Source organism: Erpetoichthys calabaricus, chromosome 3 (assembly GCF_900747795.2).
Source record: "Erpetoichthys calabaricus chromosome 3, fErpCal1.3, whole genome shotgun sequence".
In the NCBI taxonomy this organism is placed as follows: Eukaryota; Metazoa; Chordata; class Cladistia; order Polypteriformes; family Polypteridae; genus Erpetoichthys; species Erpetoichthys calabaricus.
In genome coordinates, this window is record NC_041396.2 from 268,264,751 (window position 1) to 268,320,781 (window position 56,031).

At 37.5% G+C, this 56,031-nt stretch overlaps 1 protein-coding gene and 1 non-coding gene across 4 annotated transcripts; one reads left to right on the forward strand and one right to left on the reverse strand.

The window, feature by feature from the left end:
- Positions 1-1,573: 1,573 nt before the first annotated feature.
- trnal-uag (transfer RNA leucine (anticodon UAG)) lies at positions 1,574-1,655 on the reverse strand. The gene has a single exon. It is a non-coding gene; the product is annotated as a tRNA-Leu (tRNA).
- Positions 1,656-33,204: 31,549 nt separating this feature from the next.
- On the forward strand, positions 33,205-51,493 carry LOC114648908 (F-box/LRR-repeat protein 12-like). Of its 3 annotated transcripts, XR_007934533.1 has the most exons (4): positions 33,209-33,356; positions 44,749-44,824; positions 49,438-50,554; positions 50,592-51,493. XR_007934533.1 is itself a non-coding variant. In XM_028798236.2 (3 exons), coding segments are annotated over exons 1-3 (921 nt in total). In that variant the 5' UTR covers positions 33,205-33,298; the 3' UTR covers positions 50,281-51,493. The 3 variants fall into 3 exon arrangements, 2 of the variants coding, with proteins under 2 accessions (XP_028654069.1, XP_028654067.1); XM_028798236.2 differs by having other exon boundaries at positions 33,205-33,300; positions 49,438-51,493; XM_028798234.2 differs by having other exon boundaries at positions 49,438-51,493.
- Positions 51,494-56,031: the final 4,538 nt, after the last annotated feature.

Below are 56,031 nucleotides of genomic sequence, written 5' to 3' on the forward strand. Positions count from 1 at the left end.
AGCCCACAGACCTCACTAGTAAAGTCCAAGCAATGTAGAAATATTTGGGTTTTCACCAGTTTCAAATTCATAACTCCCTTTTTTCATTTTCATATTAATTCACTGTTTTTTGTTTTCTCCCTTAATTATAACTGACTACTGACAGCTAATGACAAGTGGAGTAGACACCAGGACAAATGACACTGAGAGATGAAAGACTGCAGCTACTTTATTTCCATATTCACTGGCATGATCGCTAGCAAATAACAAAATAAATAACCAGGACAGAATGGAAATAATGTTGATGAAAATCTCAAAACCCAACATAAAAAAAATGAAATAATTGGCATGTAATAGACATTTGCAGTATTCCAATAAAATCCAGGAAAGCAAGATTTTAATTTTCTGACATCATGCCTTTCAGCATTCAATGGTGTTTGCTCTGGTGTTTACTTCACTCATTGTTAATTAGCATTATTAGGGTTCAATTAATTACAACTTTTCTTATGACTTTCTAGACCCCAGTCCTTCTCAAGTGACTGCTCAAATATACCTAAACAATAAACGATATATTTCATTAATTAGTAAAATCCCATCAAGTACACAACTCCACAAAATTATCTTGATCATTTTTTTAACAATTCACAAAAATAAAGGACTGGAAATGTAAACTTTCTTAAAATGGTACTAGGCTGAAGTTTCCTACTTACCCGACTAGCTAAGTGCCTATTTTGTCACATAATGATTCAAGCCCTCCAGCTATGGGAGTGTGCCATTTGTTCTCCCGTGAATTTGACTCGTACACACACTTGCAATTTCACACTGTACAAAATCTTTCACAACGTAGGAGCCTCTCTCTTCTCCAAAACGCGGAACAGTAAAAGTGGACAACGTTATTTAACTCTTTACAGTGCCCCTTAAATATACATATGGGAGTAAGCCAAGTATGCCAGCGCATATGATAACTAAAGCTGTATTGGGCCGGGCAGAATTACATGCAAGTAAAACGTAGAATATTTACTTTCGGAAATACTGGTCAAGTTTAGAGACACAAATACAAATACACCGTTTAAAACATTACATCTTTAGTTAACGTAGCTTTTTCGAACAAGTCGGCTCCGTAGGCGACTTTTTCCAGTTTTATGTTAATAGGCCTATATTGTGCAGCAGTATTTCGAAGCGCTGGATTATTTATTTTCACATCGATAAATTCCAAAAATAATGAGGAAGTTAATGTAATTATTTTAAGATTGACTATACTTTGCAGAGCCGGGGAGTGATAAAACATCAGCATACGTTACATAACACTGCATTTTGCTTGACAGTTTTTACTAAATAAATCCCTGAGAATATTTCAACAGAGTGAAACGCACAGCTTCCAGGCTGACAAAAATTTAATCACGTGATATGGACGTCACGTCCGGTTTTTACACGCGTAGCTTAAATCATTATGACGTCGGAAAAAAACGCAACATATTTAAATTTGGGTAACTATCATTTGGTAATCGCGACAAGACGCCTTCAAAATTTCTCTTATCACAAACAGCTACATTTACAGATATTCACTTTGTGTAGACGCAATAAACGAGTTGCTTGGCAGCAGTGGGATTCGAACCCACGCCTCCGAAGAGACTGGAGCCTAAATCCAGCGCCTTAGACCGCTCGGCCATGCTACCACACAGCACCTCAATTTTTTGTAACTCTTTTGAATAATGTAAGAAGCATCCACCGGGGTATTGTTATGATTTTTAATATAACTTGTTTCTGTTGTTGTTTTTATTTCAGTCTTAAAATATAAATATTTCATTCTCGAACACACTAAATCCAATATATGCATATGTAATTGATTAGAAAACTAACATTAAGTTCTGTCTGTATACCGTTCAAGTTACGGTACCCGTTAATGACTTTTATAGTGAGGACAAATAACCGCCTCATCCTGAACTTGGGTCGACCGAATAATTTGTAAATGTTAGACGCTAACTCAGTAGTTTAAGCTTTGTAACTTATCAATAAATATTTATAACGACAGGGCTCCATTCAATCCATTAGCTCACTTAATAACTAAAACTGGCCTTTTTACTCTTTAAAAAAAAAAGCGTAAGCTTCCCGATTCAGCGAAATGATTTATTAGATTGTACCAGATTCTGTAAACAAAATTGTACACACCATTTGTTATTTTAATACACATCTACTACACTCTTAAAAATAAAGGTACCAAAGTAGTTTCAGAAATAACCCTTTATTTATTTAGATCCGTAACAGGTTTCATAAATAGCCATGAATTGATGAAAACAGATCTGAGATATACCAATGGGTTCCCGAATTTAAAATGACTCGTGCTGATGATACAGGCTAAGTTCGGGTTTTCTCGATTTGTTAACATCTTAATCTGTGTGCCAACTACACAAAAAAGAGTTCCGTTTTGTCCACATACTAGGAACCATTCCAAAGCACAAAGGGCCATTTTTTTATGCAAAGAGCACTTTACAGAAAGAAATGGTTCATTATCAAGCGATGGTTCTTCTACGAACCACACAACCTAGTAAAGTGCCATTTTAGAACCAGTATTTCTAAGAGTGTGGGTAGAGAGGAGGGAGTTCAGCATAATGCATAATGCAGGAACCAACCTCGGACGGGACGCCATGTGGTACATTCATTCTCGGACAAATAAGGTCACTTTCGAATTGCCAGTCTGCTTTAGCTGCATTTCTTTTTGGATGTAAAAAGGAGCTCAGCAACATTGCACAAACTAAGCTTGTATTTGGACAAAGAAATCTATCAATATACATAAACATTAACACTTGTTTTTCATAGTTTGGGTAATGGTGACAATCCTCAATTGCTGATATTAGGGAGTTTCATTCTGGGAAGGATTCTTTGCATATTAACTTGGTTCTTTCTGCTTTGAAAACGTTCCTAATATGGAAAAGAAAAGTGAAATTTTTAATATAGGCTACCTTGCAAGACACTATGATTAAGAAAACCTGGACAGCATGGGCTTTACCATCTATTCATGGTTATTTATTGTATGGAGCCTGCTATGGATCCAAATAAATACAGGTTCTCTCTGTAACCTTCATGTGGATAGGTCTTTTTGGAACCAAAAATTATTCTCCTATAGCATCACTCTAAAAAACTGCTCTGGCACCTTTCTTTTTAAGAGTGTACTAAAGTTCAGAACAGGCTTATTGACATAAAATAACAGATAATTGTATCAGGAACTTTGGCAAAAGTAGTTGGGGTTGATTGTTGAATCCTGGATTATTCAGTACAAAAGCAAATGTCTTTAAAAATATATATTAATGTGTGTGTGAGTGTGCCCAGTTACTGACTGGTACTTCATCCAGACATGGTTCCTTTCTCAAAATATTTTTTTAAGTTTCACTTCATTTTGCAGACTTAACGCAAAATATTGCTGGAATGAGCTGCAGATAAATTTGATTTAGAAACTTAATGGATATTGTTTAGATTAGACTAAAGTTAAATTTGAAAATTACACAAAGTATCAAACTATTTGGATGGGGATGTTTACAATTAAATAGAAATGTAAAACTTCATCAAACCGTAAATTTTCTAAACCACATAATCCAATACCAGGATTAAGTGGAGCTGACAACTATACTGGCAGATAGAACACCAATACTCTCACACATATAAAAATATTTTTAAAAAAATGCAATGTGAAGGTGTTTAGCTAGAATGCACAAGGTATGAGGGAGACTTGGAGGTGGTGGTAGAAGTTCATTGTCCCTAAAAAGACCCTGTACATAAACTATTAAGGATACTAATCTGATTTTGGGTTATATCAACCATGCTGGGTGAAGTACAATAAAAGAGGCTGTGCTTATGGCGGATAATAGACTTGTGAGATTTCATGTATTCAGTGACATTTTGCTCTCCATGCTACAAGCACATACAGTAACAGCAACAATGGAATATCAGATATACAGATTTATAGATTTGATGAGTTGGAATGAGTTAACAGCTCCATTTTTATACTTATTTGGCTTTGCACCGTCATTTCATTCTCATTGATAGTTTTATTTAACTGGTAAGGTAGAGTACATTCACATATACTCCATACTTCTTAGAGTTTTTTTTTATTTCCTAAGTTATTAATTTAAGAATTACATTTTTTAAAATAATAAAATAATAGTGGGAAATTGTTAAACTAATTTAAACAAAAGCAGTAACTGGAGATCCAGTGTAAAATTTAGCCAGATCCATATGTGGACAACAATATACATTTCCATATCAGATCGGTCGAGGCCAGGGTTAACAACAGCCGCCACCTGTACTGTTAGCCGACAGGGTGCTGTCTGCAATTGGGACACCATTTGCCGAAGAAGGAGAAGAAAAGGAGGGAGCATGTCCAGAGACAGGAGGAGAGGAGAAAGGTTAAGAGAGTGGAACTATGGAACTTTGAATGTTGGCAGTATGACTGGTAAAGAGACAGTTAGGTGATGTGATAGACAGAAGGCAGGTTGATGTATTGTGCGTGCAAGAGACTACAGGGAATGGGAGTAAGGCCAGGTGGATCGGAGGAAGATTCAAATTGTTCTATCATGGTGTGGATGGGAGGAGAAATTGTGTAGGGTTTATTATGAAGGAACAGTATGTCAAGAGTGTCTTGGAAGTGAAAAGAGTGTCAGGCAGAGTGATGATTATGAACCTGGAAATTGAAGGTGTGTTGATGAATGTTGTTAATGCATATGCCCCCGCAAGTTGGGTGTGTGATGGATGAGAAGGAAGATTACTGGAGTGAGTTGGATGAAGTGATAGACAATGTACCCAAGTTACAGAGAGTGGTGACTGGAACAGAATTCAATGAACATGTTGGTAAAGGGAACAGAGATGAGGAGGTGATGAGTAGGTATGGAGTCTTTTGCAAAAAAGGATGGACAGGGGTGTGCTGAAAATGCATTTTAAGAAGAGAGAAGAACACAGGGTGACGTGCAAGTGTGGAAGAAGATTCCCACAGGTACATCATATCCTATGCAGGAGCGTCAATCTGAAGGAGTTTGAAGACTGCAAAGTGGTGGCAGGGGAAAGTGTAGTTAGGCAGCATAAGATGGTGGTTTGTTGGATGATGTTGGAGATCAAGAAGAGGAGGAGAGTGAGGGCAGAGCCAAGGATCAAATGGTGGAAGTTGAAAAAGGAAGACTGCAGGGTTGAGTTCATGGAGAAGTAAGACAGGCACTGGGTGTCAGTGAATAGTTACCAGACAGCTGAGAAACTATAGCAAAAGTAGTAAGGGTGACAGAAAGAAGTTTGCTTGGCGTGACATCTGGACAGAGGAAGGAGGAAAAGGAAACCTGGTGGTGTAATGAGGAAATTCAGGAGAGTATACAGAGGAAAAGGCTGGTGAGGAAGAAGTGGGATAATCAGAGAGATGTAGAAAGTAGGTAAGAGTACAAGGAGATAAGGCGTAAGGTGAACAGATCGGCTCTGATCCCTTTCTTATTTGTAATGGTGATGGACAGGTTGACAAACTAGATTGGACTGGACTCCCAGTGGACTATGATGTTTGCTGATGACATTGTGATCTGTAGTGAGAGTAGGGAGCAGGTTGAGGAGACCTTGGAGTGGTGGAGATATGCTCTAGAGAGGAGAGGAATGAAGGTCAGTAGGAACAAGACAGTATATATGTGTGTAAGTGACAGGGAGGTCAGTGAAGTGGTGAGGATTCAGGGAGTAGCAGTGATGAAGGTGGATGAGTTTAAATACTTGGGAATAACAAAACAGAGTAATGGGGATTCTGGAAGAGAGGTGAAAAAGAGAGTGCAGGTAGGGTGGAATGAGTGGAAAAGAGTGACAGACATGTATCAGGAAAAGTGAAAGGGAAGGTCTACTGGATGGTCGTGAGACCAGCTATGTTATATGGGTTGGAGATGGTGGCACTGACCAAAAAAACAGGAGACTGAGCTGGAGGTGGTAGAGTTAAACATGTTAGGATTTGCATTGTGTATGATGAGGATGGATAGGATTAGGAACAAGTGCATTCGAGGGTCAGCTCAGGTTGGACGGTTTGGAGACAAAGTCAGACAGGCAAAATTGTGTTGGTTTGGACATGTGCAGAGGAGAGATGCTGGGTATATTTGGAAAAGGATGCTAAGGATAGAGCTGCCAGGCAAGAGGAAAAGAGGAAGGCCTAAGAGAAATTTTATGGATGTGATTAGAGAGGATATGTAGGTGATGGATTTAACAGAGCAAGATGCAGAGGACAGGGAGCAGTCAAAAGAAGATGAAGAACATTTACACAAAAGCAGTGTTTCTCAAAATCTTTCCTGCAACTGGTTTTAAATAAAATTTGAATGAGATTAAAGAAAAAAAACATAGACAGCAGTGCAAAAAATTGGATGTCCTAAAGTACAGTGGTTAATTCACTTCTGGTCATCACATCTATACATCTGTGTGCTCACCACCAACTGACCACTTTAATAACTTACAGTGAAAGAAATCTCTTTTTTTAATCCACTTAATCCAGTGGTGGATAAAATTTATCCTAGCAGCATTGGTTACAAGGCAGAAACCATGTGAAAGAAAAAAAGACAATGGTCTTAACAAAAAAATTCGGGAAAAAAATCAAATTCTGTGAATAAAAATGAAAAACCTTTGTAAATTGCGCAGAAATAATAAATGGAACACAAATAGTCAATTTCAGTACTGGTATATTAAATATAGAAATCATACAATAACTTAATTTTTATTGAAACAAAAGTCAGATTCTCCCTCCTTTTAGTTCCTAGTTGGAGCACAGGGCCTTCACTACCATCTTCCAATTCTTTCGATCCTTCATAATTTATTTGGCTACCTCCCAGCTTAGTCCTGCGTCTTTCAATTTCTGTATGCTGCTGCATTTTCAAGGCTGTTTGGTGCTTTCTCTATTCCTTTGATCCCGGGGGGTTCCATTCAAGTGTCTGCCTGGTAATACTTCAGTAGTCTTTTCTCAGTGAATGCCCTATCCATCTCCATTTTCTTATCATTATTTGGATTACCATTGGTTGCTGTTCTGTAAATTTCCAAAGAGTTTAAATTGGAACTTGCTCAAACTGCTTCAGATGCAATATCTACCTAACGCATTTGTTTGCAAAGGCTAGAATTTTGTGAAAACTAGAAATAGTGTATCTCCATATGTCTGAAATATATAATAGGTCAGATTTTATGACCAAATTAAGCAGTCTCTTTTTAGTTCTGTCAGGACATAATATGGGAAACACTGCTAAATGGAGAGGAAACATCCAGAAATCTTCTTACCTAATAGAAGGGAGTATTTTCTTACAGAGAAATCCCATTCTTAAATAAGTACACTGCTGCCATGAGACATTGCATCTGATTAGTAGTCATATTCCGATGTCCTCTATCACATTCAAGCATGTGAATATATTTATATCAATAACAACAAAATTTATTTATATAGCACATTTTCATGCAGGCAATGCAGCCCAAAGTGCATTACAAGATGACAAAAAGGAAGTCATATGAAGTGAAAAACAAATAAGATTAGAAAATAATATTAAATAATAAGTAGCAAAGACAAAAGGTAAGGTCAGATAGCCCTGAGGACAAAAAAAAAAAAGGTTTTCAAGAAAGATGATATATGCACTCAGCACTATTACAGCAGCACCATCAGTCTGCATTCTTTTTTACATGGCAGGAAGGACCAATGTTTGCCATATCCTGATTTTAAGAGACAAGGAATTGTTTACTTGTTTAATGACTGCCAGAGTGTTTGTGTTTAGCTAGTTTCTGCCTAATGCATCAAAAGGAAATTATTGCACAGGTTGAGTAAGGAACAGAAAATAATAATAAAAAAAAACAATTAAAACAACTGAAGAAACTATGATCTGTCTGCAAATGTTGGGACTAAAAGAATTTTACAAACACAACATACTTCAAAAAGACATTTCTGAAAGGGGATGTCACAAGGTTACCTGAGTGTTTGACAAAACGTGCAGTGAAGTAGTGGGAAGTTGTGAAAACTTTGCATTATAAGATATAAAATATTATACACAGGATATTGAGTTTTAAAGAGGAGGTTGACTTTGGGAAGAATTAGGTTGGGTGTACAGTGTGTGCGACTTTTTGTTTACAGCAGCATTTTTAATCACTTGGAGTGTGTGAATAACTTTAAAATGAATATGAAAGTAATCTGTTTGAGATGTAGCAAATAGATACAGACAGTAACGCAGTTGTACTTTAGAGCAACAGATTACTTTTTTAATAGCAAATCTGATTCCAAAATATGTCTTATCACCCAAAGAGTGGAAATGCATTGACAATTGTAATGTTCAAAGAGGGTATAACATCCAAGCTACTGAGTGATTGTCCTATTTAATGCAATGAGTTTTTATACACATTTAGAATGACACCAACTTCCTCCACCTCTGACCTGGAGGAGCAAATTAAAAAATGCATAGTATTTCAGTTCCCAGTCTGGCCACCTTGGAGTGTGCAGACATCTTCCTTCCTCGGCATGGATTTACTTCAGGTGCAGGGATGTCCATATACAGTATGGTCCAAAGAGTTGTATGTAAGATCAGCTGGAAAGTCTGAACTGCCCAGTATGAGCTGGTGTAAATGTATATTGTCTGTGTGTTGTCTTGCTATGGAACTGAATTTTGTTGGGGATTGGTTCCTGCCTTGTGAACACTACTGCTACTGATTCTGAATCTACACAACACTGTGCAGGAAAAGTTAATTCGGAGAATTAAACGATGGGCTTCGTATTGAACTAAATATTATAAAACGTTAATCTGTGCACTGTTTCGTCTTCTCAGTCTCATCCAGTACGATCTGGAGATATATTCAATAAACACCTATCTGTCACGTATAAAAGGACATTGGGAATATGCGCCAAAAGAAAAAGAATCCCAAACTAAATGTTTAAATGAACTGCGATCACCACAAGCCTGAAGCAATTCTTGCACTCGTGGCTTTCAAGCCAAATTAAAAGAGACCGTAAGTTTCTCACGTTAACAGTAAGGTGACAGGCACGAGCGAGAGACCCTTTGATGTGCTTCTAAGCGGACACGCGACACATCATAAAATTCAAATTTATGGAACGAAATGTGGGAGAAGCAGAGCTTACTATTTCCCACGATATCATCCGAATTACGTTTTATACAGTTGCTATTTGTATATCGCGTCTTTCTAAACCTATTCTAACCTAAACATAACCTCATGCATACAGTAGGCCAATATGTCCGATGACCATCCAGCATTTGGCTCTTTAACTGGTAACAAAATCCAGTCTTAACCTGTTCATTGTTCTTAATCGTCGTGGGTGACGGTAGCATCTAAATAAGCTTACAAAAAATGAATTATTTGTTGCTGGCTTTCTTTACTTTCTTCCCTGTTACTTGTTTCTTGTTTATTTTTTGCCTCCCTTTCATGTATTTAATTTGGTGTTTAATGTTGATATTAGTTTGTATCCTGATTTATTTATGTGATCTTTATCTCTGCATTTACTTCTGTAAAATGGACTATTATAAAACTGAGAAGGGAAAATGAGCTATACACATTACATGTATTAATTATTATTATTATTATTATATGAAAACGCACCTATAGGCGATAGCAATAGTGATAGTACAAGAATCGCTTTATTCAATGTAATGATTTACATAGATCTCAAACAAAATTTGCAAAGCAGCATTGAAGCGGATTCACTTTTTTGTTTTGTTTTTTTTTTTAAAAAAAACGAAGTAAAAGACAAGTCTAAATTTTAAAAATAACGACTGGGTGCTTGGAAAGCCATTGTATTCAGACTTCGAAACTGTAAGTAAACCGCTAGGCAATCTGCATTTCAAAAGAACCTCAAGAGGTGTGAAGACGTGGTCTTCACACCTGTCCTTCTTCTCCCTTAAAAACTCAGACTCATGCCCAAGTTTCTTCAGTTCAAAACTGCTTGGTCATTGAGACTGTTTGGTTAAGGAATACATCAGCAAGATTTTCAAAAGGTGAAGTTGGTGTATATTTTAAAGACTAAAGGAAGCTTGTGACTTTATCATGAAACCTTCATTTGGAACCTCGTCAACGAAAGATCTTGAAAGGAATAAGGTAAATTACTGAATATTTATTAATTACCTATATTTTGAAAGTATGTTCCTATTTTGATAGTATGATTGGTTGTGTTTTTTATATTTATGTTCTTAGATGCAATACTAAGTTTTCATGTAAGTAATTTTACAGTATTCATAGATAGATAGATAGATAGATAGATAGATAGATAGATAGATAGATAGATAGATAGATAGATAGATAGATAGATAGATAGATAGATAGATATTAATGTTTTACAAACGTGAGCATGTTATATAGACTACTTAAAGGTGTGGAGTGTCCGGAATGTCAGTATATAGCTTAACTTCACAATAAACCGTTAATTGGAAAACCTGTATCAGTGATGTCTATAGCTTGGAACGGATCCGCTTTTGTCACGTAAAGGAAACTGACTTTTCACTGCACGATATAAAAACGAACTGCAGAGCTGTTAAGCTTTCATCATGCTGTGTTCACAATCCAACCCCAGTTTCATCAAACAGCCCCGGCCGGTCCAGACACAATGTGAAGCTGATCGTTAATGTAACTTGTGTAAATTTGCACGGAAGGTGGGTGGTGACCTACTGCAGGGTCGGTTGCCCGGTTGCTGTGAGACAGGGTCCATTAATGTGTATTTCTAAAAAAATGTGATGCATGTCGGTAAAGTTTATATAGCTGCAAACAATTATTGTTTACCTTTAAAAAGTAATAAATTGATTCGAAAGACCATGTGTGAATTGTATACTAGTTTTACAACATTCTTTTTTTCCCTCTCGTTCCTCCCCTGTGTAGATGCTGAAAACTATGAGAGAACGGCGCCGGAGGGACCGTTTTAACCAGAGCTTACAGTGCCTGAAGATTCTTCTATTGGACCACACGTTCAATGGACAAAGTTCCAAGGTGGAAAAAGCTGAGATACTGAAAGCTACAGTGGCATTCCTCAAGAAGCAATCGCAGTTCGCTGTGGGTAGGTATTCAAATGCATGGACATGATGTAGTTGTTGCATATCTTTCGTTGAAAATGCACACAGAAAAAGATTTTTAAAATGTCTTAATAGCTGCAAATATCAAATATCAGAATCGTATAATTTAAGTTTTAATTCTGCAGAGTCAGAAAAACGGTGACAATTATAGCCGTAGCATTACCTAGAAGGTCTTAGTCTGAATTTGAAAAGCTTTTATGTTGATACTGGAGCTTGCTATATAATATTTAATTGTAACATATATATTAGTAACTTTGAATTTCTTAGCAACTGAATTATTTAACTAGAATATTGTTTTAACAGAGTAAAATCTTAAATTTGATTCAGTTTTTCGTTCAGTTGAGTAGGCGAACAAATTAGATGATGTACAAAGCTAAAGTTTGGTTTCAGTCTAGACCACGTAAATAGTCAAGAGAAAAAAATCACAATTGTAATAAGCCAACTTTAAAATTATTATATTGATCTTGTATACCTATTATCTAATATACAGCATCGTAGAATAGGTTGGGGAAAAGCATATAAAATATACATCTAATCTTCGAGTTGTTGTTTCTTTTAACTATAATTCTAAATAGATGACGGCCAAAAAGAAGATGTGTGCCAGCAGAACTTCAAGGATGGCTCCAAACTATGTCTGCTGCAATTTTACCATTTCATGAGGTCCAGAGCTGAGCCCACTTTACCGAATCTGGAGCAGCTCATGGATCGAATTATCTTCTGCCTCAACCCTTGCAAGTCTGCCACCCCCCCTAAAGGTAAAACAACTCAAGTTGCGTTAAGAATGCCAAGACCAGAGAGCAGTCCTGGCATCCATGCAGTACCGCACTCAGAACATTCTAACAACAGAGCCGTGCCTCAGGGGCGGCCATGTGCAGAAGGAGCAGCAGAAGCAGCAGCACAGTATGGGATGTGGAGACCGTGGTCAGCGTAGATCCAAAGAGGACTTCTTGTGTGTGTGTTGAGTGCGTGGTTGTGTCTGAAGTGGCGGAAAGACTCTTTCATTTGCACATGCAAAGTATAATCCTCTTGGAGCTTTTTCAGACAAATCTGTAAATACAGTAATCTCTATTATTGTGCCTTAAAAAGGTAATAATGTAAACTGCACTTATTTAACAAATTGTAAATATCTAGAGAGGAACAAGACAATTAACTGTACTCTCTGTTGTTTTTCTAACAATCTCTAAGAGTATTGGCTCCAGCTTTTCTTGATCCTATTGCCATGGTCCACTATCAAGAACTTTATCACCCAAGGTTGATATTAGAAAAGTAGTATGCAATATTACAGACTAGAAATATATATTTTTATTATGATTAGAAGTCACTATATAGCATTAGGTGTCTTAAATAATATTGTGTGTCTTCCATCGGTCCACTAAATATCTTATTTCTTTTATGTGGGCCGTAAAAAGTAAATACAAAAGTAAAACAGTAACTAAAGTATATAAGTATGTTTAGTTTGTCTCGTAAGTTAGAATCATTTGTTGATGGGGTAATCTTTGTGTTAGATGAAAAAAAAACACTAAGACATATATAAATACTGTATTAAACGTGGAAGGTTGATACGAAAGATAATACAGTTTTGCATTTTAGGCATATTTTACCCTTCTGATTATTACAGAAGGCGGCACGGTGGCGCAGTAGTAGCGCTGCTGCCTCGCGGTAAGGAGACCTGGGTTCGCTTCATGGGACCTCCCTGCGTGGAGTTTGCATGTTCTCCCCATGTCTGCCTTGGTTTCCTTACATAGTCCAAAGACATGCAGGTTTGACGATTCTAAATTGTCCTACCGTGGGTTGGCACCCTGCCCGGGATTGGTTCCTGCCTTGGGCACTGTGTTGGCTGGGACTGGCTCCAGCAGACCCCCGTGACCCTGTGTTCGGATTCAGCGGGTTGGAAAATGGATGGATTATTACAGACATCTAATTATTTTTTCGTTTTATTCGTTGTACTATAGATTCATCTGCCCCATGTAAGTGTCACTTATTTTTTAAGTATTTATTTTTGCAAAATAAAAACATGGCTTCCAATTAAAGTATTGTTGTAATCTATATTTATACGATGTGCTTCTCGCCACATTATCAAAAATGCAAAATTTGCTCTTTGAATTAAGGTGTTTATTGACCATTAGCCAACTACTTCATTGTAACAAAGGTTTTCTTGGATGTTTGGGCACTTATCCTGCGGTGGGCTGGCGCCCTGCCCCGCCCCGCCCTGTGCTGGCTGCAATTGGCTCCAGCAGACCCCCGTGACCCTGTGTTAGGATATAGTGGGTTGGACAATGGATGGATGGGCACTTATACAGAAGCACTTTGATGGAAGCTGAAGTACGATGTCTTTTCTCTCTTTAATTCTGAAATTCACACACTGTTGTAAAATATTTAAATGTACCTGAGAGAGGAGTAACTCAAGCACTTTGGTATGTTGCTTGTTTTATGATTATAGTAGATCATCATTTTCATTACAAAAACAGTGATCAGTCCTAGATATGCATGTAAGCTTTTGTTACATACATGGATTCTTTTATTTATTTGTTTATTTATTTGTTATTGGAGCTCAGGCAGGTTAAATGATTAGTTCTGGTCGCACAACCTGGTAAGTCAAACTGCTTGCCTATTATACAAATTGATTCTGTACTACAAGATTAGAAGGCAGCATTTCATCCTGAGAGAAATTCACACAGATACAGATGCACAAATAAAAATATTTTAAATGTGCATATGGGAAAACAGAAGATTCAGTCAAACCTCAAAGATGTTCTTTTCCTTGGTTATCTGGTTATAAAGGAGGAAATCTGTGTTGTAGGATTAGGAATCAAAACATTGAAATAACTTGTATAGTATAATGTTTACATCTTTTTCATCATTGGCCGTTCAAGATAAATTATTTGATATGAATAATTATATTTAAGATATTTTTAGATCATACAGATAAGGTGGCCCCTGGGGTGAGGGGGTAAGGGGGGCACTGACTTCTGTTTTGATTATTGTTGAAAATCAGCTGTTCCTTTAACCTGTTACACAGCCTTCCTCCATCTGACCTTCTGGCAGAGCTTTGCCCAAAATATTAGCAGAGATTCTTTCTTTACTTAATACATTATTAACCACATCACTAACTTGCTAAGATGTACAGTGGATATAAAAAGTCTATACACACCTGCCAAAATCATAGATATTGTGTAATAAAATTTAAACCAAGATAAATTCTATCAAAACTTAATTTACCTTTACTGCAAAGCTGCAATCTATACAAAGAACAGGAAAACAAATCAGAAACTGTTTAGTGAAAAAAGGAAAAAAAATCATTCTAAAACCTGGCTGCATTAGTGTGCACATCCCTAAACTAATTCTTACTTGAAGCAGCTGTTGATTTTATTACAGCACTCAGTCTCTTTGGGTACGAGTCTATCAGTATGGCACATCTGGACTTGGTGATTTTTGCCTACTCCTCCTCGCAAAAAAATGTCCAGCTCTGACAAATTACAAGGGCATCTCCTGTGCGCTGCTCTCTTAAGGTTGCCCCACAGATTTTCAATTGGATTAAGGTCTGGACTCTGGCTGGGCCATTCCAGAACATTGATCCTCCTTTGATAAAGTCATTGCTTTGTTGATTTTGATGTATGCTTTGGGTCTTTGTCATACTGAAAGGTGAAGTTCCACTTCATCTTCAGCTTCCAAGCAGATGCTTGGAGGTTTTGTGACAAAACAGAATTATACTTTGAGCTATTCCATGATTCCATCCACCTTCAGTTAAAACCTCAGTTACACCTGAAGTAAAGCATTCCCAAAGCATGAGGCTGCCTCTACCATGCTTCGCTGTGTGTATGGTGTTTTTTTTGATGGTGTGCTGTGTTATTTTTACACAAAACATACCTTTGGGAATTATGGTCAAATAGTCCACCCGCATCTCTTCAAACCATAATACATTTTTCCACATGGCTGTGGGAGACTGGGTGTACCTTTTTGCAAAGTCTAGCCATGTTTGGATGTTTTTCATTGTGAGAAAAGGCTTTCTTCTTGCTACCCTACCCCACATCCTAGATACAGTATATGAAGAATATGACTGATTGTTGTTGTCACCTGTAGATAACAACCAGTGCTTGTCAGGAAATCCTGCAGCTACTTTAATGTTGCTGTTGGCCTCTCGGTAGCCCCCTGACCAGTTTTCTTCTTGTCTTCTCATCAGTCTTGGAGAGACATCCTGATCTTGATAGTCACTGTTGAGTAATTTTTCCTTTACTTGTTGATGACCGTCTTTGGATATTTAATGCTTTGGATATTATTTTGTACCCCTGTCCTAATTGATACCTTTCAATGATGAGACCCCATTCATGTATTAAAAGCTCTTTGCAGACCACGGCTTTTATGGTACGGTATGTTGCAACAAAGAGGATATCAAAATACACAAACAGTCAAACTTTATCTGAGCTCAATCAGAGCCGCTTTAATTGATGTCAGGAGTACACTAACTACTATTTGAGATGAGACTAATTGTGATTGGTTGATTCTGAATACAGCCACATCCGTGATTATTAAAAGGTGTGCACACTAATACAACCAGGGGTTTATTTGTTTGTTTTTTTCTTTTTCACTAAGCCGTTTCTGATTTGTTTTAACCTTCTTTGTATAGATTGCAGCTTTGCAATAAAGGTGGAATAAGTTCTGACAGGACTTATCTTATTTTCATTTTTTTATTACATAAAATTTGTGATTTTAGAAGGGGTGTGTAGACTTGTTATATCTGCCGTAGGTTGCTTCTAATGAGCAGATACCTATTACAGTGATATTCACACCACTAGTTACATATTGCTGCTTTAAAGGAATTTTATGGACAAGTAAGAAATTCATTTATAGGCATATGCTGCATACACAACATTTACAGGTCAGCTGGAATGAAATCCTGAGGCAGCTCTAACCCACAGACACCTACTTTGCTCACCTTTGTCTTATTTGCTGTTTTGAATATTGGCAACTTCAAAGAAGAATGAAAAGACTGAGCAGGGGTACATTTTACATTAGATACATATCTGAATGATTCACTTTTTTTTGTGGCAGTACAGTGTTGACATCCATCTTGTTCTTGTTATAACGTGCAATGAAAAGCAGGACCCTAATATAATGGTAATGTAAATGCAACCATTGACAGAAAAAATTTACCATCTACTCTGTGAACCACTAGGGGGTGGTGAAGTACCACATATCCCAGACACAGTTGCACAGACGCAGGTTCAGACTACCATAACAAGATTTATTGCCACAAATACCTTAAAGTATTCCACTGTTTCAGCAAAAACACTCTTCCTTTTTCCACTCCTCCCAGGTAAGCTTCATCCATTGACTCTCTCGACTCTGACTCCCAGCTGAAGCAGAGCAGTTTCTTTTATATCATACCCAGGAGTACTTCCGGCACTATCATGTTGTGTCCATGAAGCCCTTCCGGGTCAGGAGGAACCTCCCTGTGAAAGGAGAGTCTGCCTCCGGCTGCTCCCCTTAGCCGCACCCTAGAACCTCAATAGGGCTGCCCACCAAAACTACACCTCCCATGCAGTCCTGTGGGTGTCCATATGTGATGCATGCCAGAGGGCTGTCACCACCCAGTATACTGGGGAAGCACATGGCCCTGGGAAGTAGTCTTCCCCTGTCCATCCATTTTAATGGCCTCTCGATGAGGAAAGGTACAAATAACCAACCTGATCAGGATGCCCACCCACTCCTTTCTTCCATTAAAAGGGCTGTCCAGCCAGGTAAAGAACCATTCATCCCAGCTGAGATGCCAGGGAACCCATGATGCCCATTACAAATGGTTAATAACTTTCAGGACCATTAATTTTGTGTTTCAAGATTATATAAGGCTGTGTGAAACCTTACATGGGATTCAAGGGTCATGTACATCATGGAACAGCATGCACCTATGTATTCAAATGGGAACTAAAATCCACTTTCTCCTATGCAACTGAATCTATTTGCAAAATGTCATTTGTTCTTCAACTGCACAGCAATCTTATCAGAGTACTTGCATAGGTTTGTATTGTGGCAGGTGGCTGGAATCCTTGTGGAAGGACTGGGGGAGAGAGTATTTGTTGGAGAGTATTTGTCTCCCCCGGGCCGATAGAGGGCAGTCCCCTTGGTTTCCAGTGGTTTCCAGTGGGGCCACGGGTTATGAGCATGGGGGTCGCATGGACCTTTCCAGGGCCTTATTTGGTTACGCTTCCACCACACCCGGAAGTGTGGCTGGAAGAAGCTTGTTGGGCACCTGGAGTCCATCCAGGTGCCCTATAAAAAGGAGCCGCCTCACTCCATAAGTTGGCCAGAGTCGAGAGGAGAGGACAAAGCCTGAGGAGGAATGGAGGGAGGAGGACTGGCGGCAAGAAGGGACTGAATGGTATTGGTGTGTTGTGTGGACTGGCATTTTGGGCACGTCAAAGCTGTAAATAAACGTGTGTAGTGTGGCAAAACCTGTCTCCTGCCTGTCTGTGTCTGGGTTAGGGTGGCGGTATGCTCCCTAGTGGCTCACAATATATATAACAATGTATAGCTTTTAGAAATATATAAAAAAAACTGATACAATATATATAAGAATGTATAGCTTTTAGAAATATATAAAAAAAACTGATAGAAGAATATTCAAATTTTGAATCAGGTGCCTCAAAGGTTAAATACACAACCTATCAATTTACTAAACAGAAGAAGCAAATATTTAGCAAAATTGGAGAAATTAGGTCAGTTGGCAATGGAGCCAAGGATGGAAACTCTTATCAAATAATAAACCTGAATAAAAATCATTTTCTGGTTTCTATTGACTGGTTTCTATTTGTGGAGACCTGGGCCGAATCTATAGGAATTACTGTGCTGGTCAGGCTGGAGTCCATAACTGTAGTATAATCAAAACTTATGCTACTCATAAATAACCTCACCAGTTCATCATTCTGCACTCTTAAAAATAAAGGTACCAGTTTGGCTCTTCAGAGCAGTGCTGTAGGGGAACCATTTTGGTTCCCAAAAAGCCCGTCCACATGAAGGCTCCTGAAAGAACTTTTATTTATTTAGATCTATAACAGACTCCATACACTAACTGAAGAGATGGTAACAGATTTGTGAAATTCCAATGGAGTTGGGCGGCATGGTGGCGTAGTGGTAGCGCTGCTGCCTTGCAGTAAGGAGACTTGGGTTTGCTTCCCGAGTCCTCCCTGCGTGGAGTTTGCATGTTCTCTGCGTGGGTTTCCTCCAGGTGCTCTGGTTTCCTCCCACAGTCCAAAGACATGCAGGTTAGGCGCATTTGCGATCCTAAATTGTTCCTAGTGTGGGTGTGTGTGCCCTGCGGTGGGCTGGTTCCCTGCCTGGGGTTTGTTCCTGCCTTGCACCCTGTGCTGACTGGGATTGGCTCCAGCAGACCCCCGTGACCCTGTGTTAGGATATAGTGGGTTGGATGATGACTGACTGCCTGGCCAATGGGGTATTGTTTTTAAAAGGACTCTTGCTGCATGCAATAGCACAGGTGACTAAGTTCAGGTTTTTTTAATGTTAGTGTCCATGCTTGGTAGCCTACCATACACTAAAGGTTTCAGTTTTTTATACATATTAGAAAATTTATCAAAGCAAAATGAACCAACTTTACTTGCAAAGAACCACTGCCAGAAATTATGCCTTGTTAAGCAATTGTTCTACAAAGAACCACACAACCCAGTAAAGACCCATAAAGTGCCATTAAAGAACCATTAATTTTAAGGGTATGGACGTGCATCCTATTCCCATTGCAGTGTTTCATCCCTGGTCTATATTAACTTTTCTTTAGGTACTTCAGCTTTGCGGCCATTACCAGCAAAATGTGCTGGTTAAAATGACTGTCGGTCTTACATTGGCTGTATGTGCATGCAAGTGAGCAGATGTGTGGTGTCTGTGATGGATTCGCTCCCCATTTATTCCTGTATTGCACTGAGTGTTGTTAGTTCAGGCTGTGGCACCATAATTAATAATGAGAGAAAAAAAACTTTTTTTCCAGCCATCATGCCATCCTACAAAATTATTTATAATTTTTCCAACCCTGTGATAGACTGACACCCTGTCTAGGTGTTGTTCCTGCGTTGTGCTTGATGATTACTGGGATAGGCTCTAGCTTTGTTGCAAACCTGCCCAGGATAAGCAGGTTAATAAAATAGATTTATGGATAGAGGAATAATTTTCCAGTCTACTCATGTACATTTGTGCAAGGTTGATAGAAGCAATGTGAATGGTGGCTCTCATATAGCAGGTAGACATCTCAAAGTTGAGATAATTATAAGATAATAGTGGGCTATATGATAGATGAATACAGTAGAAGTTGCAGCTTTTAAATGGAATAAAAGTGTCCACAACTAACAAATCATTCAACTTTCTTTGTAAACAGTAACTTTGGGGTGAGACCTTGCTTTTTTCCTTTATTTCACCTTTCACACTCTGTCAAAGTTAACAAAACTACATATGCTGACGAGGGCACAGAGGCTATGAGTTTTCAATGGAATTGAATTACCCAGAAAACAGTTACTATGTTTCCTGATCTTGATTTCACAACATGTATTTATTTTGTTGATGGTTTGCTTCAGGTTACACATTCATACATTCCTTTGAAGTGGACAGAAGTCCTAAGTATACAAAGAGGACATATTCTAATTCCAAGAGTAAGTAATTTTGAGCTTACAACCTTTATTTAATTGGTAAATAATTCCATTTTTTTCCTTACACCTTTCCAAATATTATACATCCACATATCTTCATGAAAGCATAAAGACTGGTTTTAAAATGGAATAAAATTGCTCAAGCTCCAGCTTCCATGCAGCCTTGCCATGGGTCAGTGGGTTAAGGAAATGCATGGATAGTAACATAGGTAGCAGATCCTAAATTCACAACCTACACAGTTAATTTACAAGTCTGTTACTTGAATTCATAACCTATCAATAATTATGCTTGCATACATTCTCATGGAAAAATTCCAGTTCCCTTTCAAACAGTAAAGTAGAATTTATAATCAGCTATATTTTTTTGCTCTTATTTCACTTTTCATGTCAAATATTGCACTTACGTACATGCCTATGCAGGTATCTGCACTGAAGTTTGATAGTGGAATAAAATGAATCAAAACTGAACCATCATTCCGATTCCTTTTGAAACAGTAACTAAGCTGATGTAGAATGCACAACTCGCAGGAAATTATTAAATCTTGCACTTTTTTCAGAAATGTCAAACATACACAACAAAATGAAGACACAGGAATGGAAGATTTACAATATAATGACCACCATTTACAGTTTAATGTCTGTACATCTGTATAAAATTATAGGTGGTGGGAATTTTTAATGGAATAAAGTTCTCCAGGAAAGAAATACTTTCATTTTATTTAATACAGCAATTTAGAGTCACAACATGCATTTGTAAGTTTTATTGAATTTTGTACAACCCATCAAATGTTTGGACTCAAATTTTACTATAGAGTGTGGCCTGCAGGGGGCGCTCCTACCACCCAAAACCGACAAAGACGGTTTTGCTACACATAACACTTTTATTATACATGGGGAAGCGCTTTTCCCTCTCTCCCCACAGCGGCATAGTACAATGCACAAGCACAATAACTGCTCAGTCCTTTCTTTTCTTTTCATTTTTCTTCTTCCTTTTTCTTTTCTCTCTCGTCCCCTACACTACTCCTCCTGACTCTAGCTCCCAAATTAGTGACAGCTAGTTCTTTTTATAGGGCTCCCGGAAGAGCTCCAGGTATCTGGTGACCTTCTTCCGGTAGCACTTCCAGGTGTGGCAGAAGTGCTGCAACAAAGGACTCAGCAGTACCTGCAGCATCCCCTGGTGGCACCCACAGAACCCAACAGGACTGAATATGCTCTCTCCCCAGGTCCTTTCAGTATTGAGGCATCCCAGACATCCACCACAAGAGTAAAAGTTTCCCAAAATGACACATTGTCCTAATTCATTTTAAAACAGTGAATTAAGTGCCCCATCATAAGTTCACAAGGCACAGTTAACTTCATGAATCTTTTATCTCAGGTTTCAAAATTTGTCAAATATGCACATCCTAACTGTATTATGGCAAATGGAGTTTTACAATAGAAAAAAACATGTCCAGAAGTGAAATATCATTCCGGTGCTTTACAACTTAAGTCTAATCTGGAATTTACAACCTGCAAAAAATCTGTTTATGTTACTTTCACAAATTGTCAAATAACACACACTTAAATCATCATGAAGATGGTGTAGGGAGTGGAATAAAAATGCCATATAATTCTTATTACTTTTGAAGCAATGACATTGGTGACTGTGATTGAATACCTAGCATGCATTTTATTTATCAATATGTTTTAAGCACTTTGAGCTACATTATTTGTATGAAAATGTGCTATATAAATAAACGCTGCAGTTGTTGTTGTTTCCCTTTACAAAACTTGCTTAACATTTCTACACATCCCGGTGATGGTAAAGGGATAGAGATGAAAATCGTTATATATAATATTGTACCGTGGCTGTTCGTTTGTCTGTCCAGGATTTTAAATCACCTTTAGCTCACAAACCGTTTGAACTATTGACCTGAAATTTGGTACACGTATACTATGTGACGTCTACTATCCGCTTTCGGGGTGATGATTGACCTCCAAGGTTATTCCTCTTTTTATTTTATTTTATTTTAGAATCAACTTTCAGCAGCGGCCAGCAGGGTAGCTGTGTGGCGCATGTGTACGGGCGTTGTTCTCATCCCTACCACCTTTGCCGTCACTTCCCCTACCTCTTCATATCTTATATCATTATTGAGGCAGATTAAAGACTTAAGTGCCAGCTTAAGTGAAAAATTAAGGAAAACGTACTAAGTAATTGCAACACAAACACTGAATCAGTTTTAACGCGAAAAGATGCCGACGAAAGAAGAGAAGAAGCGGGCCACTAGAGTGGAGAAAAGAAGAGCTGCTCAGGAAGCAGCAAGCGCATCAACCTCTGAGCAAACGAATGCTAAACGCACAGAGAAAGAGGATGAAAACTATGAATGCTCAAGTCAAGTGTATTCACTGCACATTATCGTGCAGTGCACCATTATTGGTGTGGAATAATATTGCTCAGAAATAATATATATTCTAGTTCAGTTTGGATCTGTGACTTGGGGGTGTATTCTTGCTTCATGGCTGTTATTAGATTTTGAATCTGTTTGACAACCTGTCAGACTTCAAAATTATGCTTCTGAATTAGAGTATAAAGTCTGGGGGCTATGCAACGGAATGAAATGGCCCAGAAATGACAAAACAATCTGTTTTGTTCTGAAACTGTAATTACAGTATAGTGCCTGATGTTGAATTCTACTTCAGCATTTAATTTGTGAATCTTTTCTTTCACTTATTAAAACCTGCCAAATGCTACACTCATATGCATCCCTTTGAAAGCATAGGGACCTAAAGTGTTGAAATGATTTAAAATTGTTTACAAATCACATCATTCCAATTCCTCTTGAAACATCAACATGGGGGGCTGAAATTAAATTCCTAATCCTGACGTAATTTGTGAGTTTTTCATTTCATATTTAACAGCTATTCAAAGTTTACATTTCTATGTAACTAAATAAAAGTATAGTTAGAGGGCATTTACAATGGAATAAAATTGTCTGGGAATGATACATCATTTGAATTCCCTTTAAAATAATAACTTTGCTAATCAGCATTCGAAGTCTCCATGTAATGTGTGAATCTTTAATTTCACTTTTCAGAGCATCATTACGAAGGCTGAGGTCTGAGGTTTTAAAACTGTCCACACTGTAATGGTCATCTGGAAAGAAGCAGATGCTAATATATATTTTTTTTTTTTTTGAGCAACAGAAGATGGGAGGAGTTTAAGAGAACAAAGTCATGGTCAGACAGCTAGCCAAAATCAAATAGCCATTAGAGCCATCAACAAAACATAAACACTAAATAAAAATGGCAGTCAAAAGAAACTTAGCAGAACTCCTAACACTTACTTGGATAACTGCCCCTAAAAAAACAAATATTTGTTACAAGTTAATTTGTCTTCAACCTATTATTCAGATAACAAAATAGGTCCAGCATCTTAAAAAGGTAGTTTGCAGTGACAAAATGTATTGTGACCAACACCAGGGTTGGTAACAATAAAAAAATGTGGCCTTGGCCATGCAGTGAAAGACAAAAAAAGGTGGTGACCATACCAAGCAAGATTATGCTGCCATAATAATAATAAAATGATTGAACATTAACAAACATGCAAAAATTCAAAAAACTGAAAAAAATTTCATTACACCAAACAGCTTCTATGTCCGATTGCTGTTCAGAGTGTGGATGTAGAGGTGGTTTACTCCTTCAGTTAGCTAGGGGTACACATTTATGACAGGCTGGACTGGTCTTGTAACACAGAGGTGCTATATAAGAAAGTACAGAGCAGGCACTTTTTCCTTAGTAGACTTGTGTTCGTTGAATGTGGGTAATGGCCTCCTTCACATCTTCTACAACTCTGTGATGGCCAGTATGATTTTCTACACTGTGGTGTGCTGGGTTGGTGACATCACTTCAAGAGAGGCCAGCTGAATCAACAAGTTAATTAAATGAGCAGGCTTAGTTATGGGAAATGCACTTGATGCCCTGAAGGTAGTAGTAAAGAACTGAATTAAAACAAAACTGAGTGCCATTATGAACAATGCTGCACTTCCCGATGCTGAGGACTTTAAGCCAATGAATCATTCAGCAGAAATGTGTCAAGAAACACTACTTTATACCAACAGCAATACAACTGTATAATGCCTAACTGGAACAGTAATTGGAAAGTTAGAATTTTTTTTTTCATTTTCTCCCTTTTTAGTTATTCTGGTGTGTATATATATACATATACTATTCAAAAAATTAAAGGAACACTTTTCAATCAGAGTATAGCATCAAGTCAATGAAACTTCTGGGGTATTAATCTGGTCAGTTAAGTAACAGATGGGGTTGTTAATCAGTTTCAGCTGCTTTGGTGTTAATGGAATTAACAACAGGTGCACTAGAGGCAACAATGAGATGACCCCCAAAACAGGAATGGTTTAACAGGTAGAAGCCATTGACATTTTTCCCTCCTCATCATTTCTGACTGTTTTTTCACTTGTTTTGCATTTGGCTATGGTCAGTGTCACTACTGGTAGCATGAGGCGATACCTGGACCCTACAGAGGTTGCACAGGTAATCCAACTTCTCCAGGATGGCACATCAATATGTGCCATTGCCAGAATGTTTCTGTGTCAACCAGCACTGTCTCAACGGCATGGAGGAGATTCCAAGAGACAGGAAGTTACTCTAGGAGAGCTGGACAGGGCCTTAGAAGGTCCTTAACCCATCAGCAGACCTGTATCTGCTCCTTTGGGCAAGGAGGAAGAGAATGAGCACTGCCAGAGCCCTACAAAATGACCTCCAGCAGGCCACTGGTGTGAATGTCTCTGACCAAACAATCAAAAACAGACATCAAGGGTGGCCCGAGGGCCCGACATCCTCTAGTGGGCCCTATGCTCACTGCCCGGCACCGTGGAGCTTGATTGGCATTTGACATAGAATACCAAAATTGTCAGGTCCACCACTGGTGCCCTGTGCTTTTCACAGATGAGAGCAGGTTCGCCCTGAGCACATGTGACAGACCGGTCTGGAGGAGCCGTGAAGAATGTTATGCTGCCTGTAACATCGTTCAACATAACCGGTTTGGTGGTGGGTCAGTGATGGTCTGGTGAGGCATATCCATGGAGGAATGCACAGATCTCTACAGGCTAGACAATGTCACCTTGACTGCCATTAGGTATTGAGATGAAATCCTTGGACCCATTGTCCGACCCTATGCTGGTGCAGTGGGCCCCGACGCTTTGGGGGCCATACAAACTACTGAGTACGATTTTGAGTTGCTGCAATAAAATTTCAGCAAAATGGACTAGACTGCGTATCATTTTTTCACTTTGATTTTCGGGGTGTGTTTGAATTCAGCCCTCTGTAGGTTGATAATTTTCATTTCCATTAAATGATGTGGCATCCTTTCGTTGCTAACACATTAATCAGTCCATATCAGTATAGATATCCAGCAGGATTTTTTTCCCCATTGAGATCTGATGTGTTTTCTAAGTGTTCCTTTAATTTTTTGAGCAGTTTATATACTGTATATATATTTTTATATATGTCTATTTATTTATTTCATGAGCTTCTGTTAAAAGCCAATTTCCTCCTGTGGACAAACAATTTTTGTTTTTCGATGGTTCATTCTGTCTAAACCATGAAAGACCAAAAGTGAAGTGGAAGTGGATTTATAACAGAGAGAGAGATGTCATTCAAATTGCTTTAAAAATAGTAAATGTGGTGCCTGAATTTGCCACCTGCAGGAAATTTATTAATCTTTCTTTTTATTTTTCTTAAACAGTAAAAGTTGACACATCCCGACTAAAATTAAATGGAGGTTATGAATCTAAAATCTGATGCCTATGTCTTTATTTAAACAGGTATACACTTTCTGAGTACTTGCTCTGCTGTAAAACTTCAATCAATATAACTTCATATAGATGCATAGAAGTACTGTAAAATATTTGACAATTTGTGAAAAGTGAAATAAAAAAGAAAATAGAATATTGTATAATTATTGTATAATTTCTGGATAATTTCAGTCTATTGAAAGCACCCAGTCCATTTTACATAGTCTTGTTAAACAGCCAAATAATAAAATCTTTGAAATGAACGGAAATGTTGGAAATGTGAAATGATGGCAAATACCAAACATCAAGCTAACCACTGCATTAACAGTCTAGACTTCAGGTAGGATGTTGGTTTCCTTTTTATGAAGACTTTGATTATGACTTTTTATTAAGTTTCTTAGTTTTCACATTATTATGTAAGAGGTTTATTAATGTGCCTATAGGGGTAAAATTTCAATATTAAATTCTGTAATATATACTGTATATACTGCATAGAAAAGTATTCTATTTCCAGCATTTACAGGTGGATCTCATTTAAACCAAAAAACCTTACTACTTTTAAAAATTTGTGCAATGTGTAGTTGATACACAGTCATCTCTGTAAATATGAAACAACTTTTCAGCAATTTGTAGAAATTAACACCTTAGTGTCTACAGAAATTATTTCTGTTATGATTCTTTTTTCTCATTCAAAATGTGTCTGTTACAGTTGAATTATTTTTGCTTTTTTTAATGTAATTCTGTTTATCTCAGATGCCATTTTTTGTGTGTAGTTGCTACAATGTTGCTAAGTAGATAACCCAGAACTGACATCATTAGCAAGATGGTATAAATGCCCCACAGAGCACTTACTCTTACTCAGGAGTAAAACAAAAAAAGTTCAGAAAGATATCCTTCAGATAGTGTTTGTGGCAAACAAATCTTGCGCAAACACATTTTTGACTATGATTTCTGGTTCTGATTTTTTATATGACGACAGTGGGTGTCTTTGCAGTTGTGAATCTTTGTCTGTTTTCTATTTTATGTTTTATCTTCTAGTTCTTTATATCATTTTCTTCCTTTCACATTCTGACAGAATAATTTCTGGATATCATGAATCAACGTTTTTTTACACATAGATTAATTGAAGATGTGCTGTCTCTACTTTGTTTCTTTTTTTTTTTTTTTTTTTACTTAAATATAAAATCTGTGTAGTATTTGTATGGTACTATTGCTGTATTTTTTCCGGAAACTGCCATTTTGACTGCTTGTTGCAAGACAGTGCCCATGTTGTTTATAGTCACCCCTTGATAGTCACATGTTCATTGGTATTATTATACATGTCATCATCAGGCAATCATTATTTATGATGGCAACACGGTTCTGCAGACATCATGGTTTTGAGATTTTCCCCCAAAGGAAATCATTTGTATAATGAAACGTTCTTTATTGGTTTCTGGACTTTTGTCTTTTGCTTTTCACTTTGGTTGTGATTAAGGTATTTCTGTGCTTTGACAATCAGTATTTTTTTGACTTCACAGTTCCCACAACCTTTCCCTATATGATTCCAAGTCTCTGCTTGATCCCTTTTAAGTTTACTTCATCTCCTGGGGCCTCATGTATAAATGGTGCATACGCCCGTTTGCACGCTCACTTTGAGATGTATAAAAACTAAATTTGGCTTAAAGCCACGCACATTCTCATGCCAGCCTTACCCTGTGCATACGCAAGTTTCCACTCGGTTTTGCAAACTGAACTGGCGGCACCCAGCATCAAGGCAGTGCTACTGTTCCTGTGTGGTTTCCCATTCTTTTTTAGATTCATATCCCTGACACGGCTTTATCAAGTACACTGAACCGCATATCGTTTATAAATGTAAGACATCTGATTGTAATTAACCTGTAACAATATAATGCTCCATGGAATGGCCAAACTATTCCAAATACCATAGCTGCTTTAGTGTTGTTGCTCTCAGTGCAATACTCAGAGTAATTTAACCCACTGTATCTGAGTGTGGAGTCACAGCTCTACAGCGGCTGATCTGAAAGCTCTATGGCAGGTTGTGTCGAGAGCGCAGAGGATTATCGGGATACAGCATCTACCCTGGAGAACATTTATAGCAAACAATGCCTAAGCCATGCACACAGTCTATTTGAACTTCTCACAATTGGCAAACGCGTCAGAGCCTTTCCTGCACGAACCTCGAGGTTCAGAAACAGTTTCATCCCAAGAGCTATAAACAAACTCAATCAGTCCATCAAGTGCTCCGGGTAGAACCGTTTTTTGCTTAGAATTACAATTACCTCACTGTAAACTTGCACTACAGTTGTAATATTGCACAATCTAGGCCACTTTATGAAACATGTGCACTATCTGCACTATATGTACATGTATATTGTACTTATGGTTTCACATTGTATATTTTTCATTGTTTTTTATCATATTATTTTTATTATTATTTTATTGGAAAATAAGTTTATGGAGGTTTTGCATATTGAATCTCATTGCACAATACAATAACAATAAAGAAATTCAATTCAATAGAAGAGAGGGCCCATTTACAGATAATGACGACTGGCTTCTAAGTCGATTTAGATTTCCAAGAGCTATCTTCTTGGAGCTCTTGATATCATTTTTAAGATGAAATGCATTAAAGTATCTATATTACATTATACAGATACATTTTTAACTTCATTTAAATAATGTATAGTGTTAATAATTAAACGTGGGCAGGATGGCGCAGCAGTAGCGATGAGCTGGCGCCCCATCCAGGGATTGTTCCTGCCTCACCCTGTATGCTTGCTGGAACTGGATGGATAGATGGATGGAATAATTAAACATGTACTACTAAGATATTTCAATGTTCCTTAAAAGTTTTGAAGAATCGGAGTTCTAAGCTTACAGATGGTCTGACATTTATTAAAGAGCTTATTTTGTGGCAATTGGTTATGTGGAGGAACAAAAGGAAGGACAGGAGTTGGGTTTTGGTACGTTTGAAAGAGACAGTATTGCTACATTAAATTAGTTAATTGAGGGTCGCGCACGGCCCAGTAAGCATCTTGTGGGAGGCAGGAACAATCTCTGGATGGGGTGCCAGCTCATCGCTACCACTGTTTAATACATGCTTTAATTAATTTCATCATAAAAATGATATCAAGTATACATCTTAGTATTTAAATTGTTCAGAGAACTGTAATATCATGAATGTAATCTGTGTCCTGTTGGCGTAAGAGAATGCCCGTTTAAGAAGCATGTAGTCATTCAAACACATAGAAGAACACATACAATAAGAAGCATTTAACATGGGGATGGGATCTGAGAAACTCTAGTAAATTTAACATTGATTTTAAGATTAAGTTTACAATGTTCTACTTTAATGACAAAATAAACTACAAGATTGAAGTGGACATTTTGACCTTTTTTTTCACTATGTCCCTATTTTTTTATTCTTTTCTCTGTACCCTAATACGTTTCCGTAAATCACTCAGTGGGCTACAACTCATCTTTCACGGTGACTTTGATATCTGACCACTTCTTTTTTATTTTGGGCATTGTGCGACTTTTTGAAATTTCGAGTGTGTCCGCCACTCTGTATCACTCGATCAACTTCCTTTTGCTGTTTATACCACTGCTCAAGCTAACAGATAGTATGTTTTTCCTTGCCTCCACTTCATATTCACAAATTCTTTTTTTCACATGCTTTTGCCATTGTCTTTTAACCAAACACTGTACGGGGAAAGTGTTATTTATATTGATTTGCATATTAAAATATGCAAAATTCCAGGAGGAGTTGGGGTAGGGCAGCAGGCACATGCATTACTTTTTATTCTGAACGGGATTTATGGAGCTGAAGTGTGTGGAAGTTGGCTTACGCACGGTTTTGTGCATCTGAATTTTTTTTGTGCGTACGCACATTCCCACTTTTGTCCATACACCATGTTTTAGTGTGAGTTCTACACGCGGCATTATGCATGAGACCCCTAGTCTTTAAATACTCAATTCCCTGGCATTCACTTGCTTCTTACTTCATTACACTGAAAGACTAATGAGCAACCATTATATCACTTTCTTTTGAAGTTTCTAAGACCAAAAGAGAGGATTGCTTAAACATTTGTCAAATTACTGCAAATCTGATTCAGATTTTTTGCTCTATACTGAACAAAACCTAAACAGTTTAAAATAACAGGCAACCAATTTTAAATTGTTGTAATACATCAAAAAAAAACCTTAATAAAATATTATAAACCTGTGTTTCTCAAATTTTACCATCTTGTGTCCCAGTTCTTACATAGTATAGAGAAAGAATAGTAATCTCAAAAAAATTTAGCCTCGAGATTTTGATGAATCTCCATGTTTCATAAGCTCCTAAATACATTTTGACCATTTTGCAATTATGTCTGTGTGTGTATGTACGGAAACATGATAACTTGAGAACACTTTGAGCTAAATGAATGAAATTGGGCATATGGGCGTTATATCAAAATTTTAGTTTCTATCAACTTTTGAGCAACATACATCAACCAGAAGTGATACTTTACCTGAACACATTTCAAAACTTTTCAAATAAAATGGTACATAGTTTAAATAAACAATTAATTAAAATTTTGTATAGTACTTCTTCATGTGAAATTGTATTATAAGAAGAGAAAAATAAATGAAAATTTATATTGTCGCTAGTTAGGGTAAGAATCACATACAGCAGATATAGAATTTCACCTTAATCAAATAACCGGAAATGATATCTTACAAGGTATCAGCACTATTACATATGCATTACTGCCACTATATAAATAGACATAAATAATTTAAATTTTGTACTATCATTACTTATCATTAGATATAAAATTTTACCTTGATCAGGGGACTGGAAGTAGTTCTTTGCCATATAAACGCTCCATTATAAACAAAAATAAGTGATTGAAATTTTGTAAGAAACAGAAGGATATGAAATTTCATTATAAGCAGACAACCAGAAGTGGTACAGTATCTACTTTACCTGAACAGGTATAAGGAAAGTTGAATGGAGAACAATCCAGATTTTTTATCCTTTACATATGGTGCTTTACAAAAGACTGGCAAATTGGCACTCATCAATGCCCTTAAGAAAATAACTAACTATAGTTAGTATATGGAAGTATACTTACAACCTTTGATATGGATCATTGTGACACATCTGGTAAAATAAAAGTTTATTGCCTCATAGGAATGACATTTTTATGGGCATCAAATTTTTTACCCAGAACTAGGGATTTTCTGGAATTTATCCCACCAATCTGATTGACTGACAACATTGCAATATGCTTTCTTGACAGTTGATTCTGTGATATTGCTGAAGCAGGTTTAACTGTTATATTATATTTCATAATTTAGGTACTTGTTACTGTCTTTCTTAAGGCAAATTGTTTTCCACAGTTGTTTTGAGCTGTGGTTTTTTGAAATTCACTTTTTGCTTTTTTTAGTTTTGTGTTTAAAATACAGTACTTTTAGTGATTTAATAGTGTTTGTGAAATTTTCTTCAGTGTGCTGGTTCTGAATTTCCACAAAAGGTTATTAATTCATTGTTGAAATTAGGCAACTTAGTGTTAGTAAGTATTTGTGTTCAATACTTATCATGTATGATTGGCTACATATGAACATTAACAGTTGGCAAGTTTATTTTTCATTATTATACATTATTTTGTCAACGAAAGAAATTTGTTTTATCTGTAATTATGGATTATATTGCAATGAAATAATTGTTTCATAATTTTTCTGGTAAGAGATCATTTTTAATTAAAATATAGATATTCTTTAAAATTTTTAAAATTTTGAAATTTACACAGCGTACCTTTCCAAGTTGTGCTGTGCATTTACTTCTTTGTCCTTACGTTTAATTCCACAAATTGTACTTCATACTGTATGTTTTGATTTTTTATCAAATTTGTGCTGTTTATGAATTAATTTACATTTCTTCTCATTTAGTGAATCAAGTGCGAATATAAGAGCGGGAGGCGTGTCCCTCTTGGTGTATCAACCAGGAATGGAAGAGCTGGTAGGGGGAAATGGGTCCCTGTTCATGAAGTGTCTGCAGATACAAACAAGGATAAATATTACACAGCATTTTTAAAAACACTTAAGCGGCTCACCTATGGCAGGTCAGTCACAACCCAGTGGTTGAGAAACACAGTTATAAACAATTAATTTACAAATCACTAGTCTGAGTGAGCTTCTGAAAGAATCACATACCAAAACAAAAGTATTTATATGGCCTTGATTTAGAGCTGAATTGATGAAATGTATTTGCCAATTAACAATAATAGTGACTTCTGTTTAAACCTCATCCACAGGATACTGATCTAATCATGAAATAAGATGATTTCCTTACTTTTTAAACTGACTTTACTTAATTCATAGTTGTATTTCTACATCATCATTCGCTTCATAATTTACTTTAGCTGCAAAACCTTAGAAGGATTACCACTTCTATCAACAGCTTTTATTTAACTCACACAATCATGGTTTAAAATTAGTCAAAATCAAATCCATAGCATTTTACATTTTATACTTCAATAACAATATAACTGTATACATGTGGACTTGGGCTAATTTGTGTTTGACAATCTGGCAAACCTTCAGAAAGTACAGCACAGTGAGAGTGAGAAGTGTTAGATACAAATGTTTTAGCAACATGATACCTATTTGAGGGCGGCACGGTGGCGCAGTGGGTAGCATGGAGTTTGCATGTTCTCCCCATGTCTGTGTGGGTTTCCTCCCAAAGTCCAAAGGTTAGGTGCATTGCAGGTTAGGTGCATTGGTGATTCTAAATTATCCCTAGTGTGTGCTTGGTGTGTGTGTGTGTGTGTGTGTGTGTGTGTGTGTGTGTGCACCCTGCGGTGGGCTGGCGCCCTGCCAGGGGTTTGTTTCCTCCCTTGCGCCCTGTGTTGGCTGGGATTGGCTCCAGCAGACCCACATAACCCTGTAGTAGGATACAGCGGGTTGGATAATGGATGGATGGATACCTATTTGAACATTTAATACATGTGGCAAGAATACTTGAAACACTTACGAAAAATTAGGCAGTAAAATAAAGCTGCTGACAAATGACTGAAATCAAGACGGAAAGGACTATAATCCAAAAGTCAAATTGCAGAAATGGCCAGTGCACAATTTCCTTATTTACAAGATATGCTAGTTTATATCAGTCGTATTGCTGCTACCTACCGGAATTTGTAAATATGTTAGATTGCTGGGCTGGTTTTATTTAGTATTGAAAGTGCGAATAAACAGGTGATTTTTTTTATTATTATTCATCTGGATACTGTTTTCAAAGAAAAAAAAAGACAAGGCACTGTAGTGGATGGGTAGACGTATCTTCGTGTCAAGAATCCAATTCAGACAATAAACATGACCAACAGTGAAACAAACAAGAAAAACAGAATATTCGAACCTATTAAAATTCGCTCCCCAAATCCGGAAGATGTCAGAAGAACAAGTAAATAATATGTTAGTAACACAACAAATGGAAATGAAAGTACATAGTTATGAGAAAGCGACCACACACAGAAATGAGAAAAGAGGTACAACTAAGAAAACCTTGTGTCGAACAGACAACAACGACCTGGCAAAAAGCGAAACACAAATTTAAACAAGAAACCAACTCCCCCCACGACTAACTAACCATCTCGTGTCGTGAATTGAGCTGTTGTAATTGAGAAACAAGAAAACTTCCCACGAGAACTCGCACTTCCGGTATTTGAAACGTCACTCTCCTTGACGGAACTTGGATGAGACCAATAGGAATCCTGCAGGGTGGACCTGCGCCGGTGATGCCAAGAATTTGTAACGTCCATGATGGCTGCTTTTATAGATACGGGATTCAATACTGTTCCTGAAAATGTAATTATAGAGATATTCTCCTTCCTTCCCGTGCGAGATTTGCTAAGGATAAGCAGGTGAGAAATATGGGGGAAAAGGAGTAGCGTAGCTTTCGAGTTTATTCATAAATGACTGCAAAGCTATACTGTGCCTTGACCAGGTAAAGTTTTGCTGGAAGAGATCATGTAGACTTTCTTTTTTGGCAGTGGCAAATCATAGGTGATTTTGAGTTTAGTATGGCAAGGTATTGCGATGTGTTGTCGGTCTTTTTCGGTGCAGAGTTACGCTATTGTTCCCATAAGTAAGTTTTCAAGTAATTGCCGTATGGCTGCATACATCAAGTGACATATATTATGTTAAATATAAGTTAGTCAAATAAAAGATACTTTAGATCAGAACTGAATATCCTTTCCCGAAATCTAGTCTTGACGTGGTCTAAAGGAAATCCTTGTAAAGCTTTATTCAGGCATTTGTGCACTATGTGCTTTATGGTTTGCCGTTTTTCAACTCAGTCACAGCGTAGATTATCGGAGTAGTAATAATACATTCTGTTCATATAGCGCCTTTGTTCTGGCAAGCTGTTGTCACCATACACGACTTCTAGTCGTTCGGTAGGTCAGATTGAACGACTGCTGATCTTATCCCGACCATGTCAATTTAAATGGCTGAAACTTGCAGGTCATGTCATATTTACCAATTGTGTGCGAACGCTACAGCACAGTTGTATGCCCTCCTTTTTCTGACAGCTAATAACGTGCTGCCTGATGGGGCCAATGCTGTTTGAAGGGTTAGCGGGTATGGCAAGTCCAGGCACAGTCTCTTTTTGAAAAAAAAAAAGTCCTTTTTTTTTTTTCTTTTGTCAGTTTTGTTGTATGAAAAATACAACACATCACACACACAAGCTTTTCTTACGTTTGCAAGGTTCAAAACACCATTGTTTTCATTCCTCATTGCTGCGTTATACAATACCAGTGAAATCTTTTTCAATTTTTATGGACATGCACACAGTTTAATGTCTTAATTTTTAATGGCATCAAGGCATACAACAAATAAACAACAGGAAATTAAAATGTCAAGGAATCATTAACTGTACAAAATTTTATTCCAAATTTTGATTCATCAAAGTAGGCACCTTTTACTGATATAACAACCAAACTGTGGTAACCCCTTTCATCCAGAATGCCAGTCACTCTGTGCAAGTCACCAACTCTACCTCCAGCAAAAGAACCCCAGACCATAGCACTTCCTCCTCCGTGTTTGACAGTTTATGCTGTCATCCCATACACCTCCTACATTCTGAAATACAGAAACTGTTTTGGAGAGCGGATGAGGTGTCTCCTTGAAAGTGTGGAAGTTTGATGAAAGGACAGACTTTTTTTTTTTTTTTTACTTTCTACATGTTGGTTTGTAGCGAGACATAGATTGTGAATATTGCCGGTATTCATAACGTTTTTTTGTGATAACTGACAGTTCTGCAAAAATGGACAGTGATGATGTGATTTAGTTCTAGTTTTTGTGGAGCATACAAAGGTGATATTTCTCAGATGGTAATGGTACTAGCCAACTTTGAAAGTTGCTGTTGACTGACCTCCAGGGTGCACAAATGATCCCTTACAAAATTTCATAAGTGATGCCCTGTTAGCTGTAATTGTGATTGAGCCAAACAGACGTGCATAGTAACTGATAAAGCAGCACACATACCAAAAACAAATTCCAAGATGTGCATGTGTTCTGATATCAGTGCTGACTTATTTTTATTATATCAGTTCAAAAGCCTGAAGTTCAAATATATTGGTCAACAAAACCTTTACCTTATGGGCAGAAAATCATGAGTGAAGAACATTTCAGTGTATTTCTCGGATGTCTATATTTTGCTGAGAATAATTTATCTGTCACTTCAAACAGGAGAAATCCTTGAACTTCATCAGATTGTTTTGACAATAGCAACATGCCCAATGCACTGAGTTGTTGCCATGTGATTATCTGATTAAATACTTGCATTAATAAGCAGTTGTACCAAATAAAGTGGCCAGTGAGTGTGTGTGTATATTTGTGTGTGTATACTGTGTTTGCCAGTTTTCATAAAAAAATGCTTATTGAATCACATCCGAAAATTATTTTTCTGGGTTTTTTTTGTTTGTTTATCATGTTAGTGTATACCCATCTTGTTTTAAAAGCATTTTATGATTGTTCTTACAGTACAACATCATGCAAGAAAATGATTTGATTATGCAAATTAGTTTTTTTTTCCTTTTTTTAATGGCAGTTCCAGTTTTCACAACAATCGAGGATATTAGGCATTTTAGGCCCATATATCATTTAAAGAAAAGCATGCACTACTTTAATATTTGTTAATTTGTTTGTTATAAGAAGAATATTTATCACCAAGTATAAATAGACTAATGACATTTTAGGTTATTTTCTCAGTCACTTCAGATGAAATCTGAAATATTCTTTTATCTTTTAAATACTTATCTTCTTTATGGGTACAAGATAGATTTCAATTCTTCTAGAAGATAACAAGTTGGTAATGCATTTTTGAAAGGGTATTTACTTAAAGGCCATGCTACATTACACATCTTTCTAGCAGTTTTATGTTGCAGACTTCATATAAGTAACTTTAGAGATTCTGAGGCAGTAGGTGTCCTTGGTCTCCCATCACATACCCAGCAACTCAGTCCACCTAGTCTGCAACTTACTTACAGCTGTAGTAGTGGGCTCTGTGTGAATGAGAGCTAACATCCAATGAGCGCTAACTTCAAAGTACAGTGCATGTAATGCAGGCACGAAGAATAAAGAACACAGGTGGTTTGGAACTTGCAAACAGATGAGAGGCTTGTGTGTATAACATTTTGTATTTTATGTATCAAGGTAGGATGGAAAAAGGTGAACAAGGGACTAAGATTGCATGTGAACTCATTATATTTATAAAAACCCTTTGCATGACAGCTGGCTCTGTCAGGCATTACAATACATTATTGGCTGTCAGAAAAAAGAGGCAACCTTACGATATTTTGGAAGTGTCAACCTGTGATGGAAAGTCCTTAGAGAGACCTCTAATTTGACAAGAATAGTAATGTAATCTGACATCCTTTTAGTGATGAGATCTGCAACTACTGTCAGGTCTGGCATTCCCTCCATCTAGAAGTCATGCTATGTGATGTTAGCTTAATTTGTATACAAATAAAGATGATGTGAAAGATATAGCAGCATTAGTTCTGATTTGATCAGATATTCTGTGGGCCAGCTATGGAAATTGTCTGTATAATTTGGTAGTAGTGCTTTAGCATTGAATTCACTGGGGTGCAAGATGCAGTACTGTGTAAAACCTTGCTTTATTTATTTTAAAAACATGATTATATCAGTAAAAGTTTATCTTATGTTCTCTATGCAGCAAGCTTAATCACCCTGTGTTCTAAAAACCATGTGTTTATAGTGCAAAGCAATCTCAGATTACAAGTTTGAAAGTATAATGAAAACTTATAGGAAATTAACACTGTTTTACAATGAAAATTGTTAATTTTTCTGTGAAAATTTGTGTTCCAATAAATGATAATTGCAATACCAGTTACAATCTTATCAGATATGCTTAAAATAAGGCTGGTCATAAAGTGAGAATAATTTCATATTTCTTTGCTAAAACACATTGCCAAGCACATTAGAACTAAAAAAAAGTTATTACTATTTTTTTTCTCTTGCAATTAAACCACAAACTACTGTTTTGCATTTTTTTACTGTAAAGCTCCATATTTACTGTATATTTATCCAAAAATAAGAGCTTAATGGTGCTAAAAAAGAATATTTAAAAGAGGTAATGATAGCTTCCTCAAAACGGTTTTGATTGGCTGCTAGCGAAGCAAGTAGGGAGCAAAGTCTCCTAGTATGTGTGTATGTATGTATATGTATGTATGTATGTATGTATGTATTAATGTATGTGTGTGTATGTGTGTATATATATATATATATATATATATATATATATATATATATATATATATATATAGGGCGGCACAGTGGGTAGCACTGCTGCCTCGCAGTTAGGAAACCTGGGTTCGCTTCCCGGGTTCTCCCAATGTCTGCGTGGGTTTCCTCCGTATGCTCCGGTTTCCTCCCACAGTCCAAAGACATGAAGGTTAGGTGCATTGGCGATCCTAAATTGTCCCTAGTGTGTGTGCGCACCCTGCGGTGGGCTGGTGGCCTGTGTTGGCTGGGATTGGCTCCAGCAGACCCCCGTGACCCTGTAGTTAGGATGTAGCAGGTTGGATAATGGATGGATGGATATATATATATATATATATATATATATATACAGTAATCCCTCACTATATCGCGCTTCGCCTTTCGCGGCTTCACTCCATCGCGGATTTTATATGTAAGCATATTTAAATATATATCGCGGATTTTTCGCTGCTTCGCGGGTTTCTGAGGACAATGGGTCTTTTAATTTCTGGTACATGCTTCCTCAGTTGGTTTGCCCAGTTGATTTCATACAAGGGACGCTATTGGCAGATGGCCGAGAAGCTACCCAACTTACTTTTCTTTCTCTCTCTCTTGCGCTGACTATCTGTGATCCTGACGTAGGGGGTGTGAGCAGGGGGGCTGTTCGCACACCTAGACGATACAGACGCTCGTCTAAAAATGCTGAAAGATTATCTTCACGTTGCTACCTTCTGTGTGCAGCTTTTAAGTATGCTGCACGGTGCTTCGCATACTTAAAAGCTCAAAGGGCACGTATTGATTTTTTTATCTGTCTCTCTCTATCTCTCTCTCTCTATCTCTCTCTCTGCTCCTGACGGAGGGGGTGTGAGCTGCCGCCTTCAACAGCTTTGTGCCGCGGTGCTTCGCATACTTACAAGCCAAACAGCGTATTGATTTGTTTGCTCCTTTGAAGAGGAAGATATGTTTGCATTCTTTTAATTGTGAGACTGAACTGTCATCTCTGTCTTGTCATGGAGCACAGTTTAAACTTTTGAAAAAGAGACAAATGTTTGTTTGCAGTGTTTGAATAACGTTCCTGTCTCTCTACAACCTCCTGTGTTTCTGCGCAAATCTGTGACCCAAGCATGACAATATAAAAATAACCATATAAACATATGGTTTCTACTTCGCGGATTTTCTTATTTCGCGGGTGGCTCTGGAACGCAACCCCCGCGATGGAGGAGGGATTACTGTATATATATATATATAATATAGTGGTCCATAGTCACTGGGGCCACAGCTATCGCTCGTGGGCAGGGCGGAGGCTTAATGGGGTGGTTCGCTGTCTGCCCACTACACCACCGCAGCTACTGCTCCTGACTGGACGCAGGCTGGATGGAGCAGTGTAGGGCATTTCACTGCCCGCCCACTACACACGGCTCCCCCGAATCGTTTTCGGTGGGTGGCTGGTAATGCTGCAAGCGGTGACCCAGTTGTGGCTGAACGGAGGCCATTGAGGGTGAATGGGGCGGCGGGGGGCAGCATTGTAGTGTGCTTTGGGTGGCTGCCTTTTGAAAGGGGGCGGTAGTGGGCGATTCACTACACGCCTTTGACCGCACCGTGTTCGTTCTCGGTGGGTGGACGCACGCTGCAGGCTGCATACTGTAGTGGAGGTGACTGTGTGGTGGGTGGTGAACCGCCTCTCGCTGCTCCCATTCATTCTCAATAGCAAGCCTGCTTGTACTGTTACGTACATAGCAGGAAGTTGTCGCTGGTCAGTACACCAGACGTGCTGACGAGGGATGCCTGCCTGCTGTGATAGCTGTACAGTGCTGTGCAGAATATCTTATCTTAACCTTTTGTCTTCACCCTTCAAGAATGTCTCTGAAACACAAATCTGATGCAAGTGCTGGTGATACAGTAAAGAAGAGAAAAACCATCACCATTGAAAATAATAAAAAGGTCAGAGAGAGGTGAAACTCCATCATTCATTGGCAGAGCACTTGGTTACAGTCGGTCAGCAATAGCATTTATAAAATAATGTACCTGTTCCGACTTACATACAAATTCAACTTAAGTACAAACCTACAGTCCCTATCTTGTACGTAACCCGGGGAATGCCTGTACACACTTTTAAGATTTTTTTTTCTTTGAATTGTTGCTATTTCATTAGTTTCATTTTTATTTCAGAACTTCTTTAAAAACAATATTTGGAATCTTTTGAGTCCCAACATGCTGAATCTTTTAAATGAGGTCCATGAGACATGTGTTTAATGGCTTTGTACCATAATTCAGGATAGGTTTCTCTGTTTGGAATTTCAGCACAGACAAAACGATCTACATCATCAGCAGTTAATAATTTTTTTTTGCAAAGTAACCAATAAAATGCATGTGAGGTAAACCTCGTTTTTGAAATTCTGTAACTTAAACTTCAAAGCCTTACAATATTTACATACTTCAGACATATCACCTGTGTCCATATATTCGATCTCTGTTCCCCTTTTCATTATTTCTCCGAGTAATAATTTCTCTTTGTTTGCGTTTATGCGATGTTTACTGTCTTTGTTTTGACACTTTTGTTTTTTTTCTGCTTTCATCTTCTGTATCTCGCTCTGCATGTGATTCGCGCCTACGTTTTTTTTGAGTCTTTTGAATTCCACTGTTTTCATTATCTCTAACCTGCTCTGCATGTGTTTGGCCCCCTTGTTTTTTAACCTCTTTATGACATTTTACTTTGTTTTCTACTCTTTGTCTTCTGTTTCTGTCCTCACTTTGTCCTGATATTTTTTCAATTACACCTGGTCTGTGATGATTATTTTCCCTTTTTTCGAGTAATAATTTCCTTTTGTTTGTGCTAATGCGATCTTTACTATCTTTTTTTGATACTGTAGCGACCTCTGCGTCCGGCTCGAAAAGAGAAGTAAAAAAAAAAAAAAAAACAGACAGACGTAGTAAATTCTCACAAAAGTTTTACTTGAACAATCAAGAAAAAGAATGTCAGCTTCGTAACCCCAAACACAACCTTCTAGCACCCTCTCCAAACCCCTCCTCCCGTCCTGGGACCCCCTCACCACATCAATCAATACCGTGCTGTACTCCGCCCTCCCTCAATCGAACCTAACAGTCACTCCAAAACAAAAAAAAAAAAAAAGCTTCAACCTGGAAGGGATGCTACAATACTTTCAAATTTTCCTGCTTTCATATTCTTTACCTTTGTCTGCATGTGTATCGCGCCATCGTTTTTTTTTGTGCCTTTCGAATTCCACTGCTTTCATAATATCTAACCTGCTGTGCATGTGTATAGCGCCAACATTTTTGAATGTCTTTATGAAGTTATACTTTGTCCTTTAATTCTGAGCCCGTTTGGATGTGCTTTTTTTTTCAATTCCACTTGTTCTGGACCGATTATTACTTTCCTTATTTTCTGAATTTGCACCTAGATTATTCTTTTTTCTTTTTTACATTTTTTTTTCTTTCCAACGCTTTTGAGTCTCTTTTCGCTGCACTGCTCTTTCTTCTTCACTTAGTCGTCGATGTTTCATCTATAACGTATAAAGCCCTGGGTCTGTGTGTGCTCAAAGCCTTGACACGACTGAGTGTTTTGCTGCCCGTGGTCTTATTTGATATTGGTTATAAGTAGGGCGTGTCTTGCAAGAATCTCATGTTCTACGTCCCCCGCGAGATGGTCCTGGGTCATTCTCTTGGCACAAAGCCTCATGTTTGGCCATGGAGCATCTCACGGGGACCTTAATCTCTTACGTCTCATGGGTCTTTTAAGTGTCTTCCATGATCTTCACGTGAAGATCACATCTCGTCTCCCTAGTCATTCTCTCGCAGGATTTTTTTTATTATCTCATATATATGTGTGTATATATATATATATATATTACTGTATATAAGGATTTTAACAGATCCATTTTTTTCTCTATAGTTTGCTTGAACATTCTGGTTGATTTTGCGACTTCTCTCATCATGCTAAGAATCATAGTTCTGTTTGCAGCACCAATTTGTTCGAGCAAATACAAGAGACAGGCTGCGGGCCAAGGGGAGACGGAAGCAGAACCTCAGGTGTATGGAACCGGGCAGAGCCATCCTCACTCACGTGCCAGCCTTTGTTCAAGTCGCTCTTCTTCTTTCCACGTGTTGGAGCGTACTTTGCTTCCACTTAGCTAGCGATACCTGTTTGTACAGCAGACATTATCATCTAATGATTTTTAAAGAGTACCATTTGACGTTTTTGAGAGAAAGATCACAGCTATGTGTTTTAGAGGGTACCTGCTCATTTGCAGAAATATCACAGCCACGTGCTCTTCTCCCCACGTAGGGGACTCTCTCCCATCAGAGCTGAACACGATCAGATACAATGGCAGCGTTTGACGTTGGAGTGTACCTGACCTTCGCTTGGCCAGAGATACCTTGCCAACTTTTTAAATTTTTGGCAAAGAGATCACAGCTACATTCTCGCCCCTAATAGAAAAAACAAAAATATTGTATATCAAGAAGCCCGTGGATATGAAAGCAATCAATATAAATTCTGATCAATACAAATTATTGCATTTTTTTTATTATTGATATTTAAAGTTTGTCCTGTTTCACTACTACAAGGGCAGAGCCTCGGGGGATAACTAGTATATATATATATATATATATATATATATATATATATATATATATACATATATATATATATATATATATATATATACATATATATATATATATATATATATATTATAAATATATAATAAATGTTAGTGTGTATTACGGTCACACACTCTTAATAGGACTGGGTATTGGCACTGATGTCCTGGTTCGTTTTTGATTCACAATGTTCCAATTCTATTTAATATCAATTTTATCTTGAATGAATTAGCATGCACTGATATATTTGAAATGGTGGCTTTTTTTTTTGTAGAGATTACTTAACCATGCATAGAGAACATTAATATATTGTGACAAATTTCAGTAACACTTTATTTGTAGAGTGTCTACATATTGACTTCACTTTTCAAAAACAAGAAAAACTTTTTCACAGCACTGCACTCATTCAAAATTCACCATAATTTAACTAACATGTATCAGCACATCAGAGTCCACACATATTATGTGGGGTTCCTTGTTTTAATACAATGCAATGGCATCTACTTTATAAAATATCTATATCATCTTGCGAATAAAATAACGATTAATCTTGCAGTACTTCTTTATATTCCAAGTTATTGCCAATATACTAACAACCAAATTGTGCTTCACTCACTCAGAATATGGAACCAATGTAGGAAGCATTTTAAGATCGAGAAGCTTTTATCTGTGGCACCTGTGCATGAGAACCACCTTTTTCAAAGTACTCTTTGCATTATTTGACAGTAAAACTATTTCAACCATTCTATGATCTGCTTCTCGCAACTGAAAGAGGGCACCGTGGCGGATGTTAGCCGACTTGCTGACCAACCGCAAGCGTTATCTGGTAGGTAACCACCCATACAATCAGATTGTGATTCATATATATGTATATATGTATATGTAAAATAAAAATCTGTTTAAATTGTACAACCGCTTCCCCATACGTGAGCGACAGAACTGCAAAGAGGCTAGTGCGTAGCACAGGCACATGGATTGGCGAGCAAAGCAAGCGTGTGTGTGTGTGTGTATAATTTATATAACACTCATGAACAAAAACACTATTTCCCATTTAGTTAAAAAGCTGAAATTTGGCAGGATGGTACATCTAAGTCAGTAGGTATCTGCTAAGAAAGGACATTTTGATATATGAATATTTAGAGGCAAATCCTCCCAATACAAAAACTAAGTACCCCAAAATTTCAAAAATGCCTATAGATAGATAGATTGATAAATACTTTATTAATCCCAAGAGGAAATTCACATACTTTATGGTTTGATTGAAATTGGTTAATTGGTTCTTTTTTCTATAACATTACCAAAAACTTTTTTTTATTTATTGATATGTATTAATACTATGCTAACTTATATGCTGTTCTCTGCACTGAGGGCATTCTTTATGCAAATGAAGGATGTAGCAGAAGTGATTGGCAGGCCGCACGAATGACACCAGAAACCAATAGGGTGAATTGGTTACTGAAGACAGGGTGGTGTCCTAGACAGGAAAAAATAGATTTGATCATGTTGTGAATGGAAATGGAAAATTCTGTGAAGATTACACACGGTGCAAAGCTCAATGATTAGCAAGTGCTGTTTTTTGATGTTCACTACTTGCACTGTTAGATACATACTGGCTCTCATCTTGGTTATCAGTTCAACTCCATCAGCCTCTAGCCCCCTTTGTTGTGCAGCAGAAAACCTAAAACTCTTAGACTATGGTGTTCTTCGATTGCAATGCTACAAACTCCAAGGGATAAATGTCGGTTTTAGATAGTACTGCTTGAATCTCAATCTTAATCCATCAGTGTAACACACACGGTTCCGGCACTTATGTATATCTGCTTCAAACACTACTTTGCATATACATTCACGTCAGCATGCTTTAAATGTGAACTACATACAACATAGAGATTTGTGAATCTCAAATTTGGAGGGGACCTGTTAGTGAATTATGCTTGACATGGGTATATCTTACCACAACCAAAGTGCATGAAGCTACATTCTGGCTCTGAATTTTGCTCCAAAGTGGATATTTTATGCTAAAGTAGGGTGCTGTTCAATACTTTGCATTTCCTTTCCTGCATATATAAGAAAGTAAAATTGCTGCCAAATTGCATGTACTGTAGTTGCTGATTAAGATTTTCACCTACAAAAATGCAGGACTTCATCTTAACGTTCCACACCCTGAACTGGTTACTTTTTTTTTTCTTTCCCTTTTTTATAGATTCACTAGTCCACTTTATAAATTTTCTTATTCCAATTATGGGGTTGTAAGAAGCAAAAGACTATCTGGCAGCATCCAGAGCAAATTATGGTTGGGTTGACGACTCATTGCACACACACTAATACAGGCAATTAAAGAAACATTTTTTAAATTTTGGAACTAAATCGTGTGTACACAAACAGTACATTTTATTAAGCTAGTTAACTAAAAATATTTGTTTGCTTTTTGAAATTAATATTTTTAATAATTTTTGTCAAAGCTATCAGAAGTGAAGCTCTTAAGGATCGATTGTATATATATACATGCACTGCCAAACTGTCTTGTGTAATGGGAGGATATAATTTCACAACTACTTTTTAAGTGCATATGATTAAATAGTTTGAAAAATATTTAAAAGATAACCTATTGTTGATGAAACAATGTATTGTGCTGACCAGCATGCTTCATTAAATGTTTCTTTAGTGTTTATTAGGTAACATGTCCATGATAAGCACAAAGTGCTAAAATGTTTTGATTTCAGGAAGGCCATTTCAGCACACAGCTTTAAAGTCACTAAGAGTAATATCTTTTGTTTTTTTTTTATACATCTGTATAAAATAAAAATTTCAGTTGGAACTTCTACTTTGCAGGGGATGCACCTGCTGTTAAGTGTCAATCCGCCCCACCCCCAATTCAGTCATAATCTTTTCTCATTTCTTTTATACTAGGGTTTGTAAGAAATGGCGTAGGCTTGTCTATGATAAGAAGCTGTGGGTTCATGTGGACTTGACACCTTACTCCTCAGTAAGCATGGTTTTCATTTGAATATATATAAAAAGGAATTGTTAACAGAAAATTATTTTATGTGTGATTGAAACTAAGAATGGGTGCCTAAAGAAACACTTTTGGTGGTAAGTTCCAACACATCCAATTTTTTTGCCCTCTCATAGATAGATAAACAGAACTTTATTTGTCCCCAGTGAGAAATGTAACTTTTTTTTTCTTCATGATAGTTTAGTAAACTTTAATAAGGTTATAGGTGCATTATTGCTATGCAGTTTAATAGTACTATATAAAAAAATAAACCTTGACAAAGTTTTACTTCAGAAATGCCATGAAATATGTGGTACATAGCCTTTCTTGGGCTTATCTATGTATATTACACCCTTAATGTAAAACAATTTGTATTAATTATATTTTTTAAAAAAATGTAGTTTTGGTTTCGTCCTTTGAGTGAGATGGATGGCTAGAGCCTTGCTCCGTTAGCAGCAGTGTTATTTTACTAATTTTTTTACTATTATTCCAATATATCCTGTATTTACATTATATGCGAGTATAAATAAGCATGAGCAACACACAAAGGGTTCAGAAAGAAAAGGATAAAGATAAGGCTGCTAAACATTCATCAAAGTCAAGACTGGCCTCAAGGTCACTGCCTACCAGAGAATAACCTGGAACAGACGGCCGAAGGAAGTGATCTACCAGGACCTCACGCTGCAGCATCGCCTTCAGCCAAAAGTGAAAGTGGGAACGAAACTACAAGCAAGGCAAGGATAATTTGTCGACTCCAAGAGGATTATTGGAACTCAGTATACCCCTTTTATCCCTGCTGTCAACTGCAGCTAATACCCCCCGTTAATCAGCAACCTCAATCCCAATTGGACTCTCAACTCTGCCTACAGAGTGCAGAGAAGACCGCAACACACTTTTCGATCTCAAGGAAATGATTGCTGGGGTGACATAAATGATATAAAAAGTGATATAAAGATGGATGTAAAGAAAGAAAGAATTGACCTAAACAAGAAGAGTGAGAAACAGCATCAACATATAAAAGACCTGCAGAAACATTATAGTAATAAGTTAACTACAGACTTTACAGAAATTCTAGGAAAAATTGATGTAAAAGTACAGGTAATTACGAGTAAGTTAGAGAGTAAAATTAGAGTACTCTCTGTTCAGCTTGAAGATTTTAATCAATGTTTATGACTAGTATTGAAAGAGTTGAACGATCGAGTTCCATCACTAATGACAAGACGATGGCTGCAAAATCAGAATGCAGAGTGCTCGCTGACAAACTGGCTGAGCAGGAAGATAGATATAGAAGGAGCAATATCAGAATCGGAGGTCTCCCTGAAAAATGGGAATTCATATTTTCCTAGATTTCTCCTCTACAACATCTGCTAAATATGACACATACTACAGTATTAAACAGCGTCTGTGCAGTGCTAATATCAGATACAGCCCCTTGTACCCTGCCAAATTAAAAGTGAATATTGAAAGTCAGTGTACATTTTTACCTCTCCGAATGAAGCAGAAAGTGAGTTAAGCAGACTGATCCCAACATTCTTTTGAAACACGAACATGGGTCATGCCTTGTTCAGACAAGGCAAAGAAGATTCTACTTGCAACTTTTGGACTATTTGTAATGTGACATTTGCTGGGTTTTTTTCCTCCATTGATTATATTATATTGGAATCTCTTTCAATGAATATATGTACTTCTTGGCAACTACAAATTAACTATCTATTTACAGTGCGTTTTTCATTTCCCCACTTCATATCCTTGATTGTATTGGGAATGTACTATCATACATTTTCTCATTCTCCATGGGAACTGTTTAACATCGTTCCCTAGGTTTTTTGTATTGGAACTGTACTTTCAAGATACCACTATTTTAACCTTTTCTACACCTCTGCTGGGTGGGGTCATTTTATTCTGGACGGGCTCTAACAGTCTTGGCATGTCAAAGGACCAGAACTTCATGAAGTGTGGTCTTCCTCATGTGGGGAGGCAAAATGGGTTAACAGAGAACGAGAGCTTTGCTATTTCTTATTTATCCTTTCTACCCCAAGAACCGGTAATGCCAACACAACAATAGGTTTCATAGCCATAACATTACAGTTAACATAACAGTAATATGTTATCTAGATCAAAGCTATCATATGTAAAGATGTACTACCTTAACTTAAGACTACAAAATGTCAACAAAAGTTCAGAAGCAATGTTTTTTATGAACAGTGAATTTTGTGAGCTAGAATGTCTTGATCATGAATTAAACAGAAAAACTATTCACTCACTTAACAGGTTTAAATGCGAAGATAGTATTTTTACAGGAGACACACATAATAAGCAAGGACCACGTTTGGTTGCAAAGGAATTGGATTGGCCATATTTTTCCACTCTGGTTATATAAAGAAAATTAGGGGTGTGGGAATCTTAATACATAGAACTGTCCTTTTTTTAATTTATTTTGCCTTATACAATTTCTTGTATTAGAAATTTGTTAGTTTTCGCATACCCCTTGGGGTCAGAGCACAGGGTCAGCCATTGTACAGTGCCCCTGGAGCAATTGAAGGTTAAGGGCCTTGCTCAAGGGCCCAGCAGAATAGGATCTCTTTTGGCAATGACAGGAATTCGAACCGACAACCTTCGGGATACCAGCGCAGATCCTTAGCCTCAGAGCCACCGCACTGTAGCGTCAGATGTAATATCTGATCCTGAAGGTTGATAAGTCATGGTGATGGGCAGTTTATTTAATACTAAAGTGATTCTGATAAATATTTATGTACCTAATGTGGATGATAGAGGTTTCATCCAAACTGTTTTCACGTCTATTCCTAATGTGAACACTCATAAAATTATAATGGTTAGAGACTTTAATTGTGTTTTAAAACCAGACGTGGATAGGTCTTCAGTTACAGCAGCAATAACATCAAATACTGCAAAAATAGTTACACAGTTTGTAATGGATCAGAACTTATCAGACCCATGGAGGTTTTCAAATCATAATCTTTGAGCATATTTCTTCTCACAAGTTCATCATTGTTACCCAAGAATTGACTATTTCTTCAAAGACAAAATTTTTTTGCCTATTATCAAATTGTGTAAGTATAACACTATTGTTATCTCCAACCACACCCCTCTGATCATGGAGCTTAATTTACTATTTCCTACACACCATCTTGCAGCTGGCACCTTAACCCCCTGTCATTAACTGATGAGCACTGTACAGAACTCATATCCAAGAAAATTTATTATTTTTTGGAGACAAATGCATCTCCAGAGGTCTCTTCCGGTATACTCTAGGGAAACTCTGAAGGCATTTTAAGAAAAGAGATTATTTCATATCTTTCTCGCAAAAATAAATTGGAAACCAAGAAGGCGTCCGAGTTAATTAACGAAATTACCTGAATAGAACAAGAATACACTAGGTCTCCAAATGAGGCACTTTATAGGGAAGGACAAGTTTTGCAATCAGAATTTAGCCTCTTGGGTACTAAAGAAATGAAACTGCTCATCTTTAAATCACAATCATTATTATAAACCTAGATAATTAGATTTTAGCTCAACAAATCCACAAGCAGGAAGTCCATAGTGCAATAACAGCAATTACCAACACAGAAGGAGATAAAATCATAAACTATAAAAATATAACCCACACATTTAGAGAGTACTATAAGTCCTTATATTCCACTTGGTCCAAAGAAGATAACACACAATGTATTGAATTCTTTGACTCATTACGGATACCACAGCTAGATACTGTTAGTGCTGTGGAACTGGATAATCAGTGTGTTATCAAGTTCATGGATCGGGCTTTCCTATTCTGCCTGAAGGATAATTTAAATGTACAAGTAATTTATTGTCATGCAAAGTAGTACAATATCAAAAACACCCGAGAAAGGCAATACACTTTGAAAACAATTCACATTTTTCAAGATAGTTATTTCATATTTTTGTTAGATGAAAATGCTAAATAGCACCTTTTTAAAAAATTATGGTTTGTTAATAACAGTCCTTTCAACATTGATAATATCGAGTCATATCCTACAGGTCATCTGTTTCTGTAGAGTTTGGTTTAAACCAATTTCACAATTCATGAGTCATTTTCACTCGATCTCTTTATTTACATAGATAACAATTTTCCCCCTTTTCTTATTTTGCATTGAGAAAAGTGCAAGCTACATCAGTATTACATTCTTATGTGTCTATTAGTAAGTAATGGCTTAAATCGTCAGAACATTGCAAAAAAAAATAAATAATAACAAAAAGAGTACATTGTTACCTATGTAATGAATTCTTCATTTAGTAAAATATTAACATAAGTAGCTTGTATTTTCTGGATTGACAGAATAAACTTAAAGATCAGAAAGTAACTTGCTTAATTAATGTAAGAGTCCAATTTAAAGAAGAGATTGTTGAACAAAGCCTGAATTCATAACTGGGCCACTGAACTGTTTTGTTATATTATTAATATTATTATTTATCTTCAGACTCCGACTTCTTTAAAACTATGTACTTATTTAACTCAATGTGCTCTCTTAAAATTCTCTTGTGGCAAAAATTATGATATTTGGGCTACTTTTCTAAGTAGAAGCAAGTTTGATTCTTTCTTTCTTTTTGTTTTTTGGGTTAAGGTGACTTCAAAAGTACTTTGGCATCTCTTAAGGCGCCATTTTAACACTGGACTGAGAACCCTGAAATTGCAAGGCCTGCTCTTTTCTGTTCAAAAAAACAAGGAGTTCCTTTCAAAGGCTTTGTTATCGGGACTGCGGAAACAATGCCCTAACCTAGAGGAACTCTCCCTGACTAAAACAGATTTGAAGGGTGTCAGTAACTATAACGAGTTACCTGCGTCTTTAAAGACACTAGAAATGATCACATGTGAGATTCCATCAAAGTTTTTCTCTGAACCCGTTGGAGACCACTCATCCAACAGTAAAAATCAGTCTTGGCCCCATCTTGAAGCCTTGGTTATGAAAAATGTTCCAGCATTCTCTGACTCTCATTTGAAAAGTCTAACTTCACAAGTAAAACTGAAGAAACTGGTACTTTTGGGCACGTATCGAGTAACAAATCATGGAATAGAGGAGTGTGCAGAAAGATTAGGCGAACTGGAGCACTTATATATGGAAGGTAATACCAGTGTTAGTACACGTGTCAGCAGTATTACTGATGGATTCTTGCATTTTGTGGGAAGACACATGAGAAAACTCCGAGTCCTGCACCTCAGAAAGGTTATGTCTATGACTGATGCAGGTCTTAGCTGCCTGGATCAGCTTACCAAGCTAGAACAGTTGGATATTCAAGGCTGTTTCACATTCAGTCCTAAAGCTCTTATTGCAGTCTGTGCTTCCTTGCCATTTTTAAAGAAACTAAATCTAAACAGTGTTCATCTTGAAGGCAACGATACCATGAATCAGATTCAAAAAAGCCTTCCACACTGCATTGTTACTAATACTAATGCTTTGCCAACTTAAGCAGCCTGGTCTACTAGATTCACATTTTGTTACACTAAATAGTGTTCAGAGTGAAACTTGTAAATGTACAAGGTTAATTTCTACATTTGGAGGACATGGAATGAGCTATTTTTTTTATATCAGTTTCCCTTTTTTTTTTCTTTTTTTTTTAAATCACCATTTTATCCATTCCGTTATATATAAATATATTTTCAGTGGTGTTTAGGCATAAAAATGCAGTGTGTATCTTTTTAAAACTTGAATAAGGCCACTTCAGTGTGATTTCTTAATCATGGTTGAATCATTCTTAATCATGGTTATTACCAATCAAGTGTGACAAAATGCTTATTTAAAGTTTTCATATGTAATGTGTGGATTAACTTAGCAAATACACAAATGTGCATCCAGAATAATGAAAGAGGCAGTGCTGTTGGACAATAATAAATAGCCAGAAACCTTCAGATTATAGAACAATTTTTATTATAGTAACATTGATCATTTAATGTTTTTGCCATTTTTACTTTTTTACATCTACTAACGCACAAAGCCAACTGCAGCCCACACCTTAAATATTGTGTTGCTGGTGAATTTTATGTTTTTTTGTTGGTTTTTTTTTTTAAACAAAATGTTTATGTACTTAAAAAATCTAATAAAGAATTAATTTGCTAAAGCGTTTTTATTTTTGTACAAATAAAACTTTCAAACTTATTTTTTCTTCTCAACTCCAATCAGGTCTAATATCTGAGTTATGCACATATCCACTGTCAATGTAATAATGTTTTGTTTTATTATGCCATCAAAGCAGTTTAAACACAAACTTAAATGATGATGGCACAGTCAGTGTTCTAAACAATTATTGTGAGCTGTGCTATAAAATTTGTTGAACTGTAAACTGAGAAATACTTCCCTGATGGTTCAGCATGGCGGAGATTGCAGCCTTTTTATTGATCCAATATTGTGAAACCAAATCCTGGCTTGGTCACTGTTGCTGGATTTGGCACATCCTTCCAGGTATGCACGGGTTTTCCTCCTGATCACAAAGTCATGCATCTTTTTGTTAGGGAAATTGGTGATTCTGAATTGTGTAAGTGGGCACTAAAATGTTCTAGCATCTTGTCAAGGGTTCCAGCTTTGTCTCTCATGACTTTGAGTTGAATTAAACAGGTTTGGTAATGGATGCATTTACAAGGAATTAAATCCTGTCTGGGTCACTGTCAGGGGTGCTTTGCATTTTCTTTTTTAGATAGATAGATAGATAGATAGATAGATACTTTATTAATCCCAATGGGAAAGGCTTAGGCTTTTGGAATTCCTCCCATATCTGGAAGCCAGAAAAGTTGGGTTAATACAAGTTGGCATGGAATTGGTGTATGCATTGAAATGACATCCTGGTTCCTGTCTTGTGCCCATTGCTGACAGAATACACTCTGACCTCTCTTGGCCCCATTTTGGCATATATGTGTTTGTAAAATAACTGAATGAATACATTCTGCAAGGGCAGGGTGGTGGAACAGTTTACCACAGCAAGAATCAGAAGGCATAAACCAAATATGAAGATACTGCAAAATACACTGATGATATACAGTCGTGCTTGACCTTCTGTCCTGTTTAGCTAATATTTTTTGTTTTAATAATCTACCAAAATGTATTGTACATATAAAATCCATGTTAATAAAGCATTGTTCCATTTGTTGACCTTCCAGTATTCATTCATCCATTTATTACTGAACCTACTTGATCCAGTTCAAAGTCATTGGACCTGCTAGTATTGAATGATTTGCTTTCTTTGATTAAAACAATCTTCACTTTTCCGTTAGTCTGGTCTCGTTTGAGTTTATCTGAGCACTGCTGCAGGTTTCTATTAATATTTTTAACCAGTTTGCAGTATAACTAGACGTTCTTGCATTAGTAGAATTCCATGTGTATTCACCTGATCTGTGTCCTGTTTGTTTTTTTTTTGAGGTGTTCAAATCGTGTACTTGTCTCTTATAAACTTAAAGCTAGGCAGTGAGAATTATAGCATTTGAACCAAAAAATGTAAACTACTTCTTAGGCTGCTGTGTTCTTTGTTAACTCTCCATGTGTCCCATTGACTAAGGATTATAACCTAAAAGGCTAGGGGATCAGGCTCTTACACTACTGTTGCAAAATCTGAGCCTGAGTAAATCATCTAATCTGCCAGTGATCAGAACGTATAAGTATATTCTACATTATAAGTCACTCAGGATAAAAGCATCACCTACAGTGCATATAATAAGTAACTCTTGGAGGATTTCACATTTTATTATTAAATTACAGATGATTTATTTTGGGGGCGGCGCAGTGGTAGCGCTGCTGCCTCGCAGTTAGGAGACCCGGGTTCGCTTCCCGGGTCATCCCTGCGTGGAGATTGCATGTTCTCCCCGTGTCTGCGTGGGTGTCCTCCCACAGTCCAAAGACATGCAGGTTAGGTGGATTGGCGATTCTAAATTGGCCCTAGTGTGTGCTTGGTGTGTGGGTGTGTTTGTGTGTGTCCTGCGGTGGGTTGGCACCCTGCCCAGGATTGTTTCCTGCCTTGTGCCCTGTGTTGGCTGGGATTGGCTCCAGCAGACCCCCGTGACCCTGTGTTCGGATTCAGCGGGTTGGAACATGGATGGATGATGGATTTATTTTGGCTTTTTTGACACTGATCAACAGAAAAATACTTTTTAAATGTCAAAGTGAAAAGATATCTCTGCAAGGTTTCAATTACAAATATAAAACAAAAAGTAACAGATCAGATAAGTATTCACCCGTCAAGCCAATATTTAGTAGATGTGCCTTTTGGTAGCCATGAGTCTGTATGCACAGGTCTCTGTCATCTTTGGACATCTGGCCGTTTCTCCCGATTCTTTTTTGCAAAATTGCTCAGGCTTTGTCAGGTTGTATGGGGATCATGAGTGAACAGCATTTTTCAAGTCCAGCCAAACATTCTTAACTGGATTGAGATTTGGACTCTGACTCCAGGCCATTAACACTGTTGCCCAAGTTTAGTTTCATCAGACCATTGAACCTTTTTCCAGCTGACTTCAAAGTATCTCTTCTGGCAAACTCTGCTTGAGATGTGGATTTATTTTTAATAGTTTTTTTTATTTTTTTAACCACTTTATCATGAAGCTGCTACTGGGTAACAGTCGTTGTCAGCACAGTCTCTCAAGTTTTAGCAATTGTAGTTTGTATCCATCCATCCATCCTCTTCCCCTTATCCGAGGTCGGGTCGCGGGGGCAGCAGCTTGAGCAGAGATACCCAGACTTACCTCTCCCTGGCCACTTCTTCTAGCTCTTCCGGGAGCTCCATCCATCCATTTTCCAACCCGCTGAATCCGAACACAGGGTCGCGGGGGTCTGCTGGAGCCAATCCCAGCCAACACAGGGCACAAGGCAGGAAACAATCCTGGGCAGGGTGCCAACCCACCGCAGGACACACACAAACACACCAAGCTAGGGCCAATTTAGAATCGCCAATCCACCTAACCTGCATGTCTTTGGACTGTGGGAGGAAACCGGAGCCCCCGGAGGAAACCCACGCAGACACGGGGAGAACATGCAAACTCCACGCAGGGAGGACCCGGGAATCGAACCCGGGTCCCCAGATCTCCCAACTGCGAGGCAGCAGCGCTACCCACTGCGCCACCGTGCCGCCCCTTGCGATAAACAATTCTATTCAATCCAGTGTGTCTAATGTTGCATTATCATGGAATTTTGCCTTAATATAACGATGTATAGCATCCCACGTGTAAGCTGCTTTAAGAAAAGAGACATACTAGCTTAGCATAAGCAGACCAAATGGTTAAGCTACACCAGTGCCAATCAGCATCACCAAAGCAGTTTTACACTCAACACGCTGCTACTGTTGGAAAACCCCTTTAGGAAGATGGCATCTACACCAGATGTTCATTAACTATACCTTGAATATTTTATTACAAAGATTCCTGTATTTGTTATTTTGGTTCACTTACACTACAGTTACTGTTAACTATATTCTTACTTTATATTGTGTTAGGTACCTGCTTTATAGCACCTCACATGTACAGCCTTACCTACATACTGTATGGACAGCTGCATCAAGCAAAGAGTCTCACTTGCACACGCAGACCAAACAGTTGGCTTCAGACCTGAGCTACACCAGTGCCACTCACCAATGAAGCGCTTTGTATTGAAGACATCTCTTCTCAGCTGCTAACCCCTGTGGGGAATATGACAATCGCCCACACATGCAGTTAACCATATACCCTGACCCAATCAAACAGTATAAAATTAATTATTATAAAGCAAAATGAATAAAAACAGTAAAACCGATTGTAGCAAAAATAGGAAATATATTTGAAAAGAGACTTAAAAGCTTAAGAAAATGTATATGAAAAAGAGTCTTATTAAAAATACTTTTGCAGAAAATTAAGGTGATAGAAGAGGAGTCTTTTAAAGTCTGGACGCAGAGTTGTTTCACATTGGTGTTCAATCTGCAGAGGTCCGTATCAATGTCTGAGCTCTTCTCCATCTCGGTTCTCCTCTCTCCTGCTCTGCTCTGCCCTGCCTGTCTTGTCTTCCTTCCTTTTTAGATAGAAAGATACTTTATTAATCCCAACTGGGAAATTCACAGTAGAATTTCAACCAAAATTCACCCAGCATGCACCCAAACTTAAAGGCTTAACTTCACGTTGAATTAACAGTATATTTCTTGCCCACAGGGTTATCAAGGCTGAGAGGTTGAACATTGGTTGAAAAACGAGTGTAGTAAAAGTAAAAACCCCCATAAGATGGTAAGTGGTATAAAAGCAGAAGGGTGTTAAACCTTCGTGTGTCTCAGGGACACCTTTATGTTTGTTAGTGCTGGTGAAAGTGAGTCTTTATACAGAGTTCTTTGAAGTTACAGGCTTAAGGCATCACTTTTACATACTTATGTGGAAGGGATGTGAGGTACGACATGAATGTAAGTAAACCTCTCCACAAGGTCGACATTCTCTCCGCAGACAGGCACACTGCTGATGGCTGGGGCTATGAGGTCTTTAAAAGCCTGGATCTTGGTTTTTATCCAGGACACTAGCAAGCCCAAACACTTAGACTTCTCGCTCAGTCTCTCGAGAGCCCTGATCAGAGCCTCCCTTGTCTCCGCGAAGATCACAGCAAAGTCAAGATCTGTTAATCTTTCTTCGCCAACAAATGCCCCACAGCCGCTGGACCCCACGACCTTTGTCGCGGGTTCGTGGGTCAAGTACTAATTACATGTAGACATGACAATAAACTTGAGAAATGTAGCAGCTATATCCGCGGACTCAACCAACCGTGGATCGAAACTGTTTTTAAAAAATAACCGAGAACTTGATTTTCCCGCGCAACGCGAACATACGCAGAATCCACGCGAATGACGTGATTTTTAGACATATCCATACTAATGGGAGTGAGGTTACAGCCTCCATACGGCAGCTAATTGCTGAGTCGCTGCCCTGCTCCTCAGTTGGCTAGATATGCTCACACTAATTGCATTTACTTTACTCCGTTGAGCAATCGACACTATTTTCCGGCAATTGTCTCCTTCATAAAATGAAAGCTCTTTCGCGCTCACCTATCCTGCCACGGCTTCTGAGCTACAAATTTCCAACGTAGAACACGGTTTCCATACTCTACACTTCCCGCAGTCCTACAAGTTTTAATCAAAAAACAACAGACATACTCATGTTCCTAAAAATACAAAGACTTAAAGACGACTAAAAAATCAATTTCAGGTAAACTATAATCGGACTTCCATAAAACATT

Bases quoted from the DNA above. Each gene is read 5' to 3' on its own strand.
- LOC114648908 (XM_028798234.2), top strand. From the start codon at position 33,253: ATGATGGCTGCTTTTATAGATACGGGATTCAATACTGTTCCTGAAAAT. The intron at 33,357-44,748 runs GTGAGAAATATG...CTTTTATACTAG, and splicing joins GATTTGCTAAGGATAAGCAG to GGTTTGTAAGAAATGGCGTA. The intron at 44,825-49,437 runs GTAAGCATGGTT...TTTTGGGTTAAG, and splicing joins ACTTGACACCTTACTCCTCA to GTGACTTCAAAAGTACTTTG.